The sequence below is a fragment of the Camellia sinensis genome, chromosome 2 (genome assembly GCF_055761805.1).
Source record: "Camellia sinensis isolate YWXY chromosome 2, ASM5576180v1, whole genome shotgun sequence".
Lineage (NCBI taxonomy): Eukaryota > Viridiplantae > Streptophyta > Magnoliopsida > Ericales > Theaceae > Camellia > Camellia sinensis.
The window spans coordinates 95,172,231-95,233,178 of NC_138962.1; the positions used below are offsets into that span (position 1 = coordinate 95,172,231).

Consider the following 60,948-nt stretch of genomic DNA (forward strand, 5'->3'; position numbering starts at 1 on the left):
AGCAAAACCCATCGACAACAGCAACGATGTTAAACAAAAAATAAAGAAATGTAACATGGAAAAAATTTACAACTCGAAAACCATTGCAAATAAACCATGGCACACATGCAAACAAACGGAGGTGTCGATGTCTGAACTGCTACGTATGTGACACCGGCACACCACCGACGGCTGAAATAGTACATATGTCACACCGTCACACCACCACCTTTGAGCCCACTGCACAGCCAGTCTGAAACCCTAACGGCAATGGCAGAGTCATCTGCTGAAGTAACATTCAGGTTACCCAAAATACTATCCAACATAATAAAAAAGAAAACGTATTCCCACGAATCACGTACAATCAAAAAAATGAAGGGTATAACCGTCCACACCACAACGACATACATGGAAAAATATGCTGAAAAGGACCAAATCTCTCTACTAGTAGGACTTATCGGATCAAAAGTTTAAAGTTGGGACTGATTGGTATAATTGATTGTGGAATGAGATTTACTAATAAATAATCCAAAATTGAATTCTATCATATATTGAGTTATCTTAACCTATTTAATACTAAATCAGATTTTGTAAATTTATTATTTTTTATGAACTTTATTTGTGTAAAAAAATAATAATAAATAAATAAACAAACAAACAAACAAATTGTCGATATAATATCGAGTAAATTACATTTTGCTCATTTTTTCATTTTGATTTTAAAAAAAATTTAAACATGAATTTGACAACAATTTGGTAAGTAATAATATGAACTAATGTTTTTGTAAGTACCATCAAGAAAGAACGAAGGTTCTGTGCCTTTACGCGATTTTAATATCCATTGGAAAGACACTATGGTGGCTCTTTGTTAGTCACTTATGTGACCCTTTGTTAGTCACTTATGTGCCCTTTATAGTGGAGCAAAGTGTTATGTGGAGAACTACTGTGGGAGCCCCTACACCACATGAATCCATATATTTGTTTAGTCGTGGATTCATTGACCATCTGTTCTGATTTTTGTTTCAGTGACTCTTTGTTTTATTTTGTATTGTGGTTATAGTAGCATGCTCTATATGTATTAGCAAAAATTCGGTTTAGGCCTAATTGATAGTGATTGAACGATAGACTTCAATTGATTTTAAATAAATACAAAAAGATCAGAGTTTGTGGTTGAATCTGATGTCTTAAACATATTAAGGACTTCTCTAGAGGTAATTATAAAGAAGAAATAGAACAAAATAGAATATGTATTAATTCGAATAAATTGTCAATTGTCACTAGTTACAAGAACTTAAACAATAACAAGAAATTGAATAATTATAGCAATCGACAGAAAAAGGAGAAATGGAGGGCTGGAAAAACTACTAATTTAATCTACTCATAAAAATGGCTAACTTAAACTATTCCTAAATACTTCTTCAGGAATTGTGAGTGGTTGACGAGATTCTTTACTCTCCATATCTCTATTGGCCTATTTATAGGCTCAGCCATATGAGTGAATGAGATAATCTAAGCTCACGATTTCCCCAACAAACCCATGATTTACTCAACATTATCCATATCTCATGTTTGATAGGAACCATTTGCAGACTTGGTGATTGATTTGATCTTGGTTCCTTGATCTCAGCAACTAACTTTCAAATTGCTGCAATGGCTAACTTTTTGGCCCTCCATTGAAAATTTCATCATTCCACGTTTCGAACACAACTGTCATGCCACATTAGTATGCCTGTCGACATAAATAATAATAATAAAAACAAATGTCATCAAGATTATTCTTTAAAATAGTTATGATTTCAATCAATAGACCATAATCGAGCTTGGCCAAAATTAATAGGCCACAATCGACAGAAAAATAAAATATGGTGCGAAATCCAATTAAATGATATATAAGGCGATTTATTACAATCGACCGAAAATATTTTATGGCGCAAACAATTCAAATTCTTTAAGAGTTATATTATATCCATAGTAATTTTTAATCTATTGTTGTCAATTTGTGAACATTCCATCTTTGGCTTTGTCCATTGACATAATAAAGAACTACATCCCTTATTTTTAAAATAAAACAAGTCTCGATTAGCCACATTTTGGCTAATTAAAGAAAATTCACTACATATAGCAATTTTCAACCATTGTTGTTTTTTAAACTATGTTATGAAAATTAATTTTTGGTGTGATCCACAAATCCAAAGTGAATGTTGGATCCCAAAACTCGCATAATTGAATGTTATGAAAAATTCATAAATTTTGACACTTTGAACAATGTCAAAAAATTCACATTTAATAAATGTGGGTTCATAATTTTCTACCATCTTTGGCTTAAAATCATGCCCTCCACATTCAAAATTTTCAGCCATCTTTAACTTAAAATCGTGTCCCCCAAGTTTCATGATCATTTTGTGATAATTTTTTAACATTTTTTGAGAGAAGGAATTGTTCTTCTTTTTTAGCCATTAATGGTTCGTCACTTTTTGCCACGTTTGGCAAAACATTACGGCCCCCCCCCCCAAAAAAAAATGAATCTTTTGCATCAAAATTCTCAATATTTCTTGAGAGAAGGGGTTATTTTTTAATTTTAGCCATTAATGGCCAATGAAAATTCTCCGAAGTCATATTATTTTCATGACTTGGTGTGCTAACCCTTCAAGCCATATACCTTGGCTCTTGATGAATGATTGGCTCTTCAAAAATGTGTGTATTAACCATATGAGCCACATTATTATCATATCTTAATTTTTCATTCGCCATTATGCCTTCTAATTTTTGCTTGCAATATAGAATTTCTTCATCAATTAGAAAAATTTGGGCTTTAAGTCGATAAATTTTTGCATCACAGTAATTTGAATCTCTTTGCGTCAAATAATATAGAGATGATGAAATTATTTGAAATATTTTCCTATAAAGAGAATTAATCTCTTCTCTTAGGGCTAAAATTTCACTTTCGCACCAATAAATTTCATCATCATAATGTCAAATCATTCTTTTCACATCATTTTTCATGGTATTATGTTGGCCATAAACGATAGAACTACCACCATAACACTGACAATTTCCAAAATATGAGGCATTCCGTTGATAATCTGTATCCATGGGAACACTATCACTCCATTGGCGATTTGCATCCATGGGTTCACAAGATGTAAACATGCCACTTGTGGACATGATTTCATATGTGTTTGTCTCCTTCTTTGTTGCCATTTCTCCTTCTTTATTGCCATTACTCCAAGTTAGAATGGTCCCACCGAGCATGCCAATTTATGTTAGAAAAAATTCAGTTTAGGCCCAATCGATAGGCATCAACTGATTTTAAATAAACACAAAAAGATCAGGCTTATGGTTGAATCCTATGCCTTAAACTGATTAAAGACTTCCTTGGAGGTAATTAAGTAAAAAAGAAATGGAACAGAATAGAATACTTATTAATTCGAATAAATTGTCACTTGTCACTAGTTACAAGAACTTAAATAAGAACAAAAAATTGAATAAATACAGCAATCGACAGAAAAAAGAGAAATGGGGGGTTGGAAAAACTACTAGTTTAATCTACTCTTAAAAATGGCTAACTTAAACTATTCCTGAATACTTCTTCACGAATTATGAGCAGTTAATGAGATTCTTTGCTCTTTGTATCTCTATTGGCCTATTTATAGGCTTAGCCATATAAGAGAAAGAGATAATCTAAGCCCACGATTTCCCCAACAAGCCCATGATTTGCTTAACATTATCTATATCCCATGTTTGATAGGAACCACTTTGCAGACTTAGTGCTTGATTTGATCTTGGCTCCTTGATGTCAGCAACTAACTTTCAAATTACTACAATGGCTAACTTTTTGGCCCTTCATTGACAATGTCATCGTTCCATGTCCTTAAGACATCTATCATGCCACGTTAGATTGCCTGTCGATAGAAATAATAATAATAAAAACAAATGTAGTCAAGATTATTCTTTAAAAATAGTTATGATTTCAATCGACAGACCATAATCAAACTTGGCCATAATTAATAAGTCACAATCGATAGAAAAATAAAATATGGTACGAACAATATGATATCGTATATATTTGATTTTCGGTACAAAACTTTATTATGATAAATGAATATGAAAAATTTATCTGTTTTGATTGAAATCCTTTGTATATGATCATATTTAATTTAAATATTTATCTATGGTGATTTCATGATCCTTATTGTCACATCCGAAATTTCCAAAATCTGACCCATGTGAATAACCCAATTAAACAATAAATTAAAGACATTGAGTAATAGTAATAAAGGATAAACTCTCATATATGCTTATATTAATATCATTCACATCATTAGGAATTTCTAATTCATGCATAATATGTATGTAAAGCAAAAAAAATGCCACAAGGCTTACAAGACAATGGTGTAACCCTTCACAAAAAGGGCAACCTGCCAACACAAAAGAAAGGCCCAAGGTCAGAAAGTCAAATGAATTCTTCTAACTCAAGCACGTATCTTGGCGCCATGCCTCAAGATCAAGGCACGCTATTGTAGACACCTCATTTTTTACTGCCCTTAAGACTTGAGCGCCACTGATTGATCACTCGATAATGAAAGTTGTGCTGTGCAAATGTTCGATTTCTTTAGCAAGAAGAGCTTCTAAATCCCAACCTTACACCCCATTTTGGACCAAAACTATTTGGACCAAAACTATTTTGAGCAAAATTATTTTAGACTTAAAAACCCTCTCTTTCAAAATACTTATGAAAATATTTCTATGATGTTTCAAGGCTCGCATTTTGTTAAAAATTACATTTTTCAGTAAACCAAGTAAGGACAAAGTGGAAATAAAAGAAAGGGAGGTGAACTTTTTTAAAAATCTTTAAAAACTTCTTATTTAAACATTTGGAGTTAAAGAAAATAGGAGAGAAGGGAAGAAACCTAGTTGGGGGAGAAATTAGGCATCAATCCGTTAAGGCAAAACTGGGTAGCCTTCACTAAATCAAGCCTATCCTTTTGTACACTTGGACTTTAGTTATGAGGCCACAACCATTAGAAATTGGACTTCTGAGGCTTTAATTTAGACCTAAGAATCTCCTAAAGTTGAATCCGGATGAAGGAGATATGGCTGTTTGAAGTTAGGCATCAATCCGGTTAAGATAGAAATGAGTAACCTTCACCAAGATAGGAATATCTCTTTGCACACTTAGACTTTAGATGTGAGGCTTCCACCATTGGAAATTAGACTTCTGGGGCTTCAATTTAGACTAAAGAATGACCTAAAACTGAGTCCGGATGAGAAAGATATACCAATTTGAAATCGGGCCTAGAAGCAGAATTTTTGTGGCCAGCAGCCACCATTTGTGGATGGCCGACCACCATTTCTAGCCAGCCGGCCACTAGTGTAAAACCCAAATATTTTTGCCAGCTGTTTCCACAAAGCTCCAACTGTCCCTTTTTTGATATTTTCGACTGAGGCTCATCTGTTTCTATATATAGATGACATTTTTTCATTGATAAGGGGTTAAAACATTAAGGAGTGAGGAAATAATTTTGGAAAATTCCTCTCTCTCTACAATTCTCTCTCTCCCTTTCTACTTGCATAGCCTTTGCCAAAACACTCAAAACCAAACCTAGAGAGCTTCTTGTTGAGGTGATTTGAACTTGAATTTGAGCTATTAAAACACTTGAGAGTGTGAAATTAGTGGTTTATAACTCAAAGAAGCATTCTTCTTCAAGAGGTATACTTTCTCTTACTTTTGTACCATCTCTACACCACTTGTTTTCCATCTTTTCTTACTGTTTTTAAGCGCTTTAAAACCTGTATTTTTGGGCTGAAACTTGTGGTTTAAGACCATTAAAGGTAGAGGGGTTGATAGCCCTTCTTTACACCTTGCTTCTAAGGCCTTTGCCCTTCTGTTTCCCACTTTGTTGTCAACACTTTTTGAGCTTTTTAATACTGAATTTCAGAGTTATTTCAGTGGCTAAAATCATGTTTTGAAGTCCAAAAATGGAGGGGGTAGCCTCCCCTGCTTATACTTTGTTTACTAGCATAACATGCTTCATGTTTTAGCTTATTTTTCTGGCCATTGGTAGCTCAATTCCAACATGTTTTAGGACTATTTTAGACCTATTTTAGGATAGTTATTAGCCGTTTGTTGTATTTGAGCTTTGTAATGCATGCTTGTAGTGTAATTGTCCTCATAGGTTTGGTGGTTTAGGCCTTAGCCACCATCCTATTTGAGTTGATAGCATTTATTTCATGGTTTCATTACTTGTGATCACCTCTAATCACCTCTGCAACCTCCCCCCTTTCTTGGATTTTGTTTTGCTTTGAAAGTGGTTTCAAACTACTTGTGTGTTTAAGCATGAGATTGAGGTGTCATGCTTAATGGTTTAATCCCTTTGGGGGTTCATTACTAGCGGTATGATGTCTCTTTCATGTCTAAAGCAACACTTGGTTTGAGCTCTCTTTCCATTAGAGGACTTTAAATTTACCTTTTGGACTTAATTGATTAAAGAATGGATGGTAATCTAAAATGGAGTAATTAAAACTTGGAATTAAAAGTGAGGAAGATAATAACTTGTTTGGGTTCAATCGGACGTTAATTGAACCCTTAAGTCTTGAATCGTTTCATACTCATTAGTGATGTAAACGGTTCAAGATTCATTGTCAACTACTTCCCTTGATTTTTCATGATAGGGAGGTGGTTTTGAGAGTCTTTGTTTTGTTGTATTTATTAAACTTGCACACTTTAGCTTATAAGTCATCATGCAATGAAATTGCTTGAGTTGGTGGTTTGTGAACCAAGCTTACTACTCCTTTGATCTGTCATTGATAAGAAGGGGTGAGTTGTGCAGACAACCATTGAAAATACCCTGTGCATGCTCTATTTGTTCTCTGTTGCAGCAAGATGAACCTTACAGCAGTGGCCGGTAGGCCATCATTGGTGGACGGTAGGCCCTCACTCCTGGCCGGCCGGCCACTAATACAAAATCCAACAGTGTGTTTTTTGAGCAGAGCAGAGCTATTCTGGAGGTGGAAAAAAGTGTAAGTGTTCTACAGTGCAACAGAGACCTTCTGGAAGCAAAACAGTGGCCTTTTCGGGTGGAAACCATGCACGTGCATAAGCATTCCACGTGTATCGAGCCTAATTAGTTTAAATACTTAACTTGGCTATTTGTTGTAATTAATTAATTGTAGCTAGTTAATTTTGTAAAGTGATGTAATTATTTTAATTAGCTAGATTAGTTAATTAATTAGTAATTAATTAGCTTAGCTTTAATTAATTAGCTAGTTTATTCATTCGGACTCTCTTTCGTGAGGGCACAATGTTATAATATTGTGTATGTCTTCCAACCCCACGTCTTTCTCCCTTTTATTTACTAGTTTATGATGGTTAGTTTAGGGACATCGCGTTTTGTTTAGCATACTTCATGTTTCCATTCACTTGTTATTGCGTACACCAAGGCTCAGTTCATCATTCTAACTTGCATTGTTAATTTCAATACTTCTTTGAATACGTGTTTAGACCGCATGCTATTAAATTCATTCATATGCCATATTAGTAGCCAAGCCTAGTAATTGCATATCGCATGTGTTGCATTAGTCATATCGCATAGTTAGAGATCATACATTTTTTTAACTCATTTTTCTTTTGGCTTGGAGTACTAGGTAAGTCTTTATTTGCTTTAGCATATCACATGTGTGTGATTGTTGTCATGTCTAGCATGCTTTCCATGAGGCTAATTGCTTAATCGATATAGTTGCTTGAATGAATGTAGATGAAGGCTAAGTGGTTGAATAGGAATAATTTGAGTAATGTTTATATGCGATCACTTTTTAAAGTGGTACATATTCGAAACAATTTTCAAAACAAACATGAATCAAATGTTCTAATTCTTGCAAGTTATTCTATACTTGTGTGTGTGCACATCACATAGTAATGCTAGCCTAATAAACCGGAACAAGAGCATATAATGTAAATAAGATTCATATCATGATTAGTAGAGGCCGATCTTTAATCGGGAGAGTGGGGGTGCTCAATTCATTGCCTTCTCCTCGCGTACCCAAGTTCCCGAGCCGAGACAATCTTGGTGATGACGGACACGTGGCCTTTAGCACCAGTCATGGGTTTCCTAAATTTTCTAAAAATATTTAGGTGGCGACTCTGTATCTGGTAAAGCAGTCCATTTTTGGTAATTTGATTCAAAATCGATTTTCCAAAAGATTTGCCGGATTGTGACTTTTTGGTGATTATCCATTTCAAGAAGTACTTGCCAATCCTACTAAAACCCTAAGGTGATAGTAAAGGCGCATACATATTCTCTTATAGCACATTACCCCCCTCATGTGATGAGTGGGCCAGTCAGGTATTTGGGCCCCCACCTTCCATGGGAATTTGCCACCCTTAATCCCAAGGGGAATATTACCCTAGTGAGACTCGAACCCCTGACCATAACTGGCTCTGATACCATTTCAAGAAGTACTTGCCAATCCTACTAAAACCCTAAGGTGATAGTAGAAGCGCATACATATTCTCTTATAGCAACCGCAGGAATCCGATATTGTAGGGCTTATTCGACTTCTGAAAGAGGGCACGAAAAAGTCGAAATACAATTTCTGGCGACTCCACTGGAGAATTTAGAGAACTTGACTTGAAATTCATGATATGAAATTTTATCTACACTTATATGTTCTTTGCATTTGTATTGATGCGCCTAAGTCACTGTGTTTTCCATCTGTTATTCCTGGACGGTTTGCCGGAGGCTTGCTTGAAAAGCTTGCCAAAAGGCTGACCGGTCATGGGCTCTGCCATGTTGGGAACACAACCCTTGGATCTGGACAACCGTTGTACCATTTGATCCTTTTTTTCACTTCTTGGTGTTAAGTGTGAGAGGTATATTAGGTAGTCTTGCTGAGGTACCCTCTTTGACCATTTAGCCTAGCTGCATATGGTAAAGCCATAGTGACTATTCCAACTTAGGACAGGATACTCTTCCATATGCAAGATGATGTGATACCGCTTGTTTGAATAGTAAAGCCGTAGATCACTCCAAAGCTAGGACAGGGAAACCCTAAACCTCTCATAGGGGTGTTTTGAATGCTTTTGTGCAAAATGTGAAAATCTTTGGAAATGCATGATGTAATCCTCGGAAAGTCTTAATATTGAGGTGATTACTTTCAAATTTGAGGGTCATATCAAAATCAGAATTTGGGTCAAAATCTATGGGTTTGTTTTTGATATGGGTGAATTGTCAGCAAAACCATAACTAGGGCCAAATTGTATCTTGCTTTGTTTTGAGCAACACACCCGGTATCCCGATCTGATAGAGCATTTTGTTTTTAAATGCCAAGTTTGCCTGAGCCAGAGAAAGAGCAGTAACCAACTCAGCAAAGACCAAGCCCAATCCAACCTGAAAAGCCTTAACCCATCACAGTCCATCCAATCTCAGAAAAAACCCCACTCAGTAAAAGGTCCAGTCCATCTGATCCCCAAAAGCCAAACTCAGAAAAGATCTAGCCAATGCCAAAAGACCCACTCTAAAAAAGCCCAATCCAGTCAACCCCGTTTAGACTAATCCAGTTCAGATACATCAAATATAACCGGGTTGAAATCCTTGTTAGTCAGCTCTCAGCTTACACCCATCCATTTCCCTGATTACCAAACACAACAGACCCGTGATAACAAAGAGTCCAGAAGAAGTTGTGGCCATGATAGTAGCGTTAAACCAAGGAATTGCCATGCAAGATAAGACCAATGCTAAAATGCAATGCCCATATGGGGCATCTACCACACATCCAGTCTCGGGCCCTCAGCCAAACTTTGATCCACTTCTGCCAACTGAATAGATCCCCGAGAACGGTTGGCTCAAACTTGAGTTTTCAAACCCTTGATACAGCTTAATGAGGGGCTTTATCCCCTTGATACTAATGATCTCGACCCGACCTTGGTAAAACTTGCTAACCTTGAGAAGCAATTCAAAAAGGCACAGAGAATTAGCTTCATTCCCAATATTGAGGATGGGTACATGGATGCTACAGTAAGGCTCCCAGACAGATTCAAAATGCCACACATTGACCATCTTGACGGGTCTGGAGATCCTATGGTATATATCCGGCTTTTCTTGGACGTCCTGAAACTGATGGGTCTGACTAAGCCCCAGAAACTCTCTCTGTATGGAAGAACCCTGTCGGGTATAGCAGCCACTTGGTACGCTAAGTTGGAGGATACAATGAAGCAGAACTGGAAAGATTTGGCTGAGGCGTTTGTCAATCAATATTCTTACAATGCCCAAATTGAAATGACCACCCAAGACCTTGAAGCAACCCACTAGAATCCTGAAGAGCCTTTTGTGGAATTTGTTGCAAGGTGAAGAGCAAAGGCAACACAAATGACAGATCGCCCTTCTGAGAGGGACCAAGTGCGGATAGTGGTGCAGAACCTTGAGCCTGATATGTTGCAAAAATTGATAGTTGCGCCACTGTTCACTTTCAAAAATTTGCATGAATCAGGGGTTCAGATTGAGAGTGAATTCAACAAAGGGATTATTCCCAAAATAAGCGAACCAACAAGGAGACTGTTTTCCAGGAGTACCAATGCTAGCAGTAGCATTATTCCCAAACCCACTGAAATCAATACAGTCGCCACTACCGACCCTTTTGCCAATACCAACCCATAAATAGCTGGCCCAACCCAAGCTCAAGGCAGAACTTGCACCCCCCTCTATATGAGCCTAACCAGCGCACTAAAAGTCTTGAAAGAAAAAGGGTATCTCAAAGCCCTTGATCCCCAACCTCTTCCTTACCCACTCCTTACTAGACATAACCCTACCAAATACTGTGCATACCATCAACAACGCGGTCATGGCACCGATCATTGCTACCGTCTTTGTCATGAGGTTCAAAATCTCATCGACAACCTGACGATAGCTCCACCTCAAGATCCCAATATTACTACCAACCCACTTCACATCCATGACCAAGTATTTCCTCTCCACCTTAACCTCATCCATACACTACTTCTTCCTTTCAACCCAAGCATATATATCACCTCAGCCCATTTACCCAAGCCTGAGGTGTTCATTCTAGAAAGTAATGATTTGTACATGATGGATGCACCCAATTCGGTTCGGATACGCCAAGAGCACCAAACGACCAAACCAACTACTGCTGAGATATTGCGAATGATTGAAGACCTTCAAGGAACGGTGGCAGATTTAACATTTGGGGTTCCGATCCCGTCAAAAAGCTCCCCAATCTTAGGGCGAGCTGTTGTTGAAAAGGGCCAACCCCAAACTATCTCAAGTCTGGGTGATGATAAATCAACAACAAATGGGCCTCGCTTCAATATAGCCACCCAATCCCTTGGCCAAGCAGAAGCAAGTGACAAGAACAAAGCCAGGACAAGTATTGATCACTATGCACAACTTCGGTGGGCTATTAAGGCTTTGAAGGTCAAAGGGTTGAATAAGCAGCAAGTGCTTGAAGTTGTTGCAAAGACTGTAGATGACATTTTTATTGCTTAAGTTGAGAGCATTTTGAATCAGGGGGCAAACAATGAAAATGGATGCTTTACTAAGAACAGTCATCCTAATTCCAATCCCAAGCCCAGGAATACTCGACCAACACCTGCCGACCCATTTGCAAATGTTTCTAAACCTAATGCTTCCTCCTCCAAAAAACGAACCTTCACCCAACTCCATATGAGCCTAACCTGTGCATTGAAGGTATTGATGGAGAAAAGGTATCTCAAACCGTTCAATCCTCGACATCTCTGTAATCCTCTCCCACCTACACATGACTCTACCCAATATTGTACATTCCATCAGCAGTACGGTCACCATACTGACCCTTGCTTTTGCCTTCGCCATGAAATTCAAGACTTGATTGACAACAAAGTCATCACCCCACCTGAAAATCCCAAAGCTGTCAATAACCCTCTCTCTGACCACAATAGATTGCCACTTCATAACATAAAACCCGCCCACAGCTTGCCACCAACCAACCAACCAACCATTACCCTAGCCATCACATCATACCCGCCAATGAGCTCAAACCTATCTTGTTCATTCCTGAATCCGATCTGAGCAAAAGAAACAAAATCTTTGAAGAGATGGAAAGTTTACTCGATCTTGGTGAGTTCAAGCTTGATGAAGCAGTGATGCCAGCATTGGTGGTTGGAATGATGAATCTTAGTCTCATCTAGGGTAATTATTGAAAGCACTTGGGAAGGACCTTCTAAACTAGGGGCATAGTGTGAAACAGCAATTGTTTCGATCAAGAAGATGTGTGGGGACAACGTAATTGTGAGATTCAATCTATGAGGCCCGATTTGAAAGTCAAAAATCAATCCTTCTGGGTGTGGATGTGTATTACTAAATTGAAGGCAGGTCTGGACCTTCCTATGGGCTACTTGAAATTGTTTTTGAAATTCTACAGATGGACTTACAGAAGGGAAACCCCCATTTGTCTCAGAAATGCTTATTTTGTTTTGAGTCATGTCTTGTAAATAGTTGTGTTGTGAGTTTATTTTTTGTCCTTTCTTGCGTTGTTACATCAGTTGAGTCTTTTCCTTTGAGTCGCTCTCGTGTACCCTTAGATCTTCATCTTTATAAGAAAGTGACAGTCAAGTTTCTGATAATTTTATTGTGCCTATAGTGATACATGTGTGACCTTTTACATATAGAAAAAGGCTTTGAATTTGTTTTTGAATTTATGCTTTTGAATGAGATTCTGTTAATAAACTCGAGCATTGAGAATGATCCCCTGAATGATTTGAGTGAATTCTGGATTTATCGGCGCAAAGTCATTCATAATTTCAAAAATTTTAAGTTGTTTCTTTTGCAAAACTTGCAAAGATAGGTTCAGAATTGCGCATGGTATTTTACATTGTCCTGGGGATTCTCTTCGCCGTTAGGCGATCATTTTGGCAAGCACAAGGCGGCTTTCAAATCTCACAATCATAGAATTTCTCCCCCTAGTGTTTTCATTATTTCAGAAAGAAATAGATAAGCGAAGCCAAAAAATAAAAGAAAAAAAGAAAAGAAAGAGAAAAGGAAAAGAACAAAGAAAAAAAAAAGAAAAGAAAAAGAACAAAGAAAAAAAATAAAGAAATCAACCATCAAGCCAGGGGCATCCATTGGAATGAAATCCAAGCAACTATGAGGAAGGAAACTACTGTCTGAATTTGGAGAAGCCAATGCAAAAAGGTACCACATTACGAGAAGAACTAACTTTGAAAATGGAGCGGAAAGAAAGGAAGAAGGCATGCATAAGGGAATGGAGAACCAAGCTCAAATCAAGGCGAAGCCAGTTCCAATGTTAAAGTAAGGATGACTATTGATCAAATTCGCTGCAAGTGTTGTAATGCTATCCTTGAGAGGCTCGTTAGGCTGAAAACCTGAAAGAGCGACCTAAGTAAAAGTTAGAGCATGAAAAATGAGAAATCCAAAAAAAATAGCTCGCAAGGTTAAAAACCCCGAAAGGGCGACTTTGGCAAAAGTTAGAGTGCTAAAAGGAGAGTGTCAACACCCGAGTGAACCTTTGCCATGAACTATGTTGACCTGATTCCCATTCTTGGGATACGTAGGCAACTTCATCCTGAAGTTCGGTCTCAACCATATCTATCTCATTCATCTCAATCCAATTATCTTGCCCAATTCACGTTGTCAACTTCACATTAACCCATGAGCTACACCGACTACTGTGTATATCATATACGTGCACTGGATAAGAAAGAACGAACTTGACTAAACAAGTGGAGAAATTTTCAATATTTGAACTTATTAGTGGAATCTTTATCTTGAGCAAAAAAAATAATCAAAACTCCAGTTTTGCGAAATTGATTTCTAAAGGGAGCATAAGTAATACTAGGGGCACTATGAATGATCAGTTACCTTGAGTCTTTTTCTCCTTTTGGGTCAATTGTAAGTTCTGTTGTGTCATGCTTGGTGTTTGTTTTAGTCTGCGCTCTTCATCGAGTCACCATAGTGTGTTTGTCGCTTAAAAACACTCTTCATCGAATCCGCAGCAAGTATGTTGCTCCAAAAGTTCAACAGAATGGCATGGTCAAAATTCCATACACGAATGTTCACTCTAAACTCAAAAACAAGTCCATGTGTGGAATTTATAAACGAGCTAAAAATGCCCATACAAGGGGCATCGCATTCATGATCATTGCAAGGTGTATATGAGGAATCTGTCACTGTTTCGAAGGGGACTGAAGTAAGTGCTCAATATGTCATAAGAGAAACATGAGTCTGATTGGTTGGCAACTATTCCAGGATCTGAAGATCCCCATCATGCGTGCCTGCATAATGTTGAAAATAGTGGCTAGTGGCTGGACACTAGGGGCAATTTTCAGTACATCTGGTTGGGCCATCCATCGAACAAGGGGCATGAACCCAAACAGTGGCCAATGACTGGACACTAGGGGCAATTTTCTGTGTATCTGATCAGGTCATCATTTGAACAAGAGGCATGAACCTAACCTTTCTCTCCATCTGCCCAAAGCCATTTGTTGAGCCCTTTTCCCCTGGATTAGGGTAGTTTGCCCCTATGTTGATTATGATATGATTTAGCTTTCGAAAGTTGTCTCTGACCATTTCAAAACTCTCTTGGGATTGCCATCTTCCCTTTGATTAATACATGTGCTTTGGATTATGTCTGCATGCTTATACACTCTGGTTGAGTTGAACTGCATGATTGGTTGCTCTTGCTTTGGACTTTGTTCTACACTTAACATAGCTTTTTCAAGTTGCCTCTTTTTGTATTACACTTCAAATGAGTTGTGGCAAGTTGCCCTGCACTCATTTCATGATATACATGATGCACTACTCTATGTATTGCTCATTTCCCTCTGCATACCATTCAAACTTGCATCGCACTGTTTTTTGCACCCTGTATTGCACTGTCCTGTGTACTTTGTATCGCACTATCTTGTGCATTCTACCTTGTATCGCACTGTTTTATGCCCCTTGCATCGCACTATCTTGTGCATTTCACCTTGTATCACACTGTCTTGTACAAACTTGCATCGCACTATTTTGTGCATTTAACCCATATTGCACCTTCCACAGCACTATCTTTTGCTTTCACTTGCATTGCACTATCTTGTGCACCTCGTATCGCACTGTCTTGTGCATTTTCATTTCGTGCATTCCTCTCTATCGCACTATTTTGTGCACCTTGCATCGCACTGTCTTGTGCATTCATATTTCACTTTCTTGTGCACCTGCATCGCACTATCATGTGTATTCACCCTCACTCACACTGTCTTGTGCACCTATATAGTATTGTTTTGTGCATTCACTCTGCATCGCATTGTCTTGTGCACTCTCTTAGTCTAAGAGACCTTAAATCCCCTAAATGTGCAATTTCTTTGGTGTCTGTCGTGCTCGAACGACTTCCGGTGGTCTGGTATAGCCACTTGCCTGTATTTGCGGTGAGTTCTTAGGAGGTCAACTGAGATGGTGGAAACTAGAGTTTGAGTGGCCAAGGCCTAGAATGTAAAGGTTCGGAATTTCTGAGACTAAAGTCTGGTTTAAATACCTAGGGGTGTATCCTCAACTTGAAATTTGTATAGCAGCCCCATAGGTTGAGATAGCGTGTATGCGCCTCAATTTTGGATACTGAACTAACCTAGTCTATCACCCTGTTGGAGAATAGGGAAAGTTGCAAACATAGCTAGGAAGAAAAGTAGTACCTGTGGTTCAACCAAGAAGAAGAGGAAGATCCCCAACAGCATGAGGTGAGTCATCGCCAATTGTCCCTATAAAGGTACTTTCACTTCCCAGCTAACTGTTTATTACATTGCATATAGCATTTATTGCATGCATCTACTACACTATCCATTACATCGTACCATTTTATTACCTACATCCTTTCCATGTTAAGCTTAGTTTGGCATATGCTCATACCTTTCTCTCGTTGAAACATGGATCTGTCATGTGTAAGTACCTATGTTGGGCTGAGACTAGTATTGAGGGTGTCAACACCTTTTCTGTGTTAGACATGGTCTGTTTTGGGTCCATACCTTTTCTAAGTAAAATATGGTTCGGCCTACGCCTTATTCGCTATATCCATTGAATCCATTGCATTATACTTTGTTTTGTTGTATTCATCATTTAGGATCATTATCTTTCCCCAGTAGATGATTCCTCACTTATATCATACCATCCAATTACTTGTACTCTTTCTCTTTTTGCAAAAAACATAGTTTTGCATGTGCTCGCACCCCTTTCGCATTAAAGCATGGTTCTGTTATGTATAAGCATCTATGCTGCGTTGAGGCCAGTATTAAGAGTGTAGGCACTTAGCTTGTGTTAAGCGTCGTAGTTTGATTTTGCATCTCCATCCATTTATGGTATTTGTGTGATTTTGCACTGCTTGTGGTTTGATTATTTTTGTTACATTGTATATCATTTATATTGTTTTGTTGTGTATCATTGGCATTCTGCCCTTGAACTACGCTGGTTTGATTCCTTACAAGGGGATACGTAGGTAACCCTCGGGGTTCAACCAACTGCATTTGCATTTTGTTTGTTTGTTTGCCCAAGTCTTACGGCCTTGTCAAAATGGGTTGTCCTCGGGATGTGACATTCACTCATGCCATTTGATGACTTTGAGCTTTGTCAAAGAGGGGCAACTATAGACACTCCATTTTTGACTGCCCTTAAGACTTGGGCGCCACTGATTGATCACTCGATGATGAAAGTTGTGCCGTGCAAATATTCGATTTCTTCAGCAAGAAGAGCTTCTAAATTCCAACCTTACACCCCATTTTGGACCAAAACTATTTTGACCAAAATTATTTTAGACCTCAAAACCCTCTCTTTCAAAATACTTTTGAAATTATTTCTACGATGTTCCGAGGCTTGCATTTCGTAAAAAATTAAATTTTTCGGTAAACTGAGTAAGGACAAAGTGGAAATAACTAAAAGGGAGGTGAACTCTTTTAAAAATCTTTAAAAACATCTTAGTTAAAGGTTTGGAGTTGAAGAAAATAGGAGGGGAGGGAAGAAACCTAGTTGGGGGAGAAGTTAGGCATCAATCCGTTAGGGCAAAACTGGGCAGCCTTCACTAAATTAGGCCTATCCTTTTGTACACTTGGACTTTAGTTATGAGGCCACCACCATTGCAAATTAAACTTTTGGGGCTTCAATTTAGACTCAGGAATCTCCTAAAGCCGAGTCCGAATGAGGGAGATATGGCCGTTTGAAGTAAGGCATCAATCCGGTTAAGATAGAAATAAGCAACCTTCACTAAAATAGGCATATCTCTTTGCACACTTAACATTTAGATATGAGTCTGCACCATTGGCTAGTCGACTTTCGGGGCTTCAATTTAGACTCAAGAATGACCTAAAACCAAGTCTGGATGAGAGAGATATGCCCATTTGAAGTCGAGCCCGGAAGTAGATTTTTTGTGGCCAGCAAGTGGCCGGCAGCCACCATTTGTGGACAGCCGGCCACCATTTATGGCCTGCCGGCCACCACTGCTGGCCTGTCGGCCATTAGTGTAAAACCCAGGTATTTTTGCTAGTTGTTTCCACAAAGCTTCAGCTGTCATTTTTTTGATATTTTCGACTGAGGCTCATTTGTTTTTATATATAGATGACCTTCCTTCATTGTTAAAGGGTTAAAAACATTTAGGAGTGAGGAAATAATTTTAAAAAATTCCTCTCTCTACAATTCTATCTCTCCCTTTATACTTACAAAGCCTTTGCCTAAACATACTAAACAAAACCTAGAGAGCTTCTTGCTGAGGTGATTTGAGCTTGAATTTGAGCTATTGAAACACTTGAGAGTGTGAAATTAGTGGTTTATAACTCAAAAAAGCATTCCTCTTCAAGAGGTATAGTTTCTCTTGCTTTTGTACCATCTCTACACCACTTGTTTTCCATCTTTTCTTGCTATTTTTAAGCTTTTTAAAACCTGTGTTTTTGGGCTGAAACTTGTGGTTTAAGGCCATTAAAGGTAGAGGGGTTGATAGCCTTTCTTTACACCTTGCTTCTAAGGCCTTTGCCCTTCTGTTTCCCACTTTGTTGTCAACACTTTTTGAGCTTTTTAATACTGAATTTCAGAGTTATTTCAGTGGCTAAAATCATGTTTTGAAGTCCAAAAATGGAGGGGGTAGCCTCCCCTTCTTATACTTTGTTTACTAGCATAACATGCTTCATGTTTTAGCTTATTTTTCTGGCCATTGGTAGCTCAATTCCAACATGTTTTAGGACTATTTTAGACCTATTTTAGGATAGTTATTAGCCGTTTGTTGTATTTGAGCTTTGTAATGCATGCTTGTAGTGTAATTGTCCTCATAGGTTTGGTGGTTTAGGCCTTAGCCACCATCCTATTTGAGTTGATAGCATTTATTTCATGGTTTCATTACTTGTGATCACCTCTAATCACCTCTGCAACCTCACCCCTTTCTTGGATTTTGTTTTGCTTTGAAAGTGGTTTCAAATTACTTGTTTGTTTAAGCATGAGATTGAGGTGTCATGCTTAATGGTTTAATCCCTTTGGGGGTTCATTACCGATGGTATGATATCTCTTTCATGCCTAAAGCAACTCTTGGTTTGAGCTCTCTTTCCATTAGAGGACTTAAATTCACCTTTTGGAATTAATTGATTAAAGAATGGATGGTAATCTAAAATGGAGTAATTAAAACTTAGAATTAAAAGTGAGGAAGATAATCCATTTCCGTTGTAACCCAAAAAAAAAAAAAAAAAAAAAAGTGAGGAAGATAATAACTTGTTTGGGTTTAATCGGATGTTAATTTAACCCTGGAGTCTTGAGTTGTTTCATACTCATTAGCGATGTAAATGGTTCAAGATTCATTGTCAACTACTTCCCTTGATTTTTCATGATAGGGAGGTGGTTTTAAGAGTCTTGTTTTGTTGCATTTATTAAACTTGCACACTTTGGCTCATAAGCCATCATGCAATGAAATTGCTTGAGTTAGTGGTTTGTGAACCAAGCTCACTACTCCTTTGATCTGTCAATGATAAAGAGGCGTGAGTTGTGCAGACAACCCTTGAGACTACCCTGTGCATGCTCTGTTTGTTCTCTATTGCAGTAAGATGAACCCTGCAGTAGTGGCCGGCAGGCCCTCACTTATGGTCGGTTGGCCACCAATGCAAAATTCAGCAGTGTGTTTTTTGAGCAGAACAAAGCTATTCTAGAGGTGGACAAAAGTGTAAGTGTTCTACTGTGCAACAGAGACCTTCTGGAAGCAAAACAGTTGCCTTTTCGAGTGGAAACCGAGCACGTGCATGAGCATTCGTCGTGTATCGAGCCTGTTTAGTTTAAATACTTAGCTTGGCTACTTGTTGTAATTAATTAGTTGTAGCTAGTTAAGTGATGTAATTATTTTAATTAGCTAGATTAGTTAATTAATTTGTAATTAATTAGCTTAGCTTTAATTAGTTAGCTAGTTTATTTATTCGGACTCTCCTTCGTGAGGTCGCAATGTTGTAATAATGTATATGTCTTCCAACCCCACGTCTTTCTTCATTTTATTTAGTAGCTTATGATTGTTAGTTTAGGGATATCACGTTTTGTTTAGCATACTTCATGTTTGCATCCACTTGTATTGCATGCACCGAGGCTCGGTTCATTATTCTAACTTGTATTGTTAATTTAAATACTTCTTTGAATACGTGATTAGACCGCATGCTATTAAATTGATTCATATGCCATATTTGTAGCCAAACCCAGTAATCGCATATCTCATGTGTTGCATTAGTCATATCGTATAGTTAGGGATAGTACATTTTTCTAACTCATTTTTCTTTTGGCTTGGAGTACTAGGTAAGCCTTTACTCGGTTTAGCATATCGCATGTGTGTGATTGTTACCATGTCTAGCATGCTTTCTATGAGGCTAATTGCTTAAATAATTATTGATGAAGGCTAAGTGGTTGAATAGGAATAATTTGAGTAATGTTTATATGCAATTACTTTTAAAGTGGTACATATTCAAAACAATTTTCAAAACAAACATAAATCAAATATTTCAATTCTTGCAAGTTAGTCTATACTTGTGTGTGTGTGCATCACATAATAATGCTAGCCTAATAAACCAGAACAAGAGCATATAATATAAATAAGATTCGTATCATGATTGGTAGAGGCTGATCTTTGATCGGGCGAGCGGGGGTGCTCAATTCATGACCTTCTCCTCTCGTACCCAAGTTCCCAAGCCAAGGCAATCTTGGTGATGACGGATACATGGCCTTTAGCACCGATCATGGATTTCCTAAATTTCTCAAAAATATTTAGGTGGCAACTCTGTATCTGGCAAAGCAGTCCATTTTTAAAAATTTGATTCAAAATCGATTTTCGAAAAGATTTGTCGGATTAGGACTTTTTGGTGATTATTTATTTCACATTGCACTTGTGGAATCGGATTCAAAACCGCAGGACTTCGACACTGTAGGATTTATTCAACTTTCGAACGGGGGCACGAAAAAGTCGAGCTACAGCTATAAACACTTGAAAAAGATTTTAACCACGTGGGGTGAACATATAGTTCAGTATGGAACATTTCAGAAACCAATGCAATATCACAAGTATAGATGATCATGATGTCATATATATATAACATACTCAAAACGTTTTTATTTAAAATGACCATTTTCCAACATCAATGCTAAGACCCAATGAATCCTCTCAAGTACATGTACTTGCCAATAATCATTGCTAAGCACCACTTAAACTAGTGCACTATAAGAAGCTACACTCTGTTAGTAACCATTGCTAAGCCTTACCTAATCCACCAAATTTACCAGTTGCTAACCACGCGGATTTTCAGTCTTTTACCATGAACTATAGAGCCAAATTAAACCATTCTCAATCTCAACTACACATGACCTGGATTCACCCTAAACGTTCAATTAAAACCATGGTGTTTTAATGTAATCAGTACAACAATGCTACATTCAATTCTTGACAAAACGTGCTCCGTACACTTCCGTTCAACAACAAGTTTTCATTCTCAACAAACAACCCAAAGACTCAATTTTCATAGATAACCCAACAATCATGCCTAAGCAACAATATATAATTTTCAAATTATATTCCAAAATTTTCAAGTTCAATATATCATTTCAAATTTTTATTTTAACATCATAGACACCGACACAGCTCCATCAATTTCAATATTCCAACAACAATTTCTCAAGAAGGCTATTACTAACACCTAGCTTGTTTCTTTGAACCCCCCATTTCCTTAAACCCCTACCCTAAACTCTAAATTTTAATAAAATTTCTTTTAACAACCCACTTAATACCAATTTTATCCTTATTCATAATATCATCACACCCAAGTGCACACCTACCTAATTTGCACACCCTTTCCTGTTAAAGAACGACGAGTCGACGACAATCCCTCTCTTGTTAAAGAACAACGATGATCCTTCTCCTGTTGAAGAACGACAACGTTCTTCTCTTTCTCTTTGATTTATTCAAAGCCACTGTCAGTGAATGACGTCATCTTAGGTATCCTCTCAATTGACTTGTCAAAAATCTTTTCAACTCATTGAAAATCTCTTCTTAGGTAACCTCTAACTCCCCATCACATTTTCATTTTTTGGTTTATTTATGTATTAAACCCTCAATATAGGGGGTTTTATGGGGAAAACCCCTACAAAATTGAACCATTTGGCATACCAGTGCCGATTAGATACAGTACTATTTGGAACCCATCTTCCGAACTAAATATTTATGTTCAGTACTGTGGTATTGAACAAAACCTTAATATTCAGCAAACCAGTACTAATCAAGCTCAAACAAAATAGCAACAATCGAAAATTGACCAAGAATCGTTAATGCTAGATAAATGAACTTATCAATGCAACGCTAATCTCATCAGAGTTGTTGTCATTATCCTCCATTGCTTTATAAGTATCAACGAATAGTGAAATCTTAAACTGACATGTGGTATGAATAGTGTAACGATTTAAAATGACTTGAATGTGCAATATTGAATGACTTGAACAATGAAGAGGAATACGTTTAGGGTAGAGGTTGGTGATAAAGATGGACTTCAGCCACTGTCGAATGGTTTGTTAGGGTTGGAAGTGGGTGTACAATATTGTAGAGTGTCATTCTAATGGTCTTTATTTGGTGGGTGGGTGTTCCATTAATGGTTGTCGTTTAATGTAATTTTACTTTAAGGTATAATTATAATTAAAAAAAGTGAGAATTGGGGTGTCCAAAGAAATAATGTAGGTGTTAATAGCAACCCTCTTTCTCAATTCCCAAAATCTCAAGTTTTAAGGTTTTTTCACAAATTAGGACTTTCTTAAAATAAGTTTCCTCCTGTAATTTAACAGAGTAAAAATAGATTTGATAAGAAATAATAGAAAAAAAAAAAACACACCCAAATCACCAAACCTAACCATCCTATCATGTTTTTCCAAAATCAATAACAATAACATGTTAGTTTTGTACCAAAAATACCACAAATATGCTAATGAAGTGATACTAAGTCCATGAAATAGAACCCTACTTCTTATAGAGAAGAAGAGGTGATAACTCTCAAGAGAATGACGAAAGCAACTTTTTGCTGAGATTATATTAAAACCCTCGTCAAGCTCTATAATAACTGTGTGGTCGGAGATCAATCCAGCTTTAAAGTGATAAAATCCAAGCTTTAATGGAGGTTTGATGGTAGAGAGAGAAAGTTTAGAGAGAAGACAAAGATAGAGAGAGAAAATGTGTGGCGTATAATGGTTGAAGTCCATATATTTAGTGAAGGCACAAAAGTTACCTTGGATCCCACAAATTTGACCAAAAAAAGTGGCTTTCATGCACTCAAGTCGAACAGACCGATCGAGCGGTCAAACGTACGCTCAAGTGGTGAAATCGTGCTCCCAATAATGCTCAAGTGGTAAAAGGTGCGCTTGAGCAGTGATTTGATGCATCCAGTATCTAAGTTTTTGAATTTCAAAGCTGCAGGGATCCACGGACAGCTCAATTGGTGGACTTTGTTCTCGAGCGCACTATATTGGCAACTCAGGTTGCCCAACTTCGAACATGCATTGCTCTCTTGTCAAAATTCTGTTTCAGATCATTCTTCTGTCTAAGTCAAAGATCCAGAAATAAACTTTCCAATGGTTCTAGTCTCACATTAAGATTCAAAGTGTGGAAAGAGAAAATAACAAAAAAGTGAAGACTACTTAAAAATAAAAGTCCGAATTTGAAGTGTTTGGTCCAATCTTGCCAAGCCACCGTGCTACTACCTCAATCAAGGTTCTAAACATCTTGAAGAATGTCCCAATTATAATAATTAGGGCACTTGGTTCAAAAGTACAAAATTGTATTTTCTTTGTTTAAAAGTCTAGGTGCTAAAACATTATGTCCATAAAGATAAGGTTCTGCTAAATGATCAAACTACTTTGTATATATATATATTATATCTGCATATTCCGAAACCAAACCTACCACTCTCATTCTCTCTCTCTCTCTCTCTCTTTCTCTTAATCTCCTCACTTCACCACTGCCTCCTCTACAGTTGCTTGTCCCCTTTTCCGCCGCTGTCACTTCCTCATGATCTCCCCACCACACTCAAAACAGCAGTTCTCAAATCTCTGTCTCTCACTAGAGCAGATCTGGGGTTCCAATCTCTCACTTTGCTGACTGACACCACCCACCTCCATTGCTGTCATTGTCTCTTTCTTCTCTTCCTCTTCTCTCGTAAACCCAGAATCACGATCTCTCTCTCTCTCTCTCTCTCTCTCTCTCTCTCTCTCTCTCTCTCTCTCTCTCTGTCCCCTATAGATCTTCATGCGAAGAAGCTTCCACAGCTTTGCCAGACCACTCGCAGTACAGTAAATCCAGATCTCCGTTCACCACCGCCTCCAAAGGCAAAGGTTCGCTAAAGACCTTCATCAACAGCCAATGAGATCAAACCATGGGTAAATTAGGCGAATTTGCAACCTAAGAGTCGAATTCAAATCATGTTGATGAGATAGCTAAGATTCATTATATGTTTAGTTTATTTGATAGAACAATTAGAACAAAACCTTGATTGAACAGTACATATAAGACTATTATCATAAAAGTGTAAAGCATACAAAGTATAAGAACCATGTGTAACAGGGAAATATTGAGAGTAGAAAACTATTTTCGTTTTTTTTCTTCTTTTTCTTTAGATTCAATGCCTTTTAGATTGCTAGAAAAGTTGTGCAATGATATATATATATATATATATATTTGTAGTTATTGATGATGATGAAACATATTGTTGTTATTGTTGTTAATGATGATTGCAACATGAGAGGGGAATTTCTACCAAACAAAAATGGCCGAGCTATCTTTATAATGGGCCAAGCTAAGTCCATTATTTTGTGGTCAGTTGGGCCAAACTAAGAAAGGGTTTAAGTAGGTCGTCCGATTTAACCTTCAAACATAGGCTGAGCCATTCTCATAGTGGGTTGAGCTAAGTCCTGCGTGTCTCTGACCAAGCTAATAGGCAGCAACATAACTATGGATTCGTTGGTGAGGTTCATGAGCTAGACTAGGCTGTAGTTGGCTTGGCCAAGAATGGCTTGGTTGAGTGTTGTTCTCACCCCGATGGTACGTGGGCGACAGACTTTGACTAGCCCAAGTTATTCCTTAGTGTCATCTTGTCAACTTCTGGCACGTGCATGTGTGCAAAGGAATAAGAGAACAGAATATCCACGTCTCATGATCCTTGGGAGTGGTGCACACTACGTGGAAAATAGGGATATTTGCTTGTATAAAAGCCCTAGACTTCATGGTGGAAGGTAAGCAATCTTGAGCTAGAAAATTCTCTCATTCTTCTATATTCTCTGAGGGTGCTAACTAGATAGGTGGAGGGGTTTTCTGGCAAGACATCCGTCGGGTAGCTCACCTTCATTGTGTTTGTAGGAGACGCGACACCGTTTGGAGTGAAACGAATAATGAGGCAAGAAGTACAGAAGTGAAGAATATTTACTCCCCGTACAATTAGCGCCGTTTGTAGGAATTTCTTGGCAAACAAAACCTTGTCATCCGAAATTCTTTGTTCTATTGAGATGGTGAACAATGATCACCTTTCAATGTTAGTCATCGACGGTTTAACACCAGAATACGTTAGGTGGTGAGATGGTTTGCCCTCCATCCCAACGATGGCGAATCTGGGCACCCCCCGTAGGCAGATTGACCAGCAAGGCACAAGATAAATGCGTAAGGAGCCCAAAACGCTCAAGGGTCTTGAAGTATGGCAGTAGAGATGGAGACCATGAAGCAGCAATTAAAGGGAAAGAGCATAACTAGAGTGGGAAACCATAGTAAGCACACCTATTCTCTTCATTCAGATGATTGGAGGAGTGGAGAAACACGTACGTTCTCTATAACTAGAAGCTTCAAAAAAGATGGCTCTCTCTCACCAACGGAGAGGTCCTATGCTGAGAATAGTAACTATCGCCCATCATATCCTACTAGGACATCTAGGTAGACCTACTCTGCTTCGCTCCGAGAACCTGAGAGATGTCCTAGAGCGGAGAGCAAAATAGAGGGAGACCCAAAGGATGCCAACATTGCAAAGGTTAACGCAGAGATTCCATGAGAGCATAGCAGCTGTTATATTGCCACCACACGCCGCCGCACGCACACTTGTAAATAGGGGCTTGGCAAGGCTGAACGTTACCTCTTTCTCTTCAAAAATTGAGAATACGCCACTCCCCGCAGGCTTCCACCAGCCCAAGTTCAACCTTTATGATGGGAGGACTAACCTTTACTTACACATTAGACATTTTTGCCATGTCATGGCTGTTCATAGGTGTAACGATGCCCTGATGTGTATGTTGTTTCTATCAAGTTTAGGTGAGCTAGGCCTAAAATGGTTCGAAGGACTGTCGGACAAGAGCATTCAAAGTTGGCAACAGTTGGCTAGAGCATTGGTCACAAGGTTTGAGACAAATACAACAGCACTGAAGGAGGTCGACCATCTCCTAGGCGTGAGCATAGGGCCATGAGAAGCGTTGAAGGTGTACAACGCTAGGTACTAGGAGCCGTTCATGAGATCCATGATTGCCCAACCAACCTAGCTATCACTTAGTATAGACGAGGTCTACCAGTTGGACATAAACTAAGATACTTGCTCACGATGACTCAATCTCCAATGTTGGAGGTATTGATACAAAGGATCAACGAGCATATAAAGGTTGAAGATGACATGACCATAGCTATCGCAAAGACAAATCCGGTAGTAGCTAACAAAAAGACTATAGGGAAAGTTCATGCTGTTGGGTAGGAGGAAAACCATTCGAACAACTGCAAGAGAGAGCGAAGCCAAGGTCCTAACCATGACAGAAGTTACTATGACAATGAAGCTAACAACCATTGAGACGAGGAGGAAGAGGCCAAGCGAAGATTGAAAGCCCAAATTGGTATCATCACAGTCTTTAAAATACCAATCTACCGCATCTTAAGAGAAATCTGTGACGAGGCATACATCCGATGGCCAGCTCAGCTAGGCAATACTCAACGGAGGTTCAATTTGAGATACCGTTGTACCTACCATGGTGAGAGGGGGCATCGCATAAAAGACTGTGTGCCTCTAAAACAACATTCAGAGGGATTGGTTGCCAGGGGACGTCTTGACAAATACATTGATGAATGTGTTAGGATGGTACCTTAGGGAAAAGCCGAGCCTGATGGTTTGGTCGCCATGGACGCTCCACCGTAGGGAGTCATTAATGTGATTTACGGCATTGCTGAGCTAGCTTGGGTATGCGAGCTTAAAAGGATGATTAAAAAAGCGGAACACATAAGGGAAGTGTTGTTTGTTCAACCTATGGTCAAAAAGGAAAGAGCTAAAGTAAAGGGCGTCGTGACCTTCTCGAGCGGGGATTTGGGGAGAATCCAAACCCCCCATAATGATGCGCTAGTCGTACTCTGCGCTTCAAGGACTTTGACATCAGAAGGATCTTGATCGACCAAGGTATTTTGGTCAAAATCATGTATTATGATGCCTTGAAATAGTTAAAGATGGAGGACAAAGACTTAGCGCTAGTGACTTCTCCCCTTAGTCGGCTTCAATTCGCAATCGTAATGGCCTTTGGGCAAGATTATATTGCCGATCAAAGCAGGGATGGTCACCAAAAAAGTCATGTTCTGGGTGCTAAAGGTTCCTTCTACCTACAACTTGATCTTAGAGTGCGGATGGTTACACGCCACGAAAGCAGTGGCATCAACCTAGCACCAAGTGTTCTGCTGAGGAGTAATCGAAGAAGTCTAGGGGGACCAAGTGATGTCCAAACAATGCTTTATGGTAGTAAAGGATAGCTGTGTTGCCAAAGGCTTTGTCCAGATAGTGGAAGGATGAGAAGACCAGGAAGTCCTGGACGACGTTAGGAAGTGGGCTGAGGAGAAAGCTATAAAGGATTTGGTGGAAGTTTGGATTGACAACGACGACCCAAGCAATTTCTTTCTGCTGGGCTCATCCTTGCCCAGTGGAGAGCGGCAGGAAATTATAGATTTTCTGGTTGCTAATATAAAAGTGTTCGCTTGGACGCCTTACGACATGCCTGGCATAGATCTAGGCTTCATTTGCCATCAGTTGAATGCTTTTTCGAACGCCCATCTTGTTATGCAACAAGCTCGGCGATCGACCTTCCACCACGCTGAAATTGTCGCGAATGAGGTAGAAAGTTTGTTGGAAGCAATGGCAATTCGAGAAATACACTACCTTAAATGAGTCTCCAACATGGTGGTGGTGCCAAAGAAATGGGAGAAGTGGCAAGTGCGTGTCGACTACAAGACAGTCAACAAAGCTTGCCCTAAAGATCGCTTCTTACTGCCAAGAATAGACTAGCTAGTAGACCTCACGGCCGGTCACACAAGATTCAACTACTTGGATGCGTACTGCGGATATCACCAAATTGCAATGTATAAGCCGGATAGAGATATTACCTCTTTCACAACCTCGAGAGGACTATACTGCTACCAGGTCATGCTATTCGGATTAAAGAATACAGAGGCAACCTTTCAGCATATAGTCACTAAAATGTTCGCCACTTTGCTTGGTCGAATAATAGAGGCCTACATCGACGATATGGTGGTTAAAAACAAAGGTTATTTTAACCATTTGGGTGGCCTCGCCAAAGTGCTCAAAGTTCTTAAGCATCACAAGCTGTGCCTGAACACTTCTAAATGCACATTCGGCATAGGATTAGGGAAATTCTTGGGCTTCTTGATGACCAATCGAGGAATAGAGGCAGATCAATACAAGAGCTAGAGCTGCCAAATTCAATGAAAGATGTGCAACATCTCATCGGGATGGCAGCCGCACTACATATATTTATTAGCAGGTCGTCAGATCGCTGCAGGCAATTCTTTCTATTTTTGAAGACCAAATTCTTTTGTGATAAGGAATGTGGTCAAGCTTTAGCAGACTTGAAGGCGTACCTATCCTCTCATCTCTTAGTGACTCCAAAGCCTGGGGAGGAGCTTTTCCTTTACTTGGCCATTTCATAACACGCCATTAGCACAATACTCGTTCGGATAGAAGAAATACAGTATATGCCGATCTTTTATGTGAGCAAAACTCTGCTTCCTACAGAAACAAGGTACTTGTCCTTGGAAAAACTCACCCTGGCACTTATGATGGCATCCAAGAAACTGGCACACTATTTCCACGCCCACACTATAGTTGTGTTAACAAAATTTCCTCTGAAGTATTGTTCGAAATGGAAGATTTTTCTAGTCAGATTTTGAGATGGGCGGTTGAACTAGGATAGTGTGACATAAAATTCTAGCCAAGGACCACAATCAAAGTTCAAGCCCTAGCAGACTTTGTGGCCGAATTCTCTCCTGGGACTTGCTCGGTTTGCCTCGTCGACTTGACTCGAGTACCCACTCAAGAACGATTGGCCGATATGAAAATAGCACGTCCAAAAGAAATCCCACACCAAATGGAACCACTACTACCTTCAACTTGCCCTGGTAGCCGACCCTTGGAAACAACAATGAAATTCGTTGTACCCAATGCCATGCTGTAGGGAGGAGAGGGAGTCGCACTTGGAGAAGGACAAAGTAGCAATGGGTATCCTAAGGAAGGTATAGAAGGATAACCAACTAATGACTTGATGAAGATGTACAAAGAAATAATCTTGGCTTCAGAAATGAACTCTCAAGATCCAGCAGACTATTGGAAATTATTCATTAGGGAGATATGGAAACTTTTTGTCGACGGAGTGTCAAACCGTTATAGAGCCGAACTGGCAGTTGTCCTTATCTCTCCAAAGGGCCTTGTAATTGAGCAAGTCCTCATCTCTCCAAAGGGCTGATTTTGGGCCATCATGGATGGATCCAATTATCACCTTATTGAAAAATAGAACCTTACTTGTTGAAAAAAAGGAAGCAAACAAGATTAGGGATAAATTCGAGCGATTTTGGCTCTCGCTAACTGGCGCGTTATACAAAAAGTTTTTCATGGGGCCATACCTGAAATGTGTTCATTCTAGCTAGGTGGAAGTTTTCCTCTATGAAATTCATGATGGTATATGTGGAAGCCACATCGAGGGGAGTTCTTTAGCATACCAAGCCATTTTCCAAGGGTATTGGTGGCCATGCATGCAAGCAGACATTCAGAAGTATGTACATAGATGCGAGAAATGTCAGAAGTTTGCTCATCAAATCCATCAGCCTGCTAGGGAACTCCTACATCTTTTAAGCCCTTAGCTATTTGCTTTGTGGGGGTTGGACATTGTTAGGCCATTGCCCACCACTTGTTAGGCCGTTGGCTTATGGTATGGAAGTAGTCATCCCGCTAGAAATTAGTATGCCAACTATAAGAAGCGAGAATTTTGATCCGGACTTGAATGGTGAAGCAATTGCCTTGGAATTGGACCTTGCTGAAGAAAGAAGAGAAAAAGCACTAATCCACATTGTGGCTTACCAGCAAGAGTTGTCAAAAAAATACAACAAGACGGTGCACCCATGATTGTTCAAGATAGGGGATTGGGTGCTGCGTAAAGCTATGGGTAACACTCTCGTACCCAGTAAAGGAAAAATGGGGGCAAATTGGGAAGGACCATATACAATCACCAGTTTAGTCGGAAAATAGGCATATCACTTGGAAGATGTAGATGATAAGGCCATCCCCAAACCATGGAATGTCGCCAACCTGAAGGCATATTACTTTTAAATGTAACCCTAGTTGGCCCCGGATGTAGCTTTTTCCATTTACATTGGAAATAGAATGCGCATTTTGGTAATGGAAATTGTTGTATTTTTCAACTTTATGCGCGGTTTTTAGCCAAAAATTCTATTGAGAAAATATAGCATGGGTTAATTTCAGAATTCCTTGCCAAAGTAGATTTTAGCTCGACAAAAAGGAGGGTTGGTGATTTGTCCAACTATTGAATTCCTTGCCAGAGCAGATTTTAGCTTGGCAAGAAGAAGGGTTAGTGATTTTTCCAACTTTTAAATTCCTTGCTAGAGCAGATTTTAGCTCGGCAAGACAGAGATTTGGTAATTTGTACAACTATTGGATTCCTTGCCAGAGCAGATTTTAGCTCGGAAAAAAAGAGGGTTGGTGATTTGTCCAACTATTGAATTCCTTACCAGAGCAGATTTTAGCTTGGTAAGGAGAGTTAGTGATTTGTCTAACTGTTGGATTCATTGCCGAAGTAGATTTTAGCTCGGCAAGAAGGAGAGTTGGTTATTTGTCCAACTATTGGATTCCTTGCCGAAGCAGATTTTAGCTTGGCAAGGAGGGTTGGTGATTTGTCCAACTATTGAATTCCTTGCCAAAGTAGATTTTAGCTCGGCAAGAAGGAGAGTTGGTGATTTGTCTAATTATTGGATTCCTTGTCGAAGTAGATTTCAGCTCAGCAAGAAGGAGAGTTGGTGATTTGTCAAACTATTGGATTGCTTGCCGAAGAAGATTTTAGTTCGGCAAAATGAAGAGCTAATGTTTTGTCCAACTAGGTAAATTCATTAACAAAGCAGATTTAACTCGGCCAGATAAAGGTTGGAAATCTGTCAAATTTTGCATACCATGATTGATTTAGCTTGACACAAAAAAGAAAAAAAAAAGTGTTCCTGAGCTTTGGAAACTAGAGCGGAACAAGACTTGCAAAAAAGTTCAATTTCCATTGAATCAAAAGGTGGTTACAAAAAAAGGGGCTTTCAGCCCGGTTACAGTAACAGTAACAGCAAAAAAAAAAAAAAAAAAGAGTTAAACGACCAGGTTGGTGGTCACTTTGGTTACAGCATCCTCCACCTCGAGGGTCAGATCGGTGATGTCTTTCTCCACATTTCTTTCAAGTTGTGAGGTGCTGGTCCCTACAACCAGAGAGGGAGATTGCTCTATCGCAGTTTCTATTGGGAGAGGCTCCAATAGTTTCTTCTCCACGGCCGTGGCATATGCTTCCATGGAGGGAGGAATGAAGTGGAGAGGGAAATTCTTGAAAAAATCACCATCTTCAACTTGACCGAGCTTTTTAGCCTTAGCTTTCCAGCCGCACTGAAAGAAGATGTCTTTCGTTACTTCCACTTGGCAGGCGTAGATTCGCTCCCCCTCTGCAAAGCTTGCATCTTCAGCATCATCAATCTTCTTCTTTAGCTCGGCCCTGAGTTTTTGTAGCTCAGCCAGGTATCTCTTCTTCTTGTTATCCATGAACTTGGCCTTCTCTTCATCATCCTTGACCAACTTTTCAACCAGCTAGTCTTTCTTAGTGGATAAGTTGGCAAAAGCGTCCTTGAAAGTGGCCAACTCGACTACTTTCTCCTTGTTCTCCTGCATGGCATTGCGAAGGCTTTGTTTTAGACAGACCATGCGCTCATGGACAACGTAGTTTTTTTACGCGGCCTGCAAAAATCAAACAAGTGAGACTTGAATAACCGAGCAAACAGTTAGGGTGAAGGATTAAAGAGAAAGACTTACAAGAACCAAAGATTTGGTTACAGATTTGACTTTCTTCGAATCGGACAATTGTTGATGCCTCTCCATATTAGCTGGCAAGCAAAGGGCCCTAGCCAAATTAAAACCGAGCTAATCGTCCTTGTCAGCATAGACAAAGTCCTTCTCATGCATAGCACGACCTTTGGACTTCAAAGAAGGCGTCCATACTAGGGAAGAGGGTGAAGGGTTCGCAACAACGTTAGCTTCAGCTAGCTCGGCAGCCTCTGGTTGCTCGGTTGCATGGGGCTCCTCTATGTCCTCATCAACTAGAGTTTGCTTGGCCCTTGAAGCCCTCGACCTTTTTCTTGGCCAAGACAAAGCAGCAAGCGCCCCGGTTGAAGCCAAAGCTAGGACCGTACCAACATTTAGCGCGACATCTTGACCTTCAAGCTCTGTGTTTTGTGTGACGGAGGAGCTCGTTCCTGTAATCGTAGATTTGATAGCTCGGATCTTGGCCATTTCTTGTTTGTGGTTAAGGGGATCAAGGTAATCTCTAGAAGATTTGGGTCTGGTTCTGGGGTTGGCTCGTACAATAAATCAGTGACTTTACTTTTGCGTGGTGCATTGTATTGGTAGCTTGGTTAGTAGGCAAGCAATTCATGGCAAAGTCGGCCAGGACATCTCAGTGCGGCCCTTATTGCCTCTTGATTAGCTCGGTGATAATTTGCTGCCAAGTGAGTATAATCTATAAACAAGAGACAAACGTTAGATCGGCAAAGATTGTCCACATGAAAAGTAAAACGAGCTACATCAGCTTACCAGCACTCCCCTTATCCTTGTTTATATACTAGCTCGGTATGTTTGCTTCAGTGTCCTCATAATTTTCAAAAACCCACGTAAAGTTATCGTTGTTCATTTCTTTGTCAGTGGTTCCTTCTATAAGTTGTGGTTGGCCCTTCCTCACTTTAAGATACCAGTAGAAGCCACCTTTATTTTTGCTAGGTGTGTATTGGTGGAATATCTCGACCAGACCTAGGTTTAGATTGGATTGACAGTTCAGCTCGACCACACTATTAATTATTTTAAAGGTGTTAGTCGAGGCCTGGGTTGGGCACAACCTAGTTTTCTTAAGGAACTCACAAACTAAGGGTTGCACTGGGAAGCGAAGCCCCCACTCTATTATTGACACCAAAGTAAAGGGGCACGAATCAAGTCGACCCCAAGGCACTACTCCCTCACTGGCTAGTTCAAATTGAACATCATTTGGGATTCCAAATTTCTCATGAAAATCAGCAATTGCTCTTGGTGAGCTCACTTTGAAACAATATTTGCCCATGGAGCTCGGTTCTGTTTTGCACAGGAAATAACCCAGTTGATCGGTTGAAGAACGTCACTTGATGGCAGTGGTGAGGTGTGCCTGGTCAGTCCTAGTTTAGTTTGTAAGGTGAAAAAATAAAGCGCATCAAGGTCAAGTCTTAACACGGCAACAATACTCGTTATAGCTTGATTTTTGGGCGAGAGGCCTGTCTAGTGGTTCAGCTCGGACAAAGACAGGGGCCTGGCCGTTGCTCAGTTTTAGAGTAGGAGCTATATAGCTCAGTTTTCAGGATTAGTGAGCTAAATCTCTAGCTTGGCTTAGAGGAAGGTAAACAGACCAAGAACCGTGGTCTCGATTTTAGCTCAGCCTAGGAAGCTATGTTGACAATTTAGCTTAGTTTTAGAGCATTATCGGTTCCAAAGCTAAGAAACTAGTTTTAGCTCGGTGCTTATAGATTTTTAGATTAAAAGTGGGATTTTAGCTCGGTCCAACCTAGGGTTCTTGAAGTTCATATCAAAACCAAGGCTAGAAGAACTCCAAATATAGGTTTATGCCCAAAATAAGCCTAAGTGCTCATTGACCCACACTATTGGGTGTTTTAAGGTCATAATTGGCAGTTATGGGTTCAGAATCCCAATTTGTAGCAAATAAAACGCATGAAAGAGAAAATACAATGAAGAACATGAAGAACAACAATGAAGAGTTGACGAAGGTTCTGAATAGCTTACTGATTTGAGCCTTTGACGATGATCCAATCGGTGAACACGTTCTAAAGTAGAGTACAATGGGAAAAATGCAAGAATAACGGCATGATTTGGGCATGAAGAATGCAGAAAAGTTGGGAGAATGACCGTCTTCTAGGGTTGGCATGAGACAGAGAATGAACAGTAAAGAAGCAGTGTGGAGGTGTATTGCCTATGTAGATGGCAGATGAAAATGCATGCCGATTCAAGATTTGGTGAACAGTGCAACCCAGCTGGGGTGGCCATACGAAACCATTGAAGGGATGCCACGTGGTCCAAATGAGATCTGTTGTTAGAGAGACTAATTAGAAGGCAAAATGGGAGTCAGAGACAGTTTTAAGCTAAACTAAAGGTGTAGCTCAGCTAAAACGAATTGGAATCGAGCTACCTTAATGTAAACACTAAACCGAGCTGAAATGGAGTTATAAGAGAGTCAAGTAATCCCAATTATGCCGCAATAGATGGGATTAAGGGGCAATTGAGAGGGAAATTTGTATTGAACAAAAAAGGCCGAGCTATCCATATAATGGACCGAGCTAAGTCTACTGTTTTGTGGTCAGCTAAGCCAAACTAAAAAAGGGTTTGAGTACGTCGACCAAGCTATCCTTCAAACATGGGCCGAGCCATTCTCATAGTGGGCCGATCTAAGTCCTGCATATCTCTGACTGAGTTGATAGGCAGCAACACGGTTATGGATTCGTGGGTGAGGTTCACGAGCTAGACCGGGTTGTAGTTGGCTCGGCTAAGAATGGCTCAGTTGAGTGCTACTCTCGACCTGATGGTACGTAGGGGACAGACTTTGACTTGCCCAAGTTATTGCTGAGTGTCATATTGTCTACTTCTGACAAGTGCATGCACGCGAGAGAATAAGATAACAGAATATCCACGTCCCAAAATCCTTAGTAGTGGTGTGCACTACGTGGAGAAGAAGGATATTTGCTTGTATAAAAGCCCTAGACTTCATAGTGGAAGATAAACAATCTTGAGCTAGAAAATTCTCTCATTCTCCTATATTCTCCGAGGGTGCTAACTAGACCGTCAGAGGGGTTTTTCAGTGAGACACTCGCCGGGTGGCTCTCTTTCATTGTGTTTGCAGGAGACATGACGCTGTTTGGGGTGAAACAAATAAGGAGGCAAGGACTACGGAAGTGAAGAATATTTACTCCCAATACACAACAGATGGATAAAGTAAGTCTGGTTTGATTGCTTTGCAAAATTTGTATAGATAACAATTATACAGATATGAAAAATTATACATATAAAAATATTGAACAGATAAAAAATTAGACAGGTGGAAAATTTACACAAATAAAATTTGGATAAATAGAAAATTTACACATAAAAAATTTGAACAGATAGATATAAAATTTGAACAGATAAGTCAACAGATAAATTAATGAGTAAAATTAGAAACAAAATATCTTTAAAAATAAACAAAAGGATTTCTCACCAAATTATTTCACAAATGATGGACCTTTCACTAACAAAAAATATTCATTGAACTTAATGTCTTATACCTTCTTTAGTTTGAACTTTTCAACAATTATCTCTAATAATTAAAAGTCAAATGCAAATATATCATTACCATGAGTCCGGAACAATACAAACACTAAGTAATGAGTACCAATTAACATAACAAGTCGTGTTTAAGACCTGGGATGCTCTCGGTATAATACTCCTCATTTTGCGATATACTTATAAATTGTTTATTAATTTTCAAAAAAAAATCGATTAAAGAGTGAAGTATACAACTTGTTTTTGGAACGAGGCTATGGAGTAGACGTACAATGTACTTTTGTAATATTTACAAATTTATTTACACAAGCTTAATTTATTATTTTGCGAATTTCGGTCTAATGATCTTTTTGCTATAAATAAATAAAAATTCTAATATATATTTTGATATCTTTATTTAAATAATTATTTTCATTTGTGTTTATTAATCTATTTAATTCTAGAATTGGCCTTGAGTAACCATAGATGCCGAGATCGGGTCGTGAAATTACATCCCCGAACCTACACACATAAATAAGGGCACAAAAAGTTTTGTTGAAAATGCGAAAAAGGAAATGAATTGTCTCTAGCCCACTAATTAAATTAGACAGTTTTGTTCAACCATATGAGTTCATCACGGATCCTGTTTCGTTTATTCGAGTTGTACATGTTTTACATCACTTTGGCTAGATCATCTATACAAAAAATTAAATCAATTTAATTTTCATAAATATATAGTTTTATCACATTTGTTTTCAAAAAAATATATGATTTATTTTTAAAATCATTCTCGTCATTTATTTTTCATGGACAAATATAATAAAATTATATAACTGCATATATTAGATCAACTTGGTTCATTGTATGGATGATCTACACAGAACGATCTAAAAAATAATAACTTGAATGATCAAAATGGAACCTATAGTAAGTCCCACATGCCTAAACAACCCAGTAGCATGAATAATTTTTGCTAAACATGAAGTGAATCCATACTACCCTAATCGAATTTCAAGAAGCAACAAAATTAAAGCATGATCTTGAGAGAGAGAGAGAGAGAGAGCAGGACCCAGATCAATGCAGTGTCGATCCCATTGCCTGAGAGAGAGGAGGACCCAGATCGATGCAGTGTTGTTCCCATTGTCTAAGCTCCTCCACCACAGATCCTAACACAGCAAACACTAGTTTGAACAAGAATCAACGGCAAACAAGTCATCCAAAATCAACAAGACAAGACATCCAAAACCATTCCAAGCAAGAATTCTTAAACCCTGACAAAATTCGATTAGAGCACACCCAAAAACAATAACACACTTTTCAAGAACGGTATAAATCAAGAGAAATTATTTACAATGAAGTTGGTCATCCGTGGAGTGAATTCAAGTCTGCGAGTAGCTGTTATTTACACATGAAGTTAATCCAACGCATATAGGATTGGAAGATGAACGGTAATCACTGGGCTAGGGTAATTAATCTTCTGTTAGTGCATCCTATAAAGTCATTTAAGGCTGAGGCTGCTTGAAGACTGACCATGAATGAGAATTTGTTCCCAGTGGCATAAATGGCCTGGCATGAAAATTAGGAGCAGAATCAAAGTGGAAACCGGTTGAACTGAATGGCGAGAAGCCCCAATTAGAAGGGGTACGAGATCCCTGTTGTGACATTGAATGGCTCGTATGCAAGGGAATGGCAGTGGAGCCCCTTGACCAATACTGACAAGGTGCAGTACCTGCAGCAAATACAGATGGTGGGTGCTGAATGGGAGAAGCATTACCAACAACAGGAGGATTTGGCGGCGCTGTTCCTGCTGATATAGCTGTCCGACAAAGCTTCTTTTTCGCATGATGCTGTTGAGATTGAGTATTAGAGGCATGGTCAGGGATGGGGGCAATACGTTTCTTCACATTCTGCTCTTGTGTTTGAGAATTGGAGGCAGGGGATTCTACAACACTTGTCCGGTCCTCTTTCTGCCTTATCAGCTGCTCAATGCGAGCTTTAAGGTCCTCAGTCGAGTATTCTGATTCAAGCTTGAGCACCCCGATGTGTTGGATTACCGCTTTAAGAGCATTTATTTCTTTACCTGTGGCCATGTTCTGTGAACAGGTTTTATAAACAATATAAACTTGATGGATCAAAGGCTAGGAAGTAACGATTTAATGAACAAAATGAGAGGGACAAAAATACCTGTGCTTGAAGAGAGTTGTGTCCCTTCTTGAGTATTTTATTGGCAGACTCTTCTGCGCAAGTCAAGTGGCCTTTCAGGAGAGGTATTGGTGGGAATTTGTCGACAAGATTAAATGCGAAAATAAATCTAATAGCCTCCAGGTGCAGCTGTCTTTCAATAAGATTTCTGACAAAAACTACAAACCAAAGATGCACACTCCATCAGAATGTTCAAAGGCTCGTAATTGCTCAGTATAATTACATTCTAAAGGAAAGTGACATCAGTAAATACAAGGAAAAAGAAAACCCACTAGAAATTGCAATAACTTAGAATGAACCATATGATGCCAGGACTCTAATTACAAATAAAAAAAAAATGCTAAATACAAGCAGAAACTTGAGCAAGTGCTCTTCCCCCTTGTGAGGAAAATTGTTCCCGAGGGATATATACCTTTCCCAAATCAATCAACAAATTAAGCAGCCTTAACTTCCATCTAAAAATATACCAAATACTTCAACAGAAAAATTTAGAACCTATGCGTCTGTTTGATTAGAAAGAAATAAATGATGGAAACAAAATCCGAAAATATGTGTCAGCAACCAGCAAATTTTACTAACATATTAAGAAAGAAGTACATACGAAAATGGGGGACAAGAAATACACCAAAAAATATATATAAAAGACCAAAATTACATGTCACACACAGCTTGCCAATCTCTACTAATAAAAAATGATGGAATCCTCTTAAAAGGAGATGAAATTGAAGCCTAAAAAGAAGATACATAACATATCTTATCCCACATCCCCTCTTCATCATCAAACCTATCACGAAAAACCATAGCATTCCTTTCCAACCAAATCTCCCAAAACATAGCACAGGTCACACAATTCCAAAGCAATCAAAGTTTCTTGATGGTAACATAACCCCTAAAAAGACAAGTAGCATTCGGATGCAACCAAAATTTTCAGAGGCAAATGCATAACCAGAGGAGTTTTACCCCTCATGAGGCTAAGCATAAGTCTCAAGGCTTCGAGGCATAAAAATTTCAAAATTTGAATTTTTGTATTTAGTAAATAAATACAATATTTTGAAATAGTAAAAATTTGTTAAAAATGTAGTTTTTAATCCTAATCATGTTTCATTGTAATATATTTTGGCAATTCCATTCCAAAGTTTTCTTTCTCTTATTTTGGTTATTCTTCACAATACTGCCTTATGGATCTTGTTCATTATCTTCTTGATTTTATAAATTAACATGATTCATGATGGTTGTAAAGTGCTTGTCAGATTTTGTGAAGGATTGGTTGGAAGAAAAAAAAGTTTTTGTGGCTGTCGAGTGGCTCAAGAAATGTCAAGAGATATTGTGCAAATCCATTTGGTGAATCTTGTTGGCAGATTGTTATGACAAGCTTGTGCGAAAAATTGGACTTAGGGTGGCTGTTTGTCTGCTGCAGAAGGAAAAAGGGGACTGCTCGTCTTTGAAAAGATTGGCAAAAGATGGGGTTAAAAGTCTTGATGGAGTGTATTGAAAAAGTCTGCAAAAGATAGAGGATTGATTGGAAAAGAATGGACCGAAATAGTTAACAAAAACAGAGTAAAAAGGTTGCAAGTATCAGCTGGTCATTATGACCATCGTGCCTGCAAACAATAGAATCACGCCCGCGATGACCATGGATGGCGCTTGCATCCAGGCCACGACCAAAATGAGCTCCCAGTACTTTTGTCTGCAGCCCGCGAAGATAGAGTCGCGCCTGCGACCATACTAACCACTCCAGCAATGGTGCTCTACCTCAGGCCTATTTAAAGTGTGCATTCCTGATTTGTTTTGCAACATGTTCTGGATCACTCCACATTTCTCTAGAACTCATTTTTCTTATTGTGGATTTCAATCGTGATTATTTCACATAAAAACTCTTGGTGTTGTGGTTGTGTTTTACTTTACTCTCTCTATATTGGTCATGGTTGCATAATTTTTATTGGATTGCCTAAGTCAATAATCACATTATCACGGGGACAATCTAGATTTTTCCAAAAATTATAAATATAAGTGTCAATATTTTTCTCCTTAAGGCATCGGACATTTATAAAAGTATGTCAACCAATAAAGACGAAGAAATAAATTATCAAACAAATCATCACCAATCCAAATCCTCCCAAAACCAAATAAGCTCCCCATTCCCAACCCAAAAATGAATGAAAGGTGAGAATCAATCAAGTATCTAGCAAATGCACTTTCATGGAGATCTAGAATTTCTTTTAAACCACATGAGAATCTCATCCATTGGGATGTAACCTATACTTGTATTCATTTATTTATTTATTTTTGGTAAATAAAGGAATAGTATTATTAAAAAAGCATCAAGATGATGCAAAGAACCGAAGAACTACAATCAATGACGGAATAAAGACTCAATAAAATCCAAAAAAGAAAAAATTTGGATCCACAGTACCAGACACCCATCTATTAAAACAACCAACAACTTATTTTTCAAACAAGGAACTGAAGCCACTAACCCCTCGAACGTCTGACGATTCCGCTCCAACCACACCAACCACATTAAGCATAAAGAAACCAACAACCAAGCCTTCTGATAACTCTTCCCAACCCTCCCTCCTCTCCAACTAGCCAACACCTCTTTCATTGTCCCTTGTTGCACCCAAACCAAATTAAACACACCAAATACCAACCCCCATAATTGAAATGTCACTAGACAATGAAAAAGAAGATGCAACACATACTCCGCATCATGACAACATGCACAGCAGCAATTTGTCAAAACATGCCCATGACAATCAAACTATCCAAAGTCAAAATCCAACCATGCACAGCTGACCAAACAAAGAAATCCACTTTAGATGGCACCCCAGGTATCCAAACCCCTCGCCAAGCCCAACCCCCAACTATTCCCGATAAAACGAAGACACCAAAAACACCCCTTTAGTCCCCCTCACACCTCCACCTCAAACGTCCTCACCCACCCCAACATCCCGCAACCCATACAACTCTGTCAAAAGATCCACCAATTGATCAGCCTCCCAATCAAACACTGGTCTACGAAACTTTACATCACGTACCATCCTGCCATCCACAATAGACAAGCAAGAAGCAACTACCACATCTTGACGATCTGCAATCTGGAACACCAAAGGAAACTGGCAAGCCAAACTCCCCTTACCACACCACCAATTTGTCCAAAACCTCACCCGAGCACCACAACCCACACTAAAACTAACCCACCTCCAAAACTCCACTCCCCCAAGCCAAACACCTTTCCACAAACCCCTCGCATGAGATCTCCTCACCTCCCCAGAACACCAACCCCCCCACCCAAGACCATATTTAGCCACCACCAACCTCTGCCACAGCGGGTCCACTTCCCTCACAAAACGCCACAACCACTTCCCCAACAAGGCCCTATTAAACATTACTAAACTCCGAAACCCCAACCCCCCTTCTCCTTGGGCCTACACACCACCTTCTAATACACTAAATGATACTTAAAACCCCCACCCCACCCCACCCCACCCCACCCCAACCCAACCCAACCCAACCCAAAGAAAATTCCTTTGCAATTTCTCCAACTGACGCGCCACCCAAAGAAAATTCCTTTGCAATTTCTCCAATTGACGCACCACCGAAACATGAATAACATGTTGCCTGATGTACTCTTAACCAACGTCAACCTCCCTCCTTTGGACAAGTATTGGCCCTTCCACCCCGCTAACCACCCTTGAACCCTTTCCACCACCCCATCCCACACCGAAATTGCCTTAAAAGTCGACCCCAAAGGCAATCCCAAATAGGCCACTGGCAACATCGTCACTTTACACCCCAAAATAGCCGCCAATCCATTCACATCCTCCACCTCAACCTATACTTGTAATTACAGCATACCTTAAAGCAACTTGCTCCAACGGGAACCTCCATAACCATTTTCTTAATAATGTCTTGTTCTTATCTATGATATTCCCAATTGCATGAACCCTCACTGTTCTTTAAAAATGCAACCAAATCCCACCTAATCAAGTGATCTTTCTTCCTCTCATCACACCCGTCACTAAAAATTCCTCATAGTGCTTTCAATTCTATTAACCACACAAACCAATACTTCAAATAAAGATTAAAAAAATAATAATAATAAAAATAAATAAATAGGAACACTAGATTCACTCCTAGGAAAATTAATCCTAAGTACTTAAAGGACAAAGACTCAATGGAAAACCCTAATAAACCCGTCAACCTATTCAACGTATCCGAAGGAAAATTAATTCTTAGAATGGCACTCTTGGACTAATTCACCATGAATCCAGAAACCATCTAAAATATACTTCAAATGGAAAGCAAATTAACAATTTTATTTTTTTCACCAAGGACCAAAAGGGGGGGGGGGGGTTTGGTTAAAATCTGCAAACTGTAAATGAGACACACAAATACTCTTTTCCAATCAAAAGGTCAACCACCAAACCTAAAACTTTAGCCTTATCAACCATTCTATCAAAACATCCACCACTAATGTAAACTAAAAAATGAGATAATAAATTCCCCAGCCAAAGACCGCCTAGAAGCCCTGAAAGTGGTACCAACCTTTTCATTAACTATGACAAACAAATAGCATGAGGACAAACAACTTGGATCCACTTTCTCTACCTAATCCTGAAACCTTTCTTTTGCAATACAAAATCCAAAAATCTCTATTCCACATAATCATAGGCCTTCTCAAAATCTGCCTTAAAGGTAACACCCTCCTTACAATCACATCTATAATCCTCCACTGCCTCATTTGCAGCCAAACCACATCCAAAATTTGATGCCCTTATACAAAAGCTCCTTGAGAAAAAGAGAGAGTATCCCCCTAAATTTTTTTCAATCTCCTAAATAACACTTTACTGAAAATTTTATAAACAGATGTGATGGGGCTAATTGGCCTAAATCCCCGATTCTCAAAGAGTTATCCTCCTTAGGTATCAAAAAAGGAAAAAAAAGGACCATTTGTTAATCATACTTTCAATGTTTCATGTTATTTAGATATGGGGGGGAATACTTCTGGCTATCTTATATGGTACACCACATCACCACCACATGTTTGCCACATCATCATCTCAATAAGTTTGCTTCCATGTGTCAGCCTCACAAAATGACATGTGGACCAATCATACATCACATACTCCCCTCCGAAGTCAAGACGTGCCAAATGAGGATGGTGCACACAGTGCGTAGCCTCAAGCCTAGGCACAAAAAAGGACCACACAATGGCATCTCCCAATTACATCATCGTTAGAATTCAAAAGCAACTGTAAGAAAAACAAGGTAAAAATTGTATTCTTTGAAAATTTTAAAATAGACAACCTAAACACTAATGTATAACCAAAAGTAAATATCAACAAACTGAAATTACTAGCATATTTGCAGGCCAAAGGGCAATGAAGCCCGCCAAGCCACCATATTACCATATCTTAACATGAAAGGGCAGCAAATCGTAATGGTCCCACCTATAACTTCTGGGAGACTAAAAGCCACCGAATCTTCCTGGTCAATCCACATCAGAGAATACGAACAGTGTAAAAAACCACAAGCCAATGCCCTTGTGGCAAGTTGGCTTGTAGCTGCACCTTAGGGTGCAGTGAGGAAAGGTCAAGGGCTCTAGCTGATAGACAAGCGGAGGCCCTTTTAAGTGGTACACTTTTGTACACTAACTTTACTAACAAACTAACAACCTTATAACTTCCTAGAATGTTAACAAAAAAAAGAAAGAAAGACAACCGAAAAAAAACAAAGAAATCTAAACAGAACACTGAACAAAAAAGTAGATCAATATTACAAAAAAAAAAAAAAAAAAAAAAAAGAAAGGCTGCAAACCACAGAAAACAACAAAAGTTGGCAGGGTATAGAGCTTAAATTGGTGATCATGAGAGGGAGAAAGAGAGAGCACTTACTAGGGACTTCATATGCCAGTCCAAGGGTGGAGAATAAATAAATTGCCTCCATGCGGTCACAAACAATCTCCATAAAGCCAAGAAGCTCATTCGTATTATAAAAGGAGGCCAATTTGTAGGTGGCTAAAAACAGCAAAAAACACCAGACCACTGAATGATTCCGACTCTCTTTTATCACTTCTGCTTTCCAATTAGCTGCGAACTTCAATGCTTCCTCTTTGACATGGGATTTAACCTCTAGTGAGACTCCTAATAACTGCCTTAGCCAGGGAATGAACCTCTTCATGACGTTCAACTTGGAGCTTTTCACTCCCTCCAAGTTTGAGTGATAACAACCTTGCATTGCATCCAAGATAAGCTTTGCTGGATCTGACGCAAATCGAATAGATTCAGGAACTTCACCGGGCATTGAATGCCCAGGACCCACATATGAAGACTGTACTGTGTTATTCAATTGTAAATTTCCTGACGCAGATTGGTCAATATTCTTTTGGGAATGAACGATGTTTCTCACTAAAGAGAAGCAGTAAAGCAACCATCAAGCAATTAATATGTATACAAGTAAAAACATCAAAGAATATAAGAAATGATGTTGCTCACTGAAAAGGTGGGATACATAAGCACTCATTAAATAATAAATGAAGTTAGCAACTAAGTTACAAGCATCAAATTCATTATTCCATTAGCTAAGGGCATCTATAACCATTGGATTTTCATGTTCATTAAGAATAGAAACAGAAGGTCAATTTCCTAGTTCACTAGGAAACCAAATGGAAAAGTGACCAACTTCACCAAAATAGTGCTAAACATTCCAAAGTTAAAATAAGTTTAGTAAATGCATAGCAAAAAGAACAGCTTTGAATTATTACTGCACACTAATGATCTAATAAACAGACAATGAAAATAAGATGGAACAGAGAATAGGATAGCATGTCATCAATTAATTTTTTATGTCAAATAGTTTCGTTTGCCAAGCAGGCTAGGTCCCTCAAAATAATTTCTTGACTTCATCTCTATGGCATACATCTAAAAACAAAAGTAATGACATCAAATATCATAGGGAGGGGGAGAGAGAGAGAGGAATATCAAAATTTTCATAGGCCAACCACATACCATAGTTATCCTTTTCTTTTCCCCCAACAAGAACCTTATTGTGTATATCAAACTTGTATTGTATTTTATGTATGCCTAAGCAATGTGCACGTGTTTTCCAAGTGTCTAAAGCTTTTCCGAGGCTAGAAAATTCTAAAAAAATGGTAGGATATGTTTTGAGGTGTGTATAGCGAGGGTTGATAAGTGTCCCATGAGTATCGTGTCGGACATGGTGTTTGACATGACCCACTACCTTATTAGAAGTGTCTATGTTTCTTATGTGTATAACAAAATTATTTATTTTAGCTTTGACTAGAATTTATAAGGTCCACCCCCCACCCCCCCCCAACAAAAAGAAAAAAAAAAAAAATACACACAGACACAGACACAAAGAAGGAAAAAGGAAAAAGAAAAAAAACAATTGTATCCCAGCAGGTCACATTCCTTACACAATTTCTTGTTTTGTTCCCTATGACATACCCCAAGAATTGGAGTGGAATAGAATGCAAATGAAGAGTGATGGAGGGAGGGAGGGAGGGTTTAGTGCAAGACATTAGTTATGTAGAACGGTGTTGTAGAAGAGAGAGAAGAACACACAAATTGGCCACAACTTGAACACTCACAATATTATTAATCAAACTATGAACAATTTTAATACAAAGCCTAACATTTATAGGCCAATAACCCTAAACAAATTTTGAAACCAAATTCTAAAAGTGTTTGAAAACATAATAAAAAATAATCAAACTAATAATTATTTAACACCTAACAAAGTAATACATTAATAATAATAAAAACTACAAATTACATTTATTGGACCAAAAAGTTCAGTCCACAGAACGGACCCATGGACTTCACCCTAGACTTCCAAAATGGATAACAGGCATCCGACTCCAAGCAGTTAAGGGTTGCACCATCAATTCTCCTATGTTGAAAAGAACTCACCTCTAACAAATTATGATCACGGCCAACAATTCCATTGGAAGGAGCAACACACCCAATCTTCCTCAATTTGATAGCTTTCGAACCAATAGCACAAGTAAGAGTGTATTTCGTTGAGCCATTAATAAAAGAGTAAGTGTTGGCACATCCAACACGTACAACATCATGATCCCAAATTCATGTACGGCCCAAAAGAATGTGATAGAGCATAAGAGGCAAAATCATGATCCCAAATTCTTGTACGACCCAAATTCACCCTCGTATGAAAAACCTTTCGTCTTTGTAGCTTTTCGGTTTCCTTTATGTCATGTTTAGTAGAAGCCAACAAAGGTTGAATAATACAAATCGCATCAAATAATATGCCAAATACACTCCTCCACTTAAGCCAACATACTTCGATTATATGAATCATCTCCAACCTCGCCAACCTTACTCATAATCAAACCTAATTAACAAAAATGTTCAGTATTTATTATCTCTTGACTTTCAATCTTCATTTCTCATTATTTCCACTTCTATAGTTGCTAAATTTACATTTCATATATTCAGTTTTATTTCTACTAATTTTAAACCCTATGATTAGTGCTTCTCTCTAGATTTCTAATTTAGTGGTGTTCCTTCCTTAGTTTCATCTATTAGAACCATATCGTCAACAAACAACATACATCATGGGATATCATACTGAATGTGTATAATTAATTCATCCATGACTAAGGCAAATAGGTAAAGACTTAAAGCTGACCATTGATGCAACCCTACAATGATTGAAAATTCACTAGTTTATCGCATCAATATATCCTTTGGTAACACATTTTTTCTCCAGTACCTAACATATTATATCTCTAAGAACCCTATCATAAGCTTTTTCCAAATCTATAAAAATCATATGTAGATTACTCCTCTTTGTACTTTTCTATTAATCTTCTTAGTAATACGAATCACTTCCATAGTTAACTTAACCGGCAAAAATTCAAACTAATTCTCTAACACAGTTGGTGTTACTCTTAAGTGATGTTTAATCACATTCTCCCATAATTTCATTGCATGACTCATTAACTTAAGGCCTATGTAGTTGCAAAATAATTTTTCTCCACTCCTCAAGCATTTTTCTAGTCAATATCTTATTAAAGAATTTTGTTAACCAAGACAACACCTCCTTACTTAAGAATTTCCAAACCTCAATAGGGATGCAATCTAATCTTAATGCTTTATCTCATTTCATCATTTCCAGTGCAAATTTCACCTCGAACTTCCTCAATCAACGATAAAACCTATATTCTCTAGTTCTATCAACGCTATCACGTTCCTCTCCTCCCAAATTTTCTAAATATTTTTCATTTAACAATTTCTTAAAATAACTTTTTCAATTTTTCCTAATCTCCTCATCTTTGACTAATACCCTTACATCCTCACTTTTTATACACTTAACCTGATTAAAGTCTCTTATTTTCTTCTCTTAATTTACCAAGCTTGTAAATATATATATATATTTTTTTTTTTGACCAACTGGCTGGGCCAACTTAGGTATACCTCGACTAATCCCGGGACCCATGCAAAACGCCCCCACCACGTGGATTGGAAAAATCTCAGCTAGAGCTCGTGGGCGTAGTCCCAAAGAATTGATAGCACCTAGTGAGAGTTGAACATGAGACCAGGAGCACAACCCTAAGCCTCAACCTACACCCACTAGACCAAACCCTTGGGGTTTGTAAATATTCTTTTCTCCAACTTTACTATCTAATTTAGTATAAAAATCATTGAAGAGATGCGATACAGTGACGATAGATAGAAGTGTTAGGGGAAGGGATAGACCTAAATTGACATGAGCTAACGCATTAAATAGATATATGAATCTCCTTAATTTGACTAACTAAATGGTTGTTGATAGAGTTGAGTGAGAAGAATGATTCATGTAGTCAACCCCATTTGATGAGACTTAAGGCTTGGTTTGGTTGGTTGTACCACATCCCATGTCAACTTAATCATATCACTCTTCCTTACCATTACATCTATATGACCAAACTCATTCATCTCTCTCTCTCTCTCTCTCTTGCACGCACGTTGCATAATAGACTATTCGATTGTTTTGTTTTTCTTTTTTTCTTTCTCTTTTGATAGAAGGAGCTAACAACTGCCCGATAGAAGATTCCATTGCACATTTTACATATTGTCATACACTTCTATATATTTCTATACACTTTTTCACATATTCAATACACTTTTATACATATAACAATATTAACCATAGGCTAATTAGCATGTTCCTTTGATAAAAAAGTCTATAATCTATTTATTTATTAGATCCTCTTTGTTTTGGTTTCTTGGAGAATTCTTTTTCTTTTATTTTGCTTTTGTGTTTTTTCTTTCCTCCTTTTTATTGCAATTATACACTAAAATATGATACTATTTTTCAACCAATTTTCTATTTCTTTTCTTGTTCATTTTTCCATTATACAACTATCCTCCTTTTGTTCGTTCTCTTTTAACGTGTCCAATGTTGTCCTTTATTTTATTTATTTCCACTACACAATGAAACTACGTCTTTAATTCATGACACATGTAAAGTTGTCTTTTTGTTTAATTAATCTCTTTTGAATTTTCAATTTATTTTTAAATCCAACTTTGTCAATATTTTATTTTCCTTTTATGCACTTTTGTAGAATGCAAACCACTATACTCTAGAACTCTTCTTCCCCATCTCTTTTGATGAAATGCAAAACATTTACTATCAAGTTTATATTGTATAATATTGTATTTATATTTTACATGGAGCATTATATTTTTCACAATATTTTCACTTGTTCTTAATATAATTTAGGATTATTTTCTATATACTTTCTAAGAAATGTTAATTCAAATTAAATTATTTTGCAATTTTTCTTTAGGATCTTACGATCATCAATCCAATTTTAGGCTCCAGTCCTATAAACCACCCCTCAAACAGTCTAATGTAAATCTTGACTTGACAAACTTCAAAAGGCACATTAACTCTAGGCTATGATGCACAGACACGGACATGAATATGGACACGGGACACGACACACAAACAAGCAAATTTTCAGAAAATGAGCGACATGACACGCTGGGGACACACTCAAAATATATAATTTTAATTATTTTTTATATATCATAAAAAAAATAAGAAACAAAAATAAACATTAGAGTGGACTTCATTATTAAATATAGAATTTAATAAGTGTTGGGTATTGAAAGAGAGAACATTAACAAAAGAGAGTAGGTATTTTATTGTCTAATATATTTATTATTCAAGCTTAATGGAAGATAACATAATCCCACTTGAGCCTCTCACTTTTCTTGGAAGACTAAACGAAAAAGAAAAGAGAATGGCTCTTTCTCTCTCTCTCTCTCTCTCTCTCTCTCTCTCCCTCTCTCCATTGCCGGCTCTCTATCTCCATCTCAGGCTCTCTCCATCGCAGGTTCTCTCTCTCCATCCCTCTACATCGCAGGCTCTCTTGCTCTATCTCTCTCCATTGCAGGTTCTCTCTCTCTTAAAAACATCTGGATCGCAGCTTTGAATCGAACCCTAGGGTCGTTTTCTGGGTGGAATCAACTTCGCGAAATTGGGTTTCAGCTCTCCTTCGATTCAGTCCAGCTTGAGACTAGGGTTCGAGTTTCGATCTTGCTTTGCGAAGTTGGATTTAGCGCTCTCTCTCTCTCTCTCTCACTCTCTCCATCGCAAGCTTTCGAACAATCTTAATGTGTCCAAGAGGAGGGGGAAAAAAACACATCAGACTGCGTGTCAGACACATGTCCACTGCGTGTCGAACACTTGTCAATGTCTGACACGTGTCCGACGCTAGTATGCAGCCCTTGGAAACGTGTCGCTACTTGATAGACTCTAGGTGAAGGGCAATCTTGAGCATGATTTCCAAAACCTTGACAATTAAAACACTTAGATCTAGTATTACCGTCATACCAAAAATGAGTAGGGATAGCATGAAAGGACCTATAAAGGAATTTGCCACAGTTGGTATGTAAGACATCATGTGCCTAACATGTGATTAGTTAGTGGGTAGTTAATTGATAGCCTATATCTAGAGAAGTAGTGACCATTTTGTAACCAACTTTGATATATGATAATTGATCGATTAGAGATATTTTCTCTCTAGAACCTTAGGTTTCCTCTCTCTCTAAATTTCTCTCTTGTTCTTGATTGGCCCATCATTTTGGTATCAGAGCATAGGGATTTGGACTTGTCTTTCCATTATTTCTCCCGATTTTTGAGTTGAATCATCATCTAGAAACTAACCTGGTTCAATTTCTATCACAACAAACAGTTGGAGCCTCAATTGAAGCACCTGGGTCAGGCGATTGAGATCGTAACCCACAATGTGACTTATGTTGCTATTTGAAGCCTTCGTTTGAGTTCAGATTTCCAGTTTGAAGCCTTCATTCGAGTTTAGAATTCCAGTTCCAAGCCCTTCATGTGTTCAAATCTGTCAGGAAACCAAGGGATAACCATCACGACCTGATCTCTTTCTAAAGTCGAAGTTGAAATCGTGATCTAACCAGATTGCTTCATCGACTCCATTGGACGAAAGTGATAATATTTGCTTGTTCTGGATCATAGCACCTGGGTTTTCTTCGAAGTTTAGTTCAAAGATTGAAATTCTGGGTTTTCGATTGGTGATTGTTGCGATTGGAAGATTGTGAACTGATTTGTTCGTGATTGGGTTCTCATTCGAGTTTTTGCACTACAGTTGTGAACAGATTTGTTCGTGATTGGGTTCTCATTCGAGTTTTTGCACTACAGTCGATGCTGGTTCCATCTGGTTTGCATTTGATCAACTTGAGATTCTTCATCATCATTAGCTTGAGTTTCGACCTGTTCTTGCAATCTAGACATACGATTTATAAGACTTGTTCTTGAGGCTTATTTTGATTACTACTTCCATTGTTCATTTCTTAGGTTGTCTCAGATGCCTTGTATGGAACAATATTGTATTCCATTTTTATTGCTATTGCTTTAAATCTTGATTCTTAATTCTTAATTCTTGAACTGGTTGGTCAAATTGGGTTGGGGTAACTTTGAAAATTGGACTGTTTGTGTCAATGGCTCAACGGGGTCGAGGCCGTAGGGGTGGTCGTGGTAGGGCTTATGCCCTGAATTTCGATGATGATGCCGAGGTTAATCCTCTGGTTGGAAGGGATAATGGAGTTCCATATCAAAGAGATGAAATGGCTGAGATGAGACAGCAAATTGTTGCTTTAACCAAGACGGTCCTACCGAAGGTAGTAATGGTTCCAAGGATAATCAACTGGATGATTCCTTCGATGCTCCACATAGATGTAAAGCATATTCACAAGGGTTTGATTCTACTTGGAATGACAATGCAAAGAATTTAGAGTTTTCCGAATTCCATGGAAATTACATTCTGGATGTGTTCGAAGAATGGTTGAATACTGCGGAGAAGTGGTCTGGAAATACTCTTTGGATCCAATGGGACGCTCGAGATCCTTCGCTAGTCACTTGAAAAGGAATGAACACTCCGGCCGAGGGTGCCGGAATTAGCACTCCGACGGACAAGTTAGTGTATACTCTCTTGGTTGCTTATATCTCAAGTTTAGACTTTTTCTCACATACCTTTCTTTGGCTGATGCTCCTCTATTTATATTTTTCTTTTGGGCCTCAGGGTCGGGCCCACCCTCAATCCATTGCACGTTCATGTATTCAGCCTTAGTTTGACTTGTTCCTCGGCTGATTTATCTGCTCGGCTTCGGCTTCATCCAGGATGAAACTGAGTACAAGTTTCATCCGTGGCCGTCCTCATGCTTTTATTCGGCTTTATTGCCCCCATAATTTCCGGCCCCCACAAATACAATTGAGAGTCATTTCAAGTGTTATGATGTGCCGGAAGCAAGAAAGGTGAAATTGGTCTCTCAAAACCTCAAAGGTCATGCCTCCGATAGATGGAAACAATTACAAATTGGCAGGCAATGAAAAAGCCAAGAAAAAGTTAGCGTAGGGGAACATAAGGAAAAACTTCAAGGAGCAATTCTTGCCTTCTAATCACGTAAAGAAGGGCATTTTAAGTTTCAAACATCAATACCAAAATGGCTTTGCAATCAGACAACCATCGTATGACTATGTCCAAGTTGGTTACTCAACTAGTGTTGGAATAAAAGAGACTTTGTATGATGGATGTCATCATGAGATGCTCTTTAGTGACGAGGTGGTTGAACCAAGATATGACGTAGAAGAAGCTTCTATCTTTGGTGAAGAAGACATGGAGGAAAATTGTGGCAAAAAACAAGATTGTGGTCAAGCTCCTTCCATTTGTGATGAAGATTTTCCCATCTTTGATCAAGATGAGGAACAAGACTATGATCCAGATGTTGCCATCATTGAGGACGGTTGTGAGGTGTTGGCTTATGAGAAAGTTGATGTTTGTGAATATGAAGAAGAGGTTAATTTTTGTGAATATGAAGAACAGGTTGATGTTTGTGACGACTATGATGATGAAGATGACTTTCTTATAGATAGTGAAAGTGTCCTTGAAGATGTAGAAAGTTTTGTGGACGAAGCAAGTTTTGCTCTTACATTGCTTCCCATAAAGGAAGTGGTTGCAATTCCACCTTCTATTCCTTTTCTAGATTCCACGGAAGTCGTGGTAGAGAGTCATGAGATTGAAGTTTCATGGGTGTTAAACGATCTTGCTTTTGAGAAATGCCTCTTATGTTAGCTTCAATGCCATTTGTTCCACTTTGTGTTGATTTGATACATGGCCCGGCTTCATGGAAGATGGATGGGTTTATTCTTGGGCCATGCGAGAAGCGTTATTTAGTTGACATCTTGCTTCCAAAATGGCATGCTACATGGGTGGCCTATTCACACCTCAACATGGCTTCGGTTGATGTGCATAAACGAGAACTCATTTTGATGGAGGAATATTTGCTAGGTTGATCTTGAATAAGGACTTGGAACTACTTAGTCGAACATGTTCAATGTCCCTTAATTGCCGGATTCTTCTTGCACCGACACCACTTCCCTTATTGTAGACTAGCTTCCTTATGGGATTCGTTTGTATTGTACTTGTCTAGTCTTGTTTTCATTTCTTATGCATTGGTTGTACTTTGTTTTTGTCTTTACTTTGAACAAGTTCTTTCGAGTGGAAGAGTATAATATAAGACATCATGTGCCTTACATGTGATTAGTTAGTGGGTAGTTAATTGATAGCCTATATCTAGAGAAGTAGTGACCATTGTGTAACTGACTTTGATATATGATAATTGTATGATTAGAGATAATTTCTCTCTAGAACCTTAGGATTCCTCTCTCTCTCTCTCTCTAAATTTCTCTGTTGTTCCTGATTGGCCCCTTCAGTTGGGATCCACAATATTTTTTATTCCTTCTAAAGGTGTCCACTAGAGTACACAGAACATTCTTTATTTCTTCCTCCATTTGAAGGGCTACATGCATTGCATCTGCCATAAGGTAGAGGTAGCGAGCTGCTAATCCATGAGAAAACTGTGGATTTAATTCCCTTAGAGTTACTGTCTCATCTGCATCTGTTGTTGTGTTTCTTCCATATTTCATCTGCATTTATTGTTATGATTTCTTCAATTCTTGCTCATCTTGGCATAGGGTATCAAATTTTGAAACTAACTCGATGATAGTCACCATGGTTAAAGGGCAAAAGGAATTTTTTTAATACCTAAGCTACTTTCGGAAAGAGAGGTCAGGCTGGACTTTTTTTATTTTTTTAAAAATTGTTGGGTTGGGCTAGGCTCTAAGGTGGACTAAGCTTTTAGTTGGGCTAGGTTTGGGCTACTGGTTTGGGTTGGAGATTGGATTCATCATGCAGTAGTTGTTATGTGGAAAAGATGGATTCGTTTGGGTTAATAGGTTTGGTAAAAAGACTTGGGCCAGGTTAAGGGTTATCCTAACCTTGTTTTGTAGCACAGCATCTTCCCAAACGGAACAGAAGACTATGATCATCTAGCAAACCACAAAGCTTGATTGACGATTGCAATAGCCTAGTGGCGGCAATGCAATGAACTAATTGCCGATGAGAGAGAGAGAGAGAGAGGAAAAAGGTTGCAATTTGTCAATGACTCCTAGTGCGGCAATCCAAGACAGAAACTTGAGGAAAGGGGTCACGATGATGACTGCCTTGTGACATAGGGAGAAGGTGTGTTCTGCCTCAACTCTAGGCTTCCAAAGAAGATAAAGGGCCTCCAACCAAGTAAGGTTTGCGCCATCAATTAGTTTACTAGTTACTAACAATTAAAGGCTATGTTAGATGGACTCATAAAAAAAATCAAACACTTGTGTCGGACGCCTGACACTTGGACAAGTGTGTGGGATATGTGTCCGATACTTCACATCAGACGCTTATTATATATTTGTATTTAACATTATCAGTATTATATTGTTGTATAATTGTTTTTGCTATAAAATGATTAAAATTCCTTTTTGACACTGTATATTACATATAACACAATTTTATCACATAATATATGAAAAATATGACCATTTTTTACCAAGTCCATGTACCCTTAAATTGAGATTTGAAGGGTTTGACCTGTAGATGTACCTACACCCAACATCCGTACCCAAGTCCATGCAACATGGATTAAGGTCTGACTCTCCCAGACCTCGCAGTAGTGAGAGCCTCGTGCACTAGGACTAAACCTCTCTCTCTCTCTCTCTCCATATAATATATATATATATATAATCATGCAGTTACAATGTCCAACATGTAAGTGATGAGCTTTACTGTAATATACATGTCTAGCCAACAAAAGTTACAAAATAGAAAAGAAGTGTAATTGTGCATAAACATAACATCCAGAAATCAGTAAGCGTGAAGGTTTAAAATAATTGAATGATTGATATTAGAAGAAAGCTTCAAATATAGAGAGAAAAGGGAAAAAAAAAGAAGAAGATTGTTTGGTTTGGTTTTGAAATCAATTTTAAAAGATAAATTTTTAAAAAGAACTTTCAAAATTTGAAAATTTGTTTTGTTGTATATTTTGAAAATAGTTTTTACAACATTAGAGTTTTGTAGTTTGGAATGATTTGTAATTTTTTTGTAGTTGAATAAATAGATGTGAGGGAAAAAATGACTGATTGATGTGTAGGATGTGAGAGAATGAGAGAGGAGAGAAAAAAATAGTTGATTGGCGTGTAGAATGTGAGAGAATGAGAGAGGGGAGAGAGAAAAAAATAGTTGATTGATGTGTAGGATGTGAGAGAAGGAGAGAGGAGATAGAAAAAGTGATCAAAAAATTTGTTGAGAAAATTGTAAACCAAACAAATTTTGGATTTTAAGCTCTCAAAAATTGATTTCAAAATCAAACCAAAATATCTATATATATTTAAAATTCCGAATCCATAGAATGGGCAACCTTTCATGCGACATAATGTAGGTGTTTGGAAAGTTGGATTTTTTAGTAGGCTATTTTAGATTCTGCCTATTTTAGTAGGCTAAAATAATTATGTTTGGAAAGTTTGTTGGATTTTTTTATAGTTGGATATGATGTTTGTGTCAGAAAGGATAAAATGATTATAGGTTTGATGTGACATTTTGTCTTGTTGGTTATTTTAGCGTATTAATGTTATTTTAGCCCAAAAAACCTAAAAAAATCTCTTCCTAAACACCCCCAGAAAATCTAATTTACCTGTGTGTCACACATACACACACACAGGCATCTTATGATAGATAATTAGAGAGGGAGCTAAAACAAAGCTGATTTTCTGCCAACTCACCAAAAATATTTTCTGAGAAACCAAGGGCTTGAGATAATTCAGGGGCATGTCTATACTCTGCAACATTCTGAAAAAGATTACGAAGTTCATCTGCATCAAAAGCAGAGGCCAATTCATAGGAACCTACAAGTAACAAAAAACCCAAGATCACCCATGGATTTTTTGTGTTCAGTACTGCATTTGCTTTCCATTCAACTGCAAGTTTCAATGCTGCTTCTTTCACTTGAGGTTTAATCTGCGGTGAGAGTCTCATCAACAGCTCTAATAAAAAAATGCAACTCCTAATAGCACTTGCTTCAATGTTGATGCCTCCCTTGTTTGAATGTGGAGGATAAAACCCTTGCATTGCATCCAGAACAAGCTTTCCTGAGTCAAACGACTTTTCAAGAGCATCAGAAACTTGCTTGTACATCATGTCATGCTCTTCCAAATGTTCAATTAAGAAAAGTTGCAAATTCTTTCCATCCATGTTGGTAAGAATGCTAGCCAAAGTAGGGGAATTAGAGTTGATTTTGGGGGCAGAAGCTTTGGGGCGCACAGGAGCAGTAGTGGATGACATAAATTTATTATGACTGTACTGTTGTGCTCGAGTCTTGATAGGATAGGCTTGCTTAATCTGTTTGTTACTTTCCTTCTGCAATAAAAGCTGTTCACTGAATTTTTTAAGGCTTTTACAGTCAAATTTAGATTCAAGCTTGTGGTCGACAATGCATTTAATAACAGCTCTAATAGAAGCTACTCTTTCATCTATTGCCTTATCCTGCAATCAGAGTTCAGATCAGATATTCACATGATGGCATTTAGAGATTATCTAAGAAGTGATAAACTATCATAGAGAAACAAGCAGTACATGCCTGTGCTTCACGTGAGTAGCTTCGCATACGACATATCTTCCTGGCAACCTTCTTGGAGTATTTTAAGTACTTTTTCAGGAGGGGTACTGGTGGGAACTTGTCAACAAGCTTGAATGCAAAAATAAATCCAACAGCCACAAGATGTAGTTTCTTATTGACAAAAATTTCAATGAGATCTGTCACACATAAGCAAGAAATTGTAGGTTTTCATCAAGCTGCTTCCAGGACTGAAAGACAAATTACTTAAATATAGACATCTCCAAATTTTAGGAGTAGTGATACAAGTAGATGCAGCACAAAAACTTGCCCGCCAGAAATAGGGAAAGGAAGGGTAAGAATATGTGAAGAACTCATCAAGAGAAACTCCGAGATATATTATGCAGAGAGTTCAGAAAATAGCATTCAGACACAAAACTACTTCTACAAACCACCAATACTTAGCAATTTTCAGAACAAAAGAAACTAAGATAAAAGCATAATTGGCATGGTAGAATTTATAATCACATCATGGTAGTAAAACATTGTAGCCAATCACCATTCATGAGTAGTTTGCATAATGTTAGTTTGGATTAAGTGCATGGATCAACTGTTATGTAAAATTCTATGTGGAATAAATAAAAAAGAATTATACTAATATTTCTATCTGTTAACTTCAAAATTAGGGCATAGGTTGAAAAAATATGGCCAACTAATAAAAACCACCAAAATTGTGGTGCTGAGCTGATAACATCTGTGACTCACTGTCATATGATTCATACCCACAAGAAAAACTGTTCTTTCTTGGCACACACCCCAAATATTGATTTAATTGTTGACCCAGTTAAAATGAATGAATCATCCTTCTCCCAACCCGCCCACCCATACACATGCAAATTTGGGAAGAACAAGACTGCATGAAAAAGTGGATAATAAGGGTTAGATGAATGGTGAGGGCTGCTAATTTGTAATGAATAACTATCACTCAGATACTGGTTCAATTGATAACCCACTTAAAATGTAACATATTAATAATCCCAAGTGAGGGTAGTCTTTTAAATTGGCTTTTGAGATAATTACCAGGAACCTTATCTGCGAGACCAAGGACCCAACATAATTCAGGTGCTTGTTCATGCTCAGCAACAACCTCAAAAAGTTTTAAAAGCTCATCTGTATCAAAACCAAAAGCCAACTTGTATGAAGCTAAAAGATGCAGGAAACCCAAAACCTCCAAAGAGTTACTGGGCACCGCTATCATTTTCACCTTCCACTCGCGAGCAAGTTTCAATGCCTCTTCTTTCACATGAGGTTGAATCTGCGGAGAGATTTTCATTAACTGCTCTAGTAAAAGAATGCAACTCCTTCTTACTACGCCCTCTTCGAATTCGACATCTCCCTTCTTCAAATGGGGAGGGTAAAACCCTTCCATTGCATCCAGGACTAGCTTTGCAGGGTCCAATGACAATTGAAGAGCTCTACAAACTTCAAAAACCATTGACTCATGATCCTTCGAACGCTCATTTAGGAACATCTGCAAATTCCTCCCATCCATTCTGACTACAAATTCATCATCTGCAGACAAACAATTACTTACATTTTCATCTGACACACATTCCACTTGCTCAACCTGTACATGGGAATGAAGGGCATTATCAAATTGCTTCTCTTTCAAATCAATTTTTTTAGACCGTTCTTCAAGTTGCTTCTCTTTCAATTCAAGTTCCTTACTGAGCTCTTCAAACAGTTTTTGGTCCAATTTGAGTTGCTTGTTTTTTGAATGAAAATCCTTAAAGCATTGATTGACATATTTTTTAACAGAATTCAGTTGCTTCTCTTTCGAATCAAGATTCTCAGCCCTTTCTTCATTCAATTTTTGAACAGAATCAAGTTCCTTCTCTTTTAATTCAAGTTCCTTGCAACGTTCTTCATTCAAATTTTGCATCAACTCAAGTTCTTTGGACCTCTCTTCAACATGTGCCTCTTTCGTATCAAGTTCTTTGACGCGCCTCTCTATCCAACGTTGAATTGAATCAATTTCTTTAGAACGATCCGCAAAAAACTTGTCTTTGAAAGTGACTTCCTCGAGCTGTTGATCGATCGATTTTTGGATTTCTTCAAAATGCTTCTTCTCCACCTCAAGCTTCTCACTGAGCCTTTCCTCTCTCAACTCAACATCTTCGATTCGTTCCTCGGTCCACCTTCGAATTACATTGACTTGTTTCTCTTTCAACTTCAAATCTTCGATCTGTTCTTGTTGGAAAGCATGAAAACTCTTCTCTTTACTCTCAAGTTCTTGAACGCGTGACTCGATCGATTTCCGAATCAAATCAAGCTCTTCGTTGCTTTCGATTACTGATTCACGAATAGACTCCAAATTCTTCTCTCTCGATTCGAGTTCAGTGACGCAACCCTCCAAACATTTCTCGGTCGAATCCAAGTGGCCATCGAGATCCTTCCATTCGAGAGCTAGCAGAAGAATTGCCTTCTGTATGCGGTTTTTCTTCGAATCAATGAGCTTCAGATTCGCTGATATTCTCTCTGATGAAGTCATCTTTGTCTCCTACTTACAGATATACACAATTTATGTTTACCATATATATTCACACTCAAAATCCTAATGTAAGATGGATTTAAATTATCGACTAACCGAAGAAGAAAGACTTGATGGGTTTGCAAATTCTAGAGCATAAACAATGCAAGTGGGGAGAGAGAGAGAGAGAGAGAGTAAAGCGAATTGGATTGGAAGAGAGACAGAGCGAAAGGCACAGGGCGAAAGGCAACACCGATCATGGATTGTTGGTCCGCTAAAGGCGCAGCGCATCAGCCTGTTCTGCCTAGTGACGACACATCATGGGCCAAAAAATAGGACAAAGGTGGGAGAAGTAATTAGTTAGATCATCTCTAACGATTCACCAAAATTGATATCAAATTTAAATTTTAATAAAAAAATTACTGTTTATTATTTTAACGGTTGCACCAAATTAATATCAGATTGAAATTTCATCAAACAATTCATCAAACTGAGGACAAGATACTGATTTCACCAAAACACTATTTGTGATCGTTGGAGGGAGGACTCGGTCGACCAACCGGTTGCCCGGCCGGTTGACCAACCGGTCGACCGAATTCCTTTCAAATAGGTTGGTTCAAACCGGTCAAAAAAAGTTTAAACAGGTAAAAAAAAAAAAAATTACATTTTCCTTTACCGGCAACCAACCGGTCAACCCACCAAAACCAAAACAGAGATGAAGCTGTTCTGATTACATACCAAGTTCTTGATGAAGATGATGAAGCTGTATGTTAACAATTACATACCAAAACCAAGCTGTATGTTAACAATTACATACCAAAACAATCAATCAAGTTCTTGTTTTGAATCAAAAACCCATTTCGATTCTGGTCTTGTTTGCGTATATGATGGGCACAGTTGTATCCAGATAATTTTGGGTTTCCTTTGGGTGTTTCACAGAATTTGATGGAGAGTGGTTATGGAATCAATGAGCTCTGTTTCAATTTTCCTCAGAATTTGATGGAGAGTGGTTATCGAGAGTGGTTACGAAAATGTTTCAAGCTGCAAAAAAAATATATATATATATTTACGCTTACCGGTCAACCCACCGGTCGACCAACCGGTTAACCTACGGTATTTGATGCTGGATTTGATGCACCGTTGGAGTTACTGATATCAGATTTGGTGAAATGAGTTATTTTTTACTCAGATTTGATGAAAAAATAAGTTCACCGTTGGAGATGCTCTTAGACCATCTCCAATGTTGCATCAGACTCAGCATCAAATTTGAATTTGATGAAAAAGTTACATTTTTCTTCTTTAATGGTTTCATCAAACTGATATCAAATTGAGAATCAAGCAAAAATTTCATCAAACTGAGAATACGCGTAAGGTTTCACCATTTTACTGTGCAAGAACGTTGGAGGTGGGGCCACCAGTCAACCGGCCAGTCGACCGGCCGGTTGACCCACCGGTCGACTGGCTCCTTTCAAATAAGTAGGTTCAAACAGGGTCCAAAAGGTTCAAACAAGTTAAAAAAAAAATTCTTTGCCTTACCGATCGACCGGCCAGTCGTCCCACCGATTGTCCCCAGCCAGTATTATTTTGATGCAACCGTTGGAGGAGGTAACACCACATTGAGAAAATTACCATTTTTTTCATCAGATTTGATGAAAAAAAAGGTTCACCATTGGAGATGCTCTTAGTTCACACGATTAGCTGTTGTCTTGAGATTGGTGAATGAGTTACGATTTTGTGTTGGGTTATTGATAAATGACAAGTGACATAGGTCTCGTTTGAAAAGTTAATTATATTTTAAGTTATTTTTAGTAAGTTAAGATATTTGTGTTTGAAAATTTGATGATTTTTTTTGTAATTAGATTTAATATTTGTGAGATAAAAGATAAATTAATTATAAATTTGATGTGATATTTTGTTTTATTAATTATTTTAGCCTATGTCTTTTTTGGATTTTAGTCCAAAAAAAAAAGAGCCAATTTTTGGCTTCCTAAACTGTAACAACTTGAAAATTTAAGTTGTCTATTAAATTTTATATTAGTATTATTTAATTATAAATGACAAAAATCCAAAATAAAATATTGAATGTTATGGGTGTATGAGATAAAATATAATTAAATTATGGAATATATATTATCAAAAAAAAAAAGGAAGGTATATAATTTGTTTAAGATTTGGGCCCAAGTATAAATAAGCAACTAATCTAAATTTATTCATTTAAGGGATAAGCTTCAAGCCTAGAGCATGATGATAGCTACAAAATAGAGAGGCTACGTGTCACCCAAACCATATTGAGCAAGTATTAAACTTGGTATAAAAGGGGTGGTGTTGTGAATGGAACAAGGAAAACAAGCTAAGAAAAG

At 38.3% G+C, this 60,948-nt stretch overlaps 1 protein-coding gene across 5 annotated transcripts; it reads right to left on the reverse strand.

Annotated features, from left to right (window-relative positions):
• Positions 1-36,623: 36,623 nt before the first annotated feature.
• LOC114264314 (FRIGIDA-like protein 5) lies at positions 36,624-58,911 on the reverse strand. Of its 5 annotated transcripts, none has more exons than XM_082915170.1 (6): positions 57,139-58,911; positions 56,083-56,258; positions 55,229-55,988; positions 43,462-43,974; positions 37,547-37,722; positions 36,624-37,455 (listed from the first exon to the last, which is right to left on the reverse strand). In XM_082915170.1, exons 1-6 carry the CDS (start codon positions 58,607-58,609, stop codon positions 36,865-36,867), a joined length of 3,687 nt encoding a protein of 1,228 aa, XP_082771296.1. In that variant the 5' UTR covers positions 58,610-58,911; the 3' UTR covers positions 36,624-36,864. The 5 variants fall into 5 exon arrangements, with proteins under 5 accessions (XP_082771296.1, XP_082771299.1, XP_082771298.1 ...); XM_082915173.1 differs by having other exon boundaries at positions 43,462-43,830; positions 57,139-58,910; XM_082915172.1 differs by having other exon boundaries at positions 43,462-43,902; positions 57,139-58,910.
• Positions 58,912-60,948: the final 2,037 nt, after the last annotated feature.

Bases quoted from the DNA above. Each gene is read 5' to 3' on its own strand.
- LOC114264314 (XM_082915170.1), bottom strand. From the start codon at position 58,609: ATGACTTCATCAGAGAGAATATCAGCGAATCTGAAGCTCATTGATTCG. The intron at 56,259-57,138 runs GTAATTATCTCA...TATGTGTGACAG, and splicing joins TCTCGCAGATAAGGTTCCTG to ATCTCATTGAAATTTTTGTC. The intron at 37,456-37,546 runs GTATTTTTGTCC...ACCTGTTCACAG, and splicing joins ACAACTCTCTTCAAGCACAG to AACATGGCCACAGGTAAAGA.